Source organism: Zingiber officinale, chromosome 1A (genome assembly GCF_018446385.1).
Source record: "Zingiber officinale cultivar Zhangliang chromosome 1A, Zo_v1.1, whole genome shotgun sequence".
In the NCBI taxonomy this organism is placed as follows: domain Eukaryota; kingdom Viridiplantae; phylum Streptophyta; class Magnoliopsida; order Zingiberales; family Zingiberaceae; genus Zingiber; species Zingiber officinale.
This window is the reverse complement of record NC_055987.1, coordinates 166,086,261-166,157,257: the sequence shown is the minus strand read 5'-3', so window position 1 is coordinate 166,157,257 and position 70,997 is coordinate 166,086,261. Positions and strand designations below refer to the sequence as shown.

At 39.1% G+C, this 70,997-nt stretch overlaps 4 protein-coding genes across 13 annotated transcripts; all 4 read left to right on the top strand.

Annotated features, from left to right (window-relative positions):
• Positions 1-23,683: 23,683 nt before the first annotated feature.
• On the top strand, positions 23,684-31,384 carry LOC122038301 (trafficking protein particle complex subunit 11-like). 2 transcript variants are annotated; one of them, XM_042597981.1, is made up of 10 exons: positions 23,692-23,985; positions 24,056-24,142; positions 26,085-26,146; positions 26,374-26,488; positions 26,653-26,776; positions 27,295-27,375; positions 27,982-28,323; positions 28,404-28,576; positions 28,654-29,498; positions 29,686-31,384. In XM_042597981.1, the coding sequence occupies exons 1-10, from the start codon at positions 23,861-23,863 to the stop codon at positions 31,155-31,157; spliced, it is 3,426 nt and encodes a 1,141-aa protein (XP_042453915.1). In that variant the 5' UTR covers positions 23,692-23,860; the 3' UTR covers positions 31,158-31,384. The 2 variants fall into 2 exon arrangements, with proteins under 2 accessions (XP_042453914.1, XP_042453915.1); XM_042597980.1 differs by having other exon boundaries at positions 23,684-24,142.
• A 780-nt stretch (positions 31,385-32,164) lies between these two features.
• LOC122038300 (AT-hook motif nuclear-localized protein 10-like) lies at positions 32,165-35,123 on the top strand. 2 transcript variants are annotated; one of them, XM_042597978.1, is made up of 6 exons: positions 32,165-32,346; positions 32,526-33,196; positions 33,854-33,906; positions 34,087-34,221; positions 34,415-34,582; positions 34,757-35,123. In XM_042597978.1, the coding sequence occupies exons 2-6, from the start codon at positions 32,782-32,784 to the stop codon at positions 34,796-34,798; spliced, it is 813 nt and encodes a 270-aa protein (XP_042453912.1). In that variant the 5' UTR covers positions 32,165-32,346; positions 32,526-32,781; the 3' UTR covers positions 34,799-35,123. The 2 variants fall into 2 exon arrangements, with proteins under 2 accessions (XP_042453912.1, XP_042453913.1); XM_042597979.1 differs by having other exon boundaries at positions 32,165-32,352.
• Positions 35,124-37,038: 1,915 nt separating this feature from the next.
• LOC122038298 (beta-glucosidase 13-like) lies at positions 37,039-53,943 on the top strand. 8 transcript variants are annotated; one of them, XM_042597973.1, is made up of 15 exons: positions 37,039-37,243; positions 47,542-47,640; positions 49,291-50,325; positions 50,432-50,501; positions 50,606-50,664; positions 50,751-50,826; positions 50,964-51,041; positions 51,128-51,215; positions 51,307-51,559; positions 51,855-51,970; positions 52,101-52,318; positions 52,657-52,688; positions 52,921-53,023; positions 53,405-53,513; positions 53,598-53,943. In XM_042597973.1, exons 3-15 carry the CDS (start codon positions 50,032-50,034, stop codon positions 53,764-53,766), a joined length of 1,665 nt encoding a protein of 554 aa, XP_042453907.1. In that variant the 5' UTR covers positions 37,039-37,243; positions 47,542-47,640; positions 49,291-50,031; the 3' UTR covers positions 53,767-53,943. The 8 variants fall into 8 exon arrangements, with proteins under 8 accessions (XP_042453907.1, XP_042453902.1, XP_042453910.1 ...); XM_042597968.1 differs by having other exon boundaries at positions 50,955-51,041; XM_042597970.1 differs by lacking the exon at positions 37,039-37,243 and adding an exon at positions 44,674-45,183 and having other exon boundaries at positions 50,955-51,041.
• A 7,420-nt stretch (positions 53,944-61,363) lies between these two features.
• On the top strand, positions 61,364-63,825 carry LOC122038297 (O-fucosyltransferase 20-like). The gene is made up of 4 exons (XM_042597967.1): positions 61,364-62,037; positions 62,330-62,498; positions 62,563-62,652; positions 62,745-63,825. Exons 1-4 carry the CDS (start codon positions 61,475-61,477, stop codon positions 63,522-63,524), a joined length of 1,602 nt encoding a protein of 533 aa, XP_042453901.1. The 5' UTR covers positions 61,364-61,474; the 3' UTR covers positions 63,525-63,825.
• Positions 63,826-70,997: the final 7,172 nt, after the last annotated feature.

Here is a 70,997-nt window from a genome sequence, read left to right as displayed (position 1 = left end):
TGTGAGATGGAAAATCAAGCAATAGATGACTATTTTAAATATGTTTTTAGTCTTATTTTCTAAGCTTGGACTCTAGGACCCCTCAAACTTAAACAATTTATTTAAATTTTTTTAAGCATTAATTAAGGGGGAGAGAAAAAAAAAGGTTAAAATATTTTCAGTATTTGTAAAAGCTAAGCATTTTTCAAACTTTCAAGTCAAATTTTTAAATGCTAAGTTCTGCAAAAACTTAAGTTTTTTTTTTAATTAAGTATCTTCAAAAAGTTTTTTTGGGGATAAGCCAAGTATTTTTTTTTTCTTATAGCTAAGTATATTTTCAAAGAGTTTCTTTTTTAAAGTTAAGTATTTAGCTAAATATTTTTTTAAAGAGATTCTTTTTAGCTATGCATTTTTCAAGGAAATTCTTTTAAAACTAAGTAAAAAATTCTTTTCAAAGCCAAATATTTAGTTAAGTTTTTTTGGGTAAAAGGAAAAGCTAAGATTTTTTAAAAGAAGAAAAGCTAAGTTTCTTTAAAAGAAAATTAAGTAATATTTTTTAGGGGAGCTTAAAGTTAATTTTTTTTAAAAAAATAAAGTTATTTTTTAAATTAAGTACTATCTTTATAAGCTAACAACTTTTATCTCTACTTAATATTCTTTTTAATTTAATTTATGTTAAAGGGTGAGAGAAAGATTAAAAGTTAAGTCAAACATAACTTAATAAATAAGTCTTTTCTCAAAAGATTGAGGGGGAGATTATTAAATTAAGGGGGAGTATTTTTACTTTATTAAAAATTTCAAATTATTTTACTTACTTTATTAAAAATTTTAAATTATTTTACTTATGCTCAAATTCCTTACTTATGTTACATTACTTTTTGTTATGCTTTACTTAACTTTGAATTAGAGTGTCATAATAAAAAAGTGGAAGATTATTGGTACAAGAATTACCAGATGATTGAACCTAATTTTTTATTATGGCAAAGGGTTCAAAGTTAAGGTTTTTTTGTTGTCTAACAAGTTTAACTAAATGTGTAGAAAAGTTCTAAGTGATCTTAGGCAAAGGAAAGTTCTAGTTGAGGCTACGTAGATGGAAAGTCCTAGCTGCAGTTAAGCAACATAGTCCTACTCCAAGGGACTGGGCAAAGTCTTGACAGGTCGAGGAAGTTGGATGAAATCCTAGAGTCAAGGATGCTAGGTGAAAATCCTGGAGGTCATGGACACCAGGTGGAAGACTGGATGGGTCGAGGATCGGGCGTCCAACATGAAGTCCAAATGGTCAATAGGACCCATCTGACAAAAGATAATCTCTCCTGAGAGAAGTATGTGAGGACACATTCCCTAAAGAGAGAACAATAGGCATTGGTCTGACCTAGAGTCTCAGTGAAACTCAAAGTTAGGACATGACAGTCTGAAGACTGTCAAAACTTATTATGCTTCATATATTATTATCTGGACTAACTTTATTTTTTAGGGGAGCTTAAAAGAAGAAAAGCAAAGGTTGCAAAAAAGTTGGTCTAGGCATCTAGAGTTGCTCCGGGCACCCGGACAAGTTTACGAAGAGGAAGCCCCTGGGGTGCATGGCCAGGCACCCTAGTGATCTAGGTGCTCGGAGTTACTCCAGGCGCCCGAACGGCCAAAATCTCATCGGCACGCTGAGTTAGAGTGTGATGACTAGACGACCCACGTCAACAGTCTAGGCGTCCGAAGAGGGTTCGGACGCCCAGACGTGGATAAACTTTGTGTAACACCCGTGAAATTTCCTTTAGTTCAAAAGAGCAAAAAAAAGAAAAATAAATAGATTTATAAATGACCTTGGGTTAGGATTGAACTCAAGACCTCTTATATATGATTGGTTAAAGTTACCATTAGGGTGGTGGTAAAGCATCACATAAGCAATATGAAACAATTCATTATATGTGGTGGTTGTGTGAAGAGATGCTTCAACTTCCACATAGTATAAAAGGGAGTTGAAGAGATGAAAACCTAGTTTTTATCTTCTTCTTCTTCTTCTCTAGCCGAATTCTCTCCTTCCTCTTGCTCAAGTTTGGCTAGAATTTAGGGTTTTATGTTTTAAAGCCTTTCAAGAGAACAATATAGGAGGAGGATCTCTCCCAAGGAAGGAGTACGCTTAGAAGGGCTAATCAGGGAGAGTAAAACGTACAAGAGAGGTCGTTCTCCCTAAACCCTAGTGGTGTAAGAGTAAGAAATAGCAAAAGAATGTAAGTACCTCTCACCTGCAGTATAAGTTGCTTCGAAGAAGTATTTAGTAATATCTTTTATGCATGATTTAGAAGATTTATGTTGAGTTATGCTTTAGACATGTTAAGGAAGAAGCTTATCATATTATGTAAGAAGCCCTCTAAAGTTTTGGGGACTAAGAGCATGTGTAGGGAGTATCGAATTGCTTCCCATTTAGTTTGGGGCTAAGAAGCAGATTCAAAGGCCCTAAAAGTGCTTCCGTATAAGGGTGAGGGGATAAAGTGCACATCAAGTGTTTGTTGAAATGACAGGCAAGTGCAAAGTAAAAGAAAATGATATTAGAAGAAAGTATTTTACTTTGAAGTGGCATGTACTGGACCAAGGTCCTTGGGATGGGCTCCTAGATTGCCCCTAGGCATAAGTTCGCCTAGTAGTACCTTAATAGATTTGAGATTAGTTACCTTGGATCTTATTAAGGATGCGCACAAAGTGATACATTGTTGGACCCAAGAAAGTTGATTATTATGTTCACTAGTATGTATTATAAAGTTTTCAAAGTTCATTGGTTTGTTAAAGTGAAACCATCATTAAGTGGACAACTTGAGTTATAAAGTGTAGTGTTGATGAACTTTACGATATGCTGAGATTTCTGTTCTCGTTACATCACTAGCATGGTTTAAGTTGATGATTTGCATGATAAACTGGTTTAAAAATACATATCATGTGCATATTTACAAAGCATGTGTTTTAGCATGAAATATACTCAGGTGCATGTTTGTTGTTTCTTTCCAAGCAATTTTCTTTTTAAAAAGCATGATCTCTTTAATGAGTAGTTTGTGAGTAGATGGTACTTACTAAGCCTTTGCTTATAGATTGCATTTCCTTATACTACAGATAAAGGTAAAGGAAAGCTCGAGTAGAAGAGGCAGCAGGAGCAATGCTTGTTGGTGTGTGTGACGGAACAGTGGGAAACGATCTTGGAGGTTGCTAGTGCTTGACTATGTTAGAGTTTGGTACTAATGGATATGATTTCTTATCTCCTCTTAGTATGAAAAATACTATTAAAAGTAGTGTATAATGAATTGTAGTTTGGTAGTGATTGGTGTGTCAAAGATTCTCCCTAAGGTTGTGGGATAAAGTGGTAAACCAAGGAGGAGAACAAAGGGGAAGAATACCCCATTTTGTGTAGCAGGGTGTGACCCCGCACGGCCGTGCCACGGTCGTGTGGAGTTACACGACCACACCCCTCCTCATCTCGGCCTAAAGTGTTACGACCGTGTGAAGTCACACGGCCAGACACTTCCTCCTCTCGGCCCAAAGTGTCACGGCCGTGTGGAGTCACACTGCCGGACACTTCCCCGTCTCGGCCGAGGTGACACGGCCACCTCGGCCGGTGGAGTCACATGGTCGTGCACCTCTTCTCTACTGTTTAGGGTGACATGGCTATGTGGTTCCACACAGCCGTGCCCCTCTTCCTTTCGGCCGGGGTGTCACGGTCGTGTGGTTTCACACGGCCGTACACCCCTGGGTGATATGGCCGTGTGACTTTCACACGGCTGGGTCATGTGCTAGCCGGGAGCGCTTCACATCTCGATCAACGATCGAAACAAGTTTAGAGTAGATCTCTGAACTAGACAGTAAGTTATGTGTGAAGTAAGATGTGAAAGGAAAATTAGATATGTACGGAATATAATGTCTGTCCTTGTAAGGTAAGTTACGGTAGTAGAAGGGCGGTCTTTACAGTTTGCCGGGAGCGCTTCACATCTCGATCAACGATCGAAACAAGTTTAGAGTAGATCTCTGAACTAGACAATAAGTTATGTGTGAAGTAAGATGTGAAAGGAAAATTAGATATGTACGGATTGTAACATCGGTCCTTGTAAGGTATGTTACGGTAGTAGAAGGGCGGTCGTTACAGTTTGGTATCAGAGCAAGTTCCACTCTTCCGACACACACACATCAAGCATTGATCTTGCAACTTCCAAGTAAGAAAGTACCTTCTCACAACTTTTATGTACCTTCTTTCATGCATGTTCTTTTATTTTGTTATGATTAGTAAGGTAAGCCTGCTTATACTTGAAGTATTAGTGATTGCAAGTAAGCAAATAAGAATGATGATGGGATGACGTATGCTTCACTGGTATGGTATGTAGAATGGCTAGAGGATGACCTGCCAGACAGCCGAGGGATAATGAACCTCACCTAGTGAAAGATGAGTATGTGCCTCAGCCCAACCTTTTAGAGGTAGTAGCTCAGCTGCAGAGACAAGTGGCAGAGCAGCAACAGGTCATTGCCACCCTGACTGCTAACCGGCGAGTTCCTCCTACAGTCCCACCGGAAGCCAATCTGGGGACACCTAGTATGGCCGAAGTTCCAGCAGTTACACCTGTAGCCCCAACAAAGGTAGTGAGGCAAGAAGCATATCTCATCCAGTGGTAGAAATTGAAACCAGAGAATTTCTCTGGCACCAGTGAACCATGGGATGCTCAGGCATGGTTCAAAACCCTAGAGAGCATAATGGAGTTACTAGACTGACCGGAGGTAGGAAAGATAAAGTGTGCCTCCTTCTGCCTCACGGGTGATGTCAGAATGTGGTGGGAACGGGTACAAGTAAAACGAAAAGTGGATCAAATGACCTGGTCTGACTTCGAGACTGAATTCTTCGAAGAGTTCTTCCATATGCGAGTCACGAACAAACATTATGATGAATTCATATAATTTCGACAAGGAATTCTATCAGTAGATGAAGCCGTGAAGACATTTAATAGGCTGGTCCGTCTCTGCCCCGAGCTGGTCAACTCAGAACGAGAAAGGGTTAGACTAATGCTCAAGATGCTGAGACCAGAAATAGCTTTGAATGTAGCTGGCAGAATTAATAGACCGCAGACTGCAGAAGAGCTGATTAGTAGTGCCCTGATCACAGAGCATTACTTAAACAATATCAAACAGCAAAAGCTAGACCTGATTGAGAATAAAAGTCAAAGGAGTTCTGACACTTAGAAACCCCCGAGCCATGGTTCAACTTGGAAGGGGAGCTTCAAGAGGAAGCAGTGGAGTAATAAGAAGGAAGGATCCGTAAGCAAGCAGCCGAAGTATGCTACATATGCCACGTGTGGAAGGATGCATTCTAGAATCTGTCACAAGGGCATGAGTGGCTGTTATACTTGTGGTCAAGAGGGGGCATCTGGCTAAGAATTGCCCGACCAAGATCAACCTACCTCCCGTACTTATTCTAAAACCTGTTCAGTATGGAGGAAAGTAGGTGCAGTTACACCAGATGCAGGCTGGGTTGGAGGGTCCTCATATTATCCAGGCAGACTGGAAGCTCCACGAATGGCTACAAATGCTCGAGTGTTCTCCCTTACCAGAGAGGAGGTAGAAAATGTCTCCACAGTTGTTACAAGTCAGATATGCATTTTTAATCAATATGCAACTGTGTTATTTGATACGGAGGGCAACTCATTCGTTCGTTTCCATAGCATGCACTGAAAGAATAGGTATATCCCCGGAAGTCCTAGGCAGACAATTCTTGATGACACTACCCTCGGGGGAGATAATGACATCTACGCATTGGCTACGAGTTGTGCCCATAAAAATTTCAGACAGGAAACTGTACAGTGATCTAATAGTACTGAACATGTCTGATTATGATGTTATCTTTGGGATGGACTTTCTGAGCAAGTATGATGCTTCCATTGAGTGCCGTAAGCGAAAAGTCCTATTCCAACCGAAGGCAGAGTGTACGTTTGAATTCATTAGAGAATCAAGGAGGAGAACCCATAAATTCTTATTGGCTATGAAAGCTCAGAAGATGTTAGCTGTGGGATGTGTCGGGTTTCTCGCTCATATGGTTAATACCCAGCAAGTAAGAGACCAAAAGCTGAAAAAAGTTAGAGTTGTATGTGACTACCCAGAAGTCTTTCCGAAAGAATTACCAGGCTGAGCTTCGGATAGAGAAATCGAATTCGAGATTGAACTCATTCCTGATACTCATCCAATCTCAAAGGCACCCTACCGCATGACTCCGACAGAATTGAAGGAACTTTAGGGACAACTACAGGAGCTACTCGACAAGGGTTTCATACGCCCTAGTCACTCACCATGGGGAGCTCCGGTGTTGTTCGTAAAGAAGAAGGATGGGTCCATGTGAATGTGTGTGGACTACCGAGCACTGAACAAAGTAACAATCAAGAATAGATATCCTCTGCCGAGAAAAGACGATATATTTGATCAGTTAAAGGGAGCCACAGTCTTTTCCAAGATAGACTTGCGGTCAGGATATCATCAAGTGAAGGTGAAAGCAGAAGACGTACCAAAGATGGCATTTCACACGAGGTATGAGCACTATGAGTTTGTGGTCATGCCTTTCGGAGTGACGAATGCTCCTGCTACATTTATGAATCTGATGAACAGAGTGTTCAAAGAGTACTTAGATAAGTTTGTGATCATCTTCATAGATGATATTCTTATATACTCCGGAACACCAGAAGAACATGCCAAACATCTAAAGACAGTATTAAAGATTCTTTAGCAGAAATAGTTATATGCGAAGTTCTCCAAGTGCGAGTTTTGGCTTGATCAAGTGTCATTTCTAGGGCACATTATTTCCAAAGATGGGGTTATGGTAGACCCGACAAAAGTATAAGCTGTGAGCAACTGGAATAAACCTAAGAATGCCAGTGAAATTAGGAGTTTCCTTGGATTAGCAGACTATTATAGGAAATTTGTAGAGAACTTCTCAAGGATCACATCTCCGTTGACAACACTCACGAGAAAGAATAGAAAGTTTGAGTGGACCGAGGATTGTGAAAAGAGTTTCATTGAATTAAAAAGGAGACTGGCCAGTGCTCCAATCCTGACTCTTCCAGAGAATAGAGAAGACTTTGATATATACAGTGACGCTTCTAAATTGGGGCTCGGAGCGGTATTGATGTAGAACGACAAGGTCATTGCTTATGCCTCGCGACAGCTCAAGGATTATGAGAAGAACTATCCTACTCATGACCTTGAGTTAGTAGCAGTAGTGTTCGTACTAAAAATTTGGAGGCATTACTTATATGGAGCTCAATGTAAGATATACACAGATCACTAGAGTTTGAAGTATTTCTTCACTCAGAAAGACCTGAACATGAGACAACAAAGATGACTTGAGCTAGTCAAAGACTATGACTGTGAAATACTCTACCATCCAGGGAAGACAAATAAAGTGGCAGATGCATTAAGTAGAAAATCTTGTGCCGCTTTACTGTCTACATCTGCTATGTCTCATCCCCTACAGAAAGAAATAGTAAATTTTGGGTTTGAAATTATTGTTGGGCAGCTCTCCACTTTGACACTAGTATCAACCCTGCTTGAAGATATACAGAAAGGGCAGGATGGAGATTCCGAGATTCAGAAGATCAAGAAGGGGATACAGGAAGGAGAAAATAGAGAGTTTCGGGTATTCGACAGTGGGATACTATATCATGGTGACCATCTCTGTGTCCCTAATCAAGAAGAATTGAGAAGAAAAATTTTAGATGAAACCCATGGAACACCCTATGCAATGCATCCTGGTTCCACCAAGATGTACTAGGATATAAAGGAACATTTTTGGTGGTCTGGAATGAAAAGAGACATTGCAAAATACGTCAGTACCTATCTGACGTGTCAACGGGTTAAAGCAGAACATCAAAGACCAGGCGGAGTTTTGCAGCCTATCCAGATCCCAGAGTGGAAGTGGGAGGATATATCTATGGATTTTATAGTGGGATTACCCAGAACTACGAATGGTTATGATGCTATCTGGGTAATAGTGGACAGATTAACCAAGTCTGCTCATTTTCTAGCTATCAGAATAACCTACTCTATTGAACAACTAGCACAATTGTATGTGAAAGAGATTATCAGATTGCATGGAGTTTCCAAAATCGTAATTTCTGATAGAGATGGTCACTTTACATCACACTTCTAGGAGTGTATTCAGAGAGCTCTTGGCACTAAGCTACAGTTCAATACTGCATTTTATCCTCAAACTGACAGGCAAATAGAACGAGTGAACCAAGTTTTAAAGGATATGCTACGGGCTTGTGCTTTAGATTTCAAAGGGAGCTGGTGTCGATATCTATATTTAGCAGAATTCGTATACAATAATAGCTATCAGGATACTATCGGAATGACACCTTATGAGGCGTTATATTGGAGGAGATGTAGATCTCCTATCTGTTGGTATGAAGGTGGTGAAAGGAAAGAAATGAGACTCCAGACAGATCTCATCGAAGACACCACAAAAGCTATTCAGAACATCCGCCAGAGAATAGAAACTGCTCATAGCCGGCAGAAGAGCTATGCGGATGTGCGTTGTAGACCGCCAGAATTTGAGGTTGGAGTCTCAGTATTCCTTAAATAGCTCCTATGAAGGGAGTGATGCGATTTGGAAAGAAAGGAAAGTTGAGTCCACATTATGTGGGGCCATACCGGATCACTAGAAGAGTTGGCAAGTTAGCTTATGAGCTGAAACTATCTCAGGAAATATCAGCTATTAATAATGTATTTCATGTCTCAATGCTAAAGAAGCATGCTCCTGATACAAACAAGGTGATTGAGCCACAGACGGTACAGGTTCAAGAAGATCTCAGTTATGAAAGTCGACCTATTCAGATAATAGATCGAGAAGTTAAGAAGCTGAGGAACAAAGAGATACTGTTAGTGAAAGTGTTGTGGCAAAGTCAATAGTATGAAGAGGCAACATGAGAACGTGAGGAAGATATGAGACTGAAGTATCCACAATTGTTCTAAGTTCAAGGATGAACTTTATATAAGGTATGGGGATTGTAACACCCGTGAAATTTCCTTTAGTTCAAAAGAGAAAAAAAAAGAAAAATAAATAGATTTATAAATGACCTTGGGTTAGGATTGAACTCAAGACCTCTTATATATGATTGGTTAAAGTTACCATTAGGGTGGTGGTAAAGCATCACATAAGCAATATGAAACAATTCATTATATGTGGTGGTTGTGTGAAGAGATGCTTCAACTTCCACATAGTATAAAAGGGAGTTGAAGAGATGAAAACCTAGTTTTTATCTTCTTCTTCTTCTTCTCTAGCCGAATTCTCTCCTTCCTCTTGCTCAAGTTTGGCTAGAATTTAGGGTTTTATGTTTTAAAGCCTTTCAAGAGAACAATATAGGAGGAGGATCTCTCCCAAGGAAGGAGTACGCTTAGAAGGGCTAATCAGGGAGAGTAAAACGTACAAGAGAGGTCGTTCTCCCTAAACCCTAGTGGTGTAAGAGTAAGAAATAGCAAAAGAATGTAAGTACCTCTCACCTGCAGTATAAGTTGCTTCGAAGAAGTATTTAGTAATATCTTTTATGCATGATTTAGAAGATTTATGTTGAGTTATGCTTTAGACATGTTAAGGAAGAAGCTTATCATATTATGTAAGAAGCCCTCTAAAGTTTTGGGGACTAAGAGCATGTGTAGGGAGTATCGAATTGCTTCCCATTTAGTTTGGGGCTAAGAAGCAGATTCAAAGGCCCTAAAAGTGCTTCCCTATAAGGGTGAGGGGATAAAGTGCACATCAAGTGTTTGTTGAAATGACAAGCAAGTGCAAAGTAAAAGAAAATGATATTAGAAGAAAGTATTTTACTTTGAAGTGGCACGTACTGGACCAAGGTCCTTGGGATGGGCTCCTAGATTGCCCCCTAGGCATAAGTTCGCTAGTAGTACCTTATTAGATTCGGGATTAGCTACCTCGGATCTTATTAAGGATGCGCGCAAAGTGGTACATTGCCGGGCCTAAGAAAGTTGATTATTATGTTCACTAGTATGTATTATAAAGTTTTCAAAGTTCATTGGTTTGTTAAAGTGAAACCATCATTAAGTGGACAACTTGAGTTATAAAGTGTAGTGTTGATGAACTTTACGATATGCTGAGATTTCTATTCTCGTTACATCACTAACATGGTTTAAGTTGATGATTTGCATGATAAATTGGTTTAAAAAATACATATCATGTGCATATTTACAAAGCATGTGTTTTAGCGTGAACTATACTCAGGTGCATGTTTGTTGTTTCTTTCCAAGCAATTTTCTTTTTAAAAAGCATGATCTCTTTAATGAGTAGTTTGTGAGTAGATGGTACTTACTAAGTCTTTGCTTATAGATTGTATTTCCTTATACTACAGATAAAGGTAAAGGAAAGCTCGAGTAGGAGAGGCAGCAGGAGTAATGTTTGTTGGTGTGTGTGACGGAACAATGGGAAACGATCTTGGAGGTTGCTATTGACTATGTTAGAGTTTGGTACTAATGGATATGTTTTCTTCTCTCCTCTTAGTATGAAAAATACTATTAAAAGTAGTGTATAATGAATTGTAGTTTGGTAGTGATTGGTGTGTCAAAGATTCTCCCTAAGGTTGTGGGATAAAGTGGTAAACCAAGGAGGAGAACAAAGGGGAAGAATACCCCATATTGTGTAGCAGGGTGTGACCCCGCAAGACCGTGTCACGACCATGTGGAGTCACACGACCACACCCCTCCTCCTCTCGGCCCAAAGTGTCGCGACTGTGTGAAGTCACACGGCCGGACATTTCCTCCTCTCGGCCCAAAGTGTCACTGTCATGTGGAGTCACACGACCGATACTTCCCCGTCTCGACCGAGGTGACACAGCCATGTGGAGTCACACGACTGTGCACCTCTTCTCTGCTGTTCGGGGTGACACGGTAGTGTGGTTGGCTGAGCGGCGCTCACTTGGCTACCAGGATTCATAAACTCTTGTATTTAACCTGGATATCTAGAGTTCGAATCCTGAGGAAGGCAAAACTCCACTGGCCAAGTGTGGGAAGTCCTTGTGAGTAATGACACGGTCGAGGGTCGTCGGATGACGACATAAGGGGTCGTCAGTTGGGCCGCCATTGTGGCCGCCCAAGGGACCATCAGGGGCCGCTAGTTAGGCCGCTAGTGTGGCCACCCAAGGGGCCGAGGGGCCGTGACGTTAGAATAAAAAGGCGCCTTTTATTGTAACGACCCGACCCATTGGCCCCTTGGGCGGCCACACTAGCGGCCCAATTGGCGGCACAACCTTGGTCCCTTGGGTGACCATAATGACGGCCCAACTGGCGACCCCTTATGTCGTCAACCGACGACCCTTCGGCTGTGCCGTTACTCACAAGGACTTTTCACCCCTGGCTAGTGGATTTTTTCCTTCCTCAGGATTCGAACTCTAGATCTCCAGGTTAAATACTAGAGTTTATGAATCCTGGTACCTAAAGAGAGAGTTTGCCCTCTAGGAAAGGGGGAGAATGAAGGAAACCCTCATTCATGCCTTAGCATGAAAGGAAGTTGAGGCTATGGGATTAGCCTAACTTAAATGTATTGTCAAACATCAAAACCCAAACATCAAGACTCAAGCTTGAGCCAACTCAAGATTAGTCAACCAGGTCAACTTTGACCTAGGGATATTGCACCAACAATGTCAATCAGGCTTAAGTCCTTATCTATCCTAATCTAAGTATGTATAAGGAAAACATTAAATTAAACATCAAACAAATTTATTTAATAATAAAGATAGTCTTTCTATTGGCTCCTCCTGGATCATATTCTTGATAAGGTCTATCAAGGTACTGGATTTGATCTTTGGAGATCCAATATTGATCAAGTTCAACTTGGTTAACCAAGTTAGACTTGGGGAACCATACTTAGACTACCTTTTTATTCGTTTGATTGACAAGAGATAGGTAGATTTTAAATTTACGTTTAACCTTATATCCAAGTCCAGATCGGTTGTATACGACCCTTTGTTTCCCAAGAATTAAGTCAAGGTTCTTGGAACTCAAAGTAAACCATTTCAAGGAGTCCCTAAGTTCCTTGACTTGACTTTTCAAGTTAGAATTTTCTTCCTCAAGTTGTTGGACTCGAGTTGAAGTTCCAGCTTGAACCGATTCAGTCAAGGAGCTTGGGTTAGTTACTTCCTTGAGGGCTTTGACCTCCTCTTGGAGTGATTTGATCCGGAGGTTGGATTTAGCCAATTTTCTGGACAAGTATAGAATCAGGTTATGAGATCTAATTAAGGAAATTCTTATAGTGGATTGAGAATCTTTTGAATCGGATACGGATCTATGGCTTCGTGCGGACTCAGCTTCTGATTCTATCTCGAATTCAGATTCAGCGACTTGTTCTCAGGCCGGAAGTGCGAGGAGGCTTGTCTATCTGAGATCTTCATCGGAGTCTTTTGATAAAGACTTATCCCACGTTGCTTGTAGCACCTTTTTTTTCTATTGATTCTTTGTTTCCTTTTGGTTTGGACAATTTACCTTGATATGTCTCTTTTTTTTTTTTTTCAGTCATAGCAAATGACTTCATACTTGACTTTTGGACTTGGTTGCATCATCTTTGATTTGATCACCTTCTTGATCTCTCTTTTAGTAAATCCTTCTTCTTCTTGTATAGCTTCTGGACTAGGTTCACGAGTTTAGCCATAATTTCTCGGGTTCGATCGGGTACTTTTTCTTAGTCTCCTTCGTCTTGCTTGTACCTGTAACCAACGCAATAGCTTTCTCGGTCGGAAGTGCGTTAGTATGTTCATGCAATTCAAATTCTAAAAATAATTCATCTAACCTAATTTGAGAGAGATTCTTGAAAACTTTGTAAGCATCCACTATTGATGCCCACAAAGTGTTCCGTAGAAAAACATTTAAGGCATACCTTATAATATTGTGATTTTCTACCTTCTGACCGATTGCATGGAGACCGTTGAGTAGGTCTTGGATCGGAGCATGAAGTTGACTCGCTGACTCACCATCTTGCATTTTAATATTATATATAATCCGGTGGTAAGAATCCGGAACCCCATAACGAGGGGTCAACACCACGGGGAGGTCAAAGGGCCCAGTGGCCCTCCGGAGAAGGACGAGCCGACCGGATTTAGAAGAAAAGGACATTTGGTAGTAAAAGGCACCCTGGTAGGGACCAGGGTTCCGACGCTCAATGAAACAGTACATAATGACCGAGCGGAGGGACGGGCCGCCCGGCCGACGCAGAGAATTAAGGCCGTCCGGACGATGTTCTTCGCCCGGTCGTCCGGACTGACGTCCCGGTCGGGCGGTGGGTAAAGGAAGGGAACACCCTCTGACAGCCGTCAAGTCGTATGACTACGCCATACCCCTAGTCTGGCAACGGGGTGTCCTGTTGTCCCATCGAAGACATGCTCGGACTGTAGCAGTATGGTGTCAGGTAAGCTCTCTGACAAGTACATACCGAGGTATGGGTTGCTGACACGTCTGCACCTCGGTGAACGTGCATTAGTTCTCTCCTCTCTCTATATATAGAGCCTCTTACTTCGCCGCAGGTATGCGAAAAATCATCTTTGGAGCCACCTTTTGCATTATTTGCTTGCCTGACTTGAGCGTCGGAGGGCCGTCGCCGGGACACCCCCCCCGGCTCGGTTTTGTTGCAGGTTCGCCGGAGCACCAGAGGATCCAGCAGGGAGCGCCACGTCCCCAGCGTTCATTGACCCCTGGTTCGGATAGGATCAATTTGGCGCCGTCTGTGGGAACACACCTGCATCCGAACGGGAATAATGGACGAGGCTGGACGACAACACACGGTGACGCTTTCCACGGAAGAACTCGACGCTCTGGTCAAGATAAGGGCCGCCAAACTTGTGGAGCAAAAACAGAAAGCATCAGCCGAGCGGCCGGAGCAACAGGCAACGTCTGCGTCGGGTGGCCGAGCGGAAGCGCCTCCAGCCACCGTCGCATTCCATCGAGCCTTATTTCGCACCCATGAAGCCGTACCAGCTCGAAGAGGTAGAGGATCTTCTTCAGACGAGATGCCTAGACGAGATGACAGAAAGGGGAAAGCTCCCCGAGCGGACTCATCTCCCGAGCGGATCAATCGGCAATTTTCGGAGGCTATTCTACGAGACCCTCTGCCCAAGCACTACGTACCTCCGACGATCGGCAAGTACAATGGAATAACGGACCCGGATGATCATCTGGGTAAGTTCGATAACACAGCCACGCTCCATCAATACACCGATGGAGTAAAGTGCCGAGTCTTTCTTACCACTCTCTCGGGATCGGCCCAACGGTGGTTTCGGAGGTTGCCGGACGGATCCATCACAAGCTTCAGGGACTTCCGAACGGCCTTCCTCCACCACTTCGCCAGCAGTCGGCGTTATTAAAAGACAAGCGTCAGCTTGTTCGCCATCAAGCAAGAGCCGAGAGAATCGCTCCGAGCTTACATCCAGCGGTTCAACAAGGTGGCAATGGATATTCCAATGGCTACCTCGGAGACGATGATGAATGCCTTCACGCAAGGCCTTGTGGATGGCGATTTTTTCCGATCACTCATTCGGAAACCGCCCCGAGATTATGATCACATGCTACACCGAGCCAATGAATACATCAACGTGGAAGAAGCGCAAGCGGCCAGGAAAAAAGAAACATCAACCGAACGGGCACCTCCCGCCGAGCGGAAACCCTTCTCCGCTCATCAACCGCCGAGGGGACCAAGGGCCGAAGCAATCCGCTCCCCTCGTGTAAGGTCCCAAGTACAAGAAGTAGCTGCCGCTCGAAGCAAGCCAAAGAAGAAATGGACCCCTATGTTCTGCTCCTTCCACCGGACGGATACGCACAACACAAGGGATTGTCGAAGTCTTCCCTTCGTGGCTAATCCCGTTCCCAGGAAGGCCGAAAGACGATCTCCTTCCATCGACAGGAGGCAAAGGACCCATGAAGCCGACCGGACCCGCACCGAGAGGCGACATCAACAGACGCCCGATCGACATCGATCTCCAAGGCAGGAGAATCGCCGAACGTCAAGAGAGCGATCCCGGCCGTCCGCTCGGGAAGAGGAAAATAGAAGCAATACTTCCCGAGGCGAGATCAACGTTATTGCTGGTGGGCCGACCGGAGGAGACTCCAACCGAGCCAGAAAGGCGGGTGTCCGGCAGCTACAGATCCACACAGTCAGTTGTAGCCAAGAGCGGGCAAGTGGACCGGAAATCACTTTCGGGCCCGGAGACTTAGAAGGAGTAGAAGTGCCCCACGACGACGCTCTGCTCATTAAAGCGGTAATAGCAAATTACACTATTCACCGCATATTTGTTGACACAGGGAGCTCGGTCAACATTATATTCAAGAAGGCGTTCGATCAGCTGCAAATTGATCGAGCCGAGCTGCTGCCCATGACAACGCCGCTCTACGGGTTCACGGGTAACGAAGTGCAGCCGGTCGGACAGATCCGGTTGGCTACCTCACTGGGAGAAGAGCCGCTCAGGAGGACCAGGACAATAAACTTCGTGGTGGTCGACTCTCCTTCGTCCTACAACGTCATTTTGGGACGACCGGCGCTCAGCGAATTCCGAGCAGTCGTCTCAACCTTCCATCATATGATCAAGTTCCCCGTGGAGGGCAAAGTAGGAGAAGTACGTGGAGATCAGCTAGCAGCTCGGCGGTGCTATATAGAGATGATCCAAGCAGAAGCCTGTTCCGCTCGGAAGGCGCCCCGGATCGAGGTACACGCCATAACCGAAAAACCTCCTGCTTTAATTTATGATGAAAAGGAGGAGGTTCAGATCCATCCGACCCGATCGGAGGCCACGACTTTTATCGCCTCTGATCTGGAGGAGGAGCAGAAGGAGGAGCTGATCCAATGCCTCCAACGAAATCATGATGTCTTCGTCTGGTCGACACATGAGTTGCCCGGAATTTCGCCGAGCATAGCGCAGCATGAGTTGCATGTCCGACCGGACGCTCGGCCAGTGAAGCAGAGAAAAAGGGATTTCAGTGCCGAGCAGAATGCCATCATCCGGGCGGAAGTAGAGAAACTTCTGGAGGCCGGCCACATACGAGAAGTGCAGTTCCCGAGCTGGCTGGCTAACGTAGTATTAGTCTCCAAGCCGGGCGGCAAGTGCAGACATGCCCCAAGGACTTCTATCCTCTGCCCCGGATAGATCAACTGGTGGACTCTACAGCCGGTTGTGAATTGATTTGCATGCTCGACGCCTACCAAGGCTATCATCAAGTGCCGCTCGCCCGTGAAGATCAAGAAAAAGTTAGCTTCGTGACTGCCGACGGCACATATTGCTACAATGTGATGCCGTTCGGATTGAAGAATGTCGGGGCCACCTATCTACGCTTGATGAACAAAGTGTTCAGGGAGCAGATCGGGCGGAATCTGGAAGTCTATGTGGACGACATTCTCATTAAATCAGTCCGAGCGGCTGATCTCTTCAAGGACATGGAAGAAACCTTCCGAACGCTACGCAAATATGGAGTCAAGCTAAATCCCCAGAAGTGCCTGTTCGGAGCAAAAGGAGGGCGTTTCTTGGGGTATATAATGACCGAGCGGAAGGCCGTCTAGCCCAGACGTTAAACCGAAGAGCCGCGCCGACCGGCTATAAATATCCGCGCCGACGAGCTCCGTCGTTAAAGATCGAGAGACGAGCCGACGTCTATAAACCCTCCGAGCGGAAGGTCGTCTAGCCCAGACGTTAAACCGAAGAGCCGCGCCGACCGGCTATAAATATCCGCGCCGACGAGCTCCGTCGTTAAAGATCGAGAGACGAGCCGGCGTCTATAAACCCTCCGAGCGGAAGGCCGTCTAGCCCAGACGTTAAACCGTAGAGCCGCGCCGACCGGCTATAAATATCCGCGCCGACGAGCTCCGTCGTTAAAGATCGAGAGACGAGCCGGCGTCTATAAACCCTCCGAGCGGAAGGCCGTCTAGCCCAGACGTTAAACCGTAGAGCCGCGCCGACCGGCTATAAATAACCGCGCCGTCGAGCACCGACGTTAAATATCGAGAGACGAGCCGGCGTCTATAAACGTCCAAGCGGAAAGCCGACGAGCCCCGTCGTTAAAAATCGAGAGCCGCACCGACCGGCTATAAATAACCGCGCCGTTGAGCACCGACGTTAAATATCGAGAGACGAGCCGGCGGCCGAGCGGCTCTCATCCAGCGAAAACCCCTTGGAGGTAAGGCGCGAAGCAAAGGATGGTTAATCGGAATTAAAGAGGCAAACAGGTTTGCGCGCTGAGCGGCTGATCAGGCGCGTAATGAGACATTAAAAATAATTCGCTTGTCTGGCATAGCGAGGTGCCGAGCGGCTCTCATCCAGCGAAAACCCCTTGGAGGTAAGGCGCGAAGCAAAGGATGGTTAATCGGAATTAAAGAGGCAAACAGGTTTGCGCGCTGAGCGGCTGATCAGGCGCGTAATGAGACATTAAAAATAATTCGCTTGTCTGGCATAGCGAGGTGCCGAGCGGCACAGTTATAAAGAATACTTAGTAAGTTCTTGCCACAATAAAAGGTGAAAGGAACAGAAGATCATCTATTACGCAAGCCAAAAAAGTCATTACAGATATAGTCTGGGCCGAACGGCGGGAATACAGAAAAGTTTATAAAAACGCTCCTCACACCTCAAAATCAAAAAGAGCGTCGGGAATGGTGTCCATCACGCTCGCTAGATCCTCGGGGGGGGATGGTCAGCTCGGCTGGCAGGTGACCTTTGGTCTTTAGATATCCCACCGCCGCCTTGATCGCCTCCTCGAACGTGAGGGATATCTTGTCGGTAAACTTCTCTCCGAAGCCCTCTGAGCAAAGGAACGCTTTCCTCACTTCGTCAAAGCGGGCCGACTCCCCCTCTTGGTATTCCTTGAGCGCGGCGTGGGCGGCATCGCTGGCGGCTTGGAGCTCTGCCAAATCTCCGTCGAATCTTTGGAGATCCGCCGAGCGACCCTCCTTCTCGGTGGCCAGCAGGGCGTCCAAGTCTTGGATGCGTTGTTCCAACCCCCTGATCTCCACCTTCATACGGTCCATATCATTGATGGCCTGTTGTTTCCGAGTGGTCGCCGTTTTGATCTCCTTCTCTCGTTGCTTGATCATCGCTTCAAGCCGAACGACTTTGCTCGCCAAATCGTTAGCCCTTTTCCGTTCGGCATCCAGCGATTTTTTGGCCTTCTCCAGAGCGGCAGTCGACTGCCCGTTACCCCCCGCGGTTTTTTGTTTTTTCAACTCGTCCTCCAGCTCGGCCAATCGATCGCTAATAGCGATCTGCTCCACCCAGTTCTACCAACAAATGTCCACAGGTTAAAAACATAATTCGAAGATGCAAACAAAGAAAAGGAGAGCATACCCCGGTGGCCTGTTGAAGGTTGCTATCGCCGAGCTGCCAGGGAGTCATCTTGGCTATGCGACGCCGAGCATCTATCCAAGCTTGAGCAAGAGGGCCCGTCAGAGTAATCTGCTGCTCGGGGATCATTGGCCGATCAGCAGCAGCCATGTACGCCTCTGAGGGGAGGCGCAGAACGGTCTTTATCAAATTCTGGCCGCTCGGCTCGCTCTGAGAAGCAGCGGCCTTATCGGACGGCCCACCGGCAGAAGAGGAGGGAAGCTCACCCATACGCCTGATACGGCGCAAAGTTCTGGAAGGGCTGGACGGCGGCATCTCAGAGCTGGCCCTCGGAGAACCCTGAGGGGTTGGGGTACTCTCGAGGGAAACCGTCCCGGACAGCCTCGGTGCGCCCGCGCTCCGCTCGGGCTGTGGCTCATCAAGTTTAGGGGCATGGGCAGATTCTGGTCGTCGGCGCTTCCGAGTGCGTAGCGGCACATCATCGGCCGAATGACCCTCTACCTCAGCCTCGGTAGAAGGTTCCAGGTCGCCCGCGGCCTCATTGTGAAAGGCAAGGACATCTGAGGCTTCGGGGACAATTGGTGCCCCCTCACCTTCTCCGCCAGCCGGATCAGACGGAGCAAGGCCCCGCTCGGCGGCCTCCTTGTTCGTCACCTCCTCAATCTGAGCGGCCTTCAGTTTGAGCTTCTCAGTAGCTCTGGCACGCCACATGACTTCAGCTGTAGAAGCAAAAAATAAATCAGTTAGGACAAAACAAAGGGAAAGATAAGGAAACTTACTCATGCTGCAGGGCAGATCAGCTGGGATAGAAGACAAGCCGAATATATGCATTACTCCCGGAAGGAGCATCTCGTCAATATGATAGCGCTGACCGACTAGCCGTTCGGCTGCATGAAGATAGTCCGCGTCGCCTCTAAACTTGCCGAGCTCCGGTTGCGCGGGCATAGCCGTCTGCCACTTGGTGCGGAAAGTCGGCCGCTCGGGAAAACGTATATAGAAAAAATGCTCCTTCCAATGTTTGTTGGAGCTCGACATATGATCAAAAAGCACGAAGCCTATCCTAGACTGGAAAACAAAGGTACCCCACTCGGCTTGCTTGGGATAGAAGAAGTAGTAGAATATTTTTGGGTCCAAGGGGATGTTGTTCAGCTTGAATAAAACTATCACTCCGCCCAGCAGCCTAATAGAGTTGGGAACTACCTGGCCGAGCGGAATGCGGAAATAGTTGCAGACTTCTAAGAAAAATTTGTGGGGTGGAAAACGCAGTCCGGCCAGAAATTGGTCTCGGAAGAAAAACACCGTGTCGGACGGCGGTTCATGAGGCCGATCGGCCGGTGTGGCTAACACTATTTGGTGGTCGGTCGGCAGGTCATAAGTCCGGACGAGACGCAATGCGTCTTCCTCATCAAAACGGCTCTCCATGGTCGTGTACCATAGACCTGGAGTGCCGTCGGTCGACTGTGAAGTGCTGGTCATCGTCAAGGGACGAGAATATAGGATTCCGAGGGAAGGGGCGAGCAAAGAATGGAGAAAAGCCGATTGAAGGAAACGGGTAACAAAAAGAAGAAAACGCTGGGAACAAGAAAAAAGGCCTTACAAACAAAGAAGATGATCGACGAAGGGCTGAGGTTTGCCGAAGAGTTGAGGGGCGAGGTCGCCGGAAGAGAAAACGAGCAGAGAAGTGCCGGAGGAGAATGAAGCAGCGAGGCGGCGGCGGAAGCGGAGCCGCAAGCTTTATATTGCCGCCCGGAAGCAACCTCCGCCGTCCGATCCAGGTCGTTGATAACGAGGTCATCATCCAGCCATTCATTTCAAACGGCGGTTGTCCCATCGGAAGTGACGCCACCACCATGCGCTGACAAGCGCACGATCGCCACGCGTCAGCAAGACACTGGCCGCATTTAATAAGCTCCCTTTACCGTGCGCAGTGCACGTGATAAACAGTGGGAGGGGAGCATTGTACATGGATTCCAAGAGAAGCACAAGGCACGGACGAGGTACTGCCGAACGGATGAGCATCCTTATGCCTGGCCGAGCGGACTAATGCAAGGATCATTGCTCCGTCAGATCGGCAGTCCAGTTAGTCGGACTTCGCCTCCTTCGACTAGACTCGAGGGGGAGGCAAGTGATCCGGTGGTAAGAATCCGGAACCCCATAACGAGGGGTCAACACCACGGGGAGGTCAAAGGGCCCAGTGGCCCTCCGGAGAAGGACGAGCCGATCGGATTTAGAAGAAAAGGACATTTGGTAGTAAAAGGCACCCTGGTAGGGACCAGGGTTCCGACGCTCAATGAAACAGTACATAATGACCGAGCGGAGGGACGGGCCGCCCGGCCGACGCAGGGAATTAAGGCCGTCCGAACGACGTTCTTCGCCCGGTCGTCCGGACTGACGTCCCGGTCGGGCGGTGGGTAAAGGAAGGGAACACCCTCTGACAGCCGTCAAGTCGTATGGCTACGCCATACCCCTAGTCTGGCAACGGGGGTGTCCTGTTGTCCCATCGAAGACATGCTCGGACTGTAGCAGTATGGTGTCAAGTAAGCTCTCTGACAAGTACATACCGAGGTATGGGTTGCTGACACGTCTGCACCTCGATGAACGTGCATTAGTTCTCTCCTCGCTCTATATATAGAGCCTCTTACTTCGCCACAGGTATGCGAAAAATCATCTTTGGAGCCATCTTTTGCATTATTTGCTTGCCTGACTTGAGCGTCGGAGGGCAGTCGCCGGGACACCCCCGGCTCGGTTTTGTTGCAGGTTCGCCGGAGGACCAGAGGATCCAGCAGGGAGCGCCACGTCCCCAGCGTTCGTTGACCCCTGGTTCGGACAGGATCAATATAGTTTATTTAAAATTAAGCTTCGTTTGCTTACCTTAGTATCGGAGGTGTCCTCGTGCAACTCGATTAGTTTTTCCCATAGTTATTTGGCGCTGTTAAAGGGGCCAACCCGGTTCAATTCTTCTTTGGTTAAGCCATACTAGAGGGTCTGGGTTGCCTTTGCATCAACTTCGATCTTCTTATAGGTTCATGCATCCCATTTGTCGCAGGGGACGAGTACTCCATCTTCGGTGGGAAATATGAATCTGATTTGGATTATGATCCACATTTCCAGTTGGGTCTTGAGGTGATACTCCATTTGGCTCTTCCAGTAGCCGAAATCTTCACTGGAGAAGGGAGGTGGATGAGCGGTGTTGTAGTCTTCTTGATGGGTCATTTAGAAAAATCTTGTACACACAAAAAAATTGATAAATGTCCCAAGACTTGGTATTAAATTAGTAGTGTGGTAGAAAATAAGGCAATAAATCGACTCGAATGATATTGCATCAATTTTGAGAAAAATTAGATGAATCGACAAAATTTGTCAGGAGAGGTTATTAGACCAATCTAGATTTATAAATTTGAAAACAAAGAAAAACGTACAAATTTATATAAAGAAAATGGATGAAAAAGCGATAAAAATGCTCTAATGGTAGTTGTACCGATTCATAGCAGCTCTCTTCATAGCGGCTCTACTCTGATGCCAATTGTAGGATCGATGAGTGCTAGAGGGGGTGAATAGCACTCGTAACTTTCAGATTCATTTTAAAACAATTGAAGAACAATTGAGAGAAAGCAACGGAATAAGAAAAAACAAGAGCAATGTTAATACGTCAAGATTTACTTGGTTCAGAGCCTGTGACAACTCCTAACGCATGTGAGAGTGCTTTCGATGGACAATTACTAATCAATCGTCAAAAGTACAAGTACAATTTCAAATGGTTACAAGCAATTAGAAAAGTAAAGAATATCGATGACTTTGGATAATGTAATCTTCAGCGTAGTCATTGTTGAAGCAGTTTTCGAGCGTTATGGAGGTATTTTCTGAGTAACACGCGGAAGCGGAAGATGTTTGGAATGTTGTTTTGAAGTCACTAGTCAAAGGCTACTTTTATAGCCTGTTCCGGGACCCTGGATCTCCTCCCGAGCGCCTGGACTATGTTGACGTGGTATGCTCTTGTCAAAAGTTGATTGACAAAAATTATTCGCTTCCGGGTGCCCAAACCCTTTCTGGGCACCCGGACCCCTTTTGGGTGCTCGGACCCCTTCCGGGCGCCCGAACTGTAATGTATGCCCGTCCAATCCTCGTGCTCTAGCTCGGCGAAGAGATGAATTTTGGTTGTCTGGATGCCCGTACTAGCTCCGGGCGCCTAGACTCCGAGCGCCTAGACTCCCTTTGGGCGTCCGAACCACCATGTTTGCCAACTTCAATTTCTTGCAAAATAAGATTAGTCCAAGTAAATAATATACAAAGAATGACAAGATTTGACAGCCTTAGGACTCTTCGGTCCTGACTTTGAGTTTCATTGAAATTCTAGGTCGGACCAACGCCTACTGTTCCTTGTTTGGGGAACGCGTCCTCACCTACTCCTCTCAGGAGAAATTATCTTTTGCCAGATCGGTCCTCCAGACCATCTGGACTTCTGCTCAACATCCAAGGCTTCAGGACTTTTTTGCTGGACGTCCGATCCCCGACCTATCCAGTCTTTCGTCTGGTGTCCGCAACCCCATGACTTCCACCTAGAATTTGTGATCCTAGGATTTCACCTGGCGTTCTCGACATGCTAAGATTTCAGTGGATCGATCCAGCAGGCACGAGAAAAGACGAAGCGGGGCTGAATCAATCAGTGGATCGATTCAGCCCCACTGGATCGATCAATGGATCGATCCACCAGGCGTGAGAAGACGAAGCGGGCTAGAATAGGCCGCGACGCTAGCAAATGCAGCGTCGCCGATTCTGACCGCGATCCGGTCGGAATCCGATTGCTGTCGGATTCCGATCGGATCACGACCGGATTCCGGCCAAATGGCGGTCGGAATTCGACCGTTTCGTGGCCAAAATCGGTCGCGACGTTAGCAGACGCAGCGCTACCAATTCTGGCCACGATTCGACCAGAATCCGGTCGCGTTGTGATCCAGCCGAGGGGTGATCCGCCAGCATCCTGTGAAGATCAGCGACGACCAACGAGAGAAGACAAGCAGGGTTGAATCGACCCACTGATCGATTCATCCCCGCTGGATCGATCAATGGATCGATCCAGCACTAATTTTGATGTAAGATAAATAATTTTAGGAGTATATATATATATATATATATATATATATATATATATATATATATATATATATATATATATATATATATATATATATATATATATATTTAAAAAAATAATTTAAAATTTATTTGTCAACTTAATATAGTGGTCCCTTCGATCAGTTGATCGAAGGGACCTAAAAAAATGATTTAAAATTTATTTGTCAACTTAATATAGTGGTCCCTTCGATCAAAATTGAACGGTCCGATGTTAATTCAACTGACGCAATGAGAATTCTAATGGGTCATGGAATAGCGCTCTCTCTCTCTCTCTTGACTCTCGAGAGTCGATCTCGATCTCGATCTCTATCGTAATATCGAAACCCTAATTAGAATCCGTCGCTCCGGCGAGCGATCGACCTTCGCTGCAGCATGGAAGACTACCCGGAGGAGCTTCGAACTCCCCCGATCTCCCTCGTCTCTGTGGTCGGATGCCCGGAACTACACCAGACGATCTCCTCCTTCCTCCACGCCGAGCAGCCTCCTATCAACACTCTCGCGCTGCCGGACTTCTCCAAAATCTCAGTGCTCTCGAGGAAGCAGAAGGATCCTCTCTCGTCGTCCCACTCGGCGGCGGGGATCCTCAAACGTGATTGGCTGTCGAAGCACCGGACCAGGGTACCCGCCGCCGTTGCCGCCTTATTTCGTGTTGATTGCGTTACTGGAGATCCTGCTCAATGGCTGCAGGTCTGCACCGATCTTGAGAACCTAAAGTACGAATTCCTTCCTCTTTGATTTTGTTTGAATTTCCTTTTTCGCTTTAACTAGAAGCATTGCCATTATCTTTGTGTTTTAAGCAACCAACTACTTTAACTTCTGCACCCTCTTTCTTTTTTCTATCGGCATTTGGTGTTTCTATATTTCTCCCTTGTTCTACCAGTGGCGATGTGCTATTGCCTTGCCAGGTTTGTCTGGTTGACCGAGTTTACCTGAAAACTTTCTGACCACGTAGGTCAGGAAATCATTTGCGAGGCAGTGCTAAATTGGCACTCAATGCATAAATCTGCAGTATAAATGTGTATGGGTTAAAGTATATCTATTAATATTAAGCTTTAAGTTGTACCAATTTTAGGATTTCATGGATTTTCAAGCTCTATATTATCAACAACTAACCAACTTTAAGTTTGCACGCTTTAAGTTATCACCCATTTAACCAACTTTCTTTCCAATCAATATTTCTTACGTTTGAATACTTTAGTCATATTCACCAATCACCAAAAGCATAAATGGGAACATGGGACTATCAAGTTATGGCCTTGGCCATAGTCCATAAGCTCGCTAAGTTAAAACCTTTTTTCTCTCCCCATGGACAAGGTATTACTTTTCAGAGCTTCTTTGTTAATCAAGATGACCGTGGGGGAAGAACAAAGTCGGGGGATCACTTAGAGTCATGTTGACCATTCATATGTGATATGGCATATTTGTGGGGCCGTGGAAAAGCCAAGTCAGACTTCCTAAAGTTTTTCATTTAACTTGAGTTGGTGTGCAATTGAGTAGATTTCAGTGGCTTGATTCCTCCATCTACTTTTTCTTTCTTTTTTATTTATTTTTAATTTATTATTGTTTGAATCTAGCATTAAGGTACCTTGGATTTCTTAAGGTTTATCAACTGTACTGTAGTTCACATGTGAGGAAGAAGTAGATTTTGTTATAGTGCTTGGGGCCATGTTCTGTTCTTCTCCATGCTTTAAATGAGGTATTCTTGGCTAGAAATTAGCATTAAGGTGGAATGGCCATAGGGAGCCGGGTCAATCTTATGATTTTCTGATCCTTTATTTGCTCACACATAGTGAGTTGATACTGATGCAGGTGCATAGAGAGCCAGTAGCCTTGTAGCACCGTACAAATCCTTAGCTGCAATAAGCATTCAAATGTATGATGCGCAAATGTGAAATTTATGCATAGTGGTTTTCAGATAAGGTAGTGCACTAGCTTTATATCCTGTAATCATCATCCTATTGCTGGAAAAGTAGATTTCATCAGGGGGCTGAGGCCTCCATCTACTTTTTCTTTTCTTTATTCTGAATGGTATTGTAGCTCATATGCGAAAAAGTAGATTTTGTCATAGTGCTTGTGGCCACGTGTCAATTCTGCTTTTCTCGCTTTTTTTGAGATATTCTTGGCTAGAATTTAGCGTTAAGGTGGATCAGTCCTAAGGATCCAGGTCAATCTTATGATTTTCTGATTCTTATTTGCTCACATGTGGTGAGTTGATACTGATGCAGGTGCGTAGAGAGCCAGTAGCCTTGTAGCACTCAATAAGCATTCAAATGTAACATGTGCAAATGTGACATTTATGCAAAGTGACTTTCAGATAAGGTGGTGCACTAGCTTTATATCCTGTAGCCATCATCCAATCGCTGGGAAAGCATGTTGTTGCTCTCCAAAATGAGTTAACCCTACTTGTCATTTATTGTCATGTCCCTACTAATGGGTGTGTTTGCGTGATGAACATTATGTTAGTAGCAAACTAGATGGGTGCGGGGTTGGGCACTCAAGCGAGGTCTTCAAATGTTTCTCTTCTAACAAAATGTTCTTTTCCATATGAATCTGCTATTGGTTTTTAGAAAAAAGCTAAATATTGTATTACCTTTAAGATTTGTTTTAAGTAACTCATTAAATAATGTATTGCCCATATTTTCTGATGATTTGCAGAGCTGTGCTTCATGGAAGAGGCATCAAATTGATTGTTATTCTTGTGCAGACATATGCAAATGGTATGTGCGATTTTGATTTATATGTGAATCATTCCAAGAGACTAGGAGAAACTTTCTTGAGGCGACAAGATATATAATCTCAATATTCTGTCTTGATTGATAAGCATTGCAAATTGCTTTAAAATGTTATTTATTCCCACATCAAATTGCAACCAATCTATTATTGACTAAAATTCATGGTAGTTTATATGAGAAATCAGTTCATTGTGTAAACATATTTAATGCAGAAGATGTGAACGAAGACCTTAAAATTACTTTAAGAAAGCGTGCAGAAATTGATGCAAAATACTTGATGATGCTTGTACAAGATGACACACCAGAATTAAAGCAGTCGCTTACCAGGTGGGACATGAAATTGACACATTTGCCAGCTTTCTTCAATTTTGTTTCATTGTTTATGCTTGATCTAAAAACCTCACTTTCTTATTGTGTAGTATTATCTGTCTTGTGGTTATGATGTGGTGAAATTAGCTCCTTGATGATAATTTTCTATCAATTCTATTCAGACTTTCAAGTACCTTGGCTGAGCTATGTAATACATATTATCGAGAGGAAGGACGGAAGATAAGAATACGCATAGAGAAAAGGTCCTTTAGCTCTGTTGAGTTGAATATCCGCTACTGCTTTAAGGCAAGGGCTTAACTTTCTATGTTTGGTCATGTGGATGATTAATCTTCTGATTATCTTTGACAAATAAATAGTATTTAGTACTGCTGTTTGTCAAATGTGAAAATTCAGAAAAATAAAAAACAATGATAACCCAGAAGCACTTAATTCTCATCCAACAACTAGGCTTTACAACTGAAAGATCCATCTACATCATTTAATCAATATTTATGGAACTTCAATTATTGTGCTGATGATTTTACATACAATGATACAAATACTCGCTTTACTCTGGCACCAACATAGTGAGATCATTAGCATAATGAAAGACCTTATGAAGGCAATGATTTGTCTAGTTTTGCTTTTGGAAATTATAGACAGATACAGGACTAGCTAGCGAAGTACAAAGAAGAACGGGCTTCTTATAAAAAACAATCATGTCACTTGTGTTTATTGATATACCAATATTTGTTTCAAGCTCATAGCTAATTGAGACGTTAGAGGAAAATGAACTAATACAAGTTTTTTTTTGTCAAGATTAGGTTGCAGTTTTTGCTGAGTTCAGAAGAGATTGGGCAGAAGCACTAAGGTTTTATGAAGAAGCCTACCGTGCATTACGAGAGGTAATGTCTCTTTATGTATAATTCATGGTGTTGTGTTGATGGTAGACATTAACTTCAAAAAACTTATTGCCATTCCTAGGAAACAGTTGTGAACAAAGGTCTGGTAATGTTTCAATAATGATAGTCTGATTTTCGCCAGGTAACATAGGAATGTACCATATTAAAAGTTCCAGTCTCTGAACAAGATTGCGATGTCCGTGCCTCATCTCCTACACTTTGGCTTAGTAGTAAAGTGTGTTATACAATTATGCATGATGCAAATTATTGCATCTCTACAACATGTCACTATGCTGTTTTAGATAACATTTATGAGAAGCAACACAGTTGTCATATAGGCAACAAAGAAATATTGTATATTGTTTTTTAATCGTTAAGCATTTATTCTATATGTTTTCTTCTCAAAATTGTCTAATTCAAATATACCTTCTACCATAAAGCATCAAATGTAGTTAACTTGTTGACCAGCAGTTTGGATAATGTTTATCCATACTTGTGTTTTATGGTAGAAATGAAATAACTGTGAACTAATGTGAGTACTAACATGTCTAAGAAAAGGTGTCCCCTTTTGTTGGTCTTATTGTTTATTTTTCACTCTCGAATATTCAGATGATTGCAACCTCTACCAGGTTGCCACCAGTACAACGCCTGGTTGAGATAAGAGCTGTGGCTGAACAATTGTTTTTCAAGATATCAACTTTGTTACTTCATGGTGGAAAAGTTGAAGAAGCAATTGCTTGGTTCAATAGACATTTCAACAGTTATAAACATCTTGTGGGTTTAGACGAAGTCTCTTTTCTCCATTGGGATTGGTTGAGCCGGCAGTTCCTTGTATTTGCTGAGTTGTTGGAGACAAGCTCTGCTGCTATACCAAATACCCTCTCTTCTCACTTTGGCACACCAGAAAGTTCTTTGACTGAATGGGAAATTCAACCAGCTTATTACTATCAGGTACTTATACCTTTTTGAATAAAATGCCTTGCAATAATTGCTTATTTATTTTGTCTAATATTATTACTTCAATCCACAAGTTGGCAGCAAATTATCTGAGGGAGAAAAGATATTGTCTAGATAACTTGTTGTCCACAGGGGACTCTGAATTTTCCCGTACTTCTGGAAAGGTGCCAGAATCTGTAATGCCTTCAGTATTTATAGGTCAATCTGCCCGTTTAGTTGAGCAAGGAGATATGATTGAAGTTCTTCCGTAAGTACATTGTGCTGCTCTAAAGTCGATACTAGTTTCTAATGGTACTGACTGTCTGTGGCTATAACTGTGTGCAGTCTTTCAGATGCTGAATATGTACAATATGCCCTATCAGAGGCTCAAAGATTTCAAGATTCATATGAGATCATTGCCCTGTTCAGAAAAGCTTGTGAATCATTCACCAACTTAAAAGCTCCAAGATTAGCTTCTCTATGCAGTAATAGAATGGCTAAAGAATATTTTTTTACTGAGGACTTCACTGATGCAAAAAAGCTTTTTGACACTGTTTCTAGCCTTTATCGTCAAGAGGGTTGGGTTACTCTGCTTTGGGAAAGCTTGGGATATTTGCAAGAATGCTCTATCAGACTAGATTCAGCAAAAGATTTCATTGAATATTCTCTAGAAATGGCTTCTTTGCCAATATTTGCTAATGGTGATCAGGAAATCCCTGATAGCAAAAGGGAGTATGGCCCTGCAGGTCTACCTAGCCAATCAAGAAGAGAAGCATTGCAAAGTGAAGTTCTCAGCTTGGTGAGGGGGGAAGAGATAGTGTCACGAACAGATAGAGGCTGCAGTATTGCTGTTACAAAAGAGCAGCCTGTCCGTATTGATGTTGATATCATAAGTCCTTTGAGAATGGTATTGCTTGTATCTGTTGCTTTCCATGATCAATCTGTTAAGCCAGGTTCACCTGTAATGTTCACTTTGTCACTTGTATCACAACTTCCTTGTTCCATTGAGGTTGATGAGTTGGAAATTGAGTTCAACCAACCAAAATGCAACTTCATAATCATCAATGCCGTTGAAGAGATTTCTGCAGCAAGATCAAATGGTGACAATCAAGATGTTCGAATAGAAACTGCTCCATCAATTGTATTGCCCACCAACAAGTGGCTGCGGTTGACATATGACGTAAAATCAGGTAGGCATGTAAGTTTTGTATCCTGTCAACAAGTTCCAGCTATTACTTATTGTACCTTTATTATTTTCAAGATCTAGTTTGATTGTCCCATCCATTAACAACCACCTTACTGCACCTATCACTTGTACATACGTTCCTCTGAGTGACAGCTTATTATTTTTCCCTTGACTTTCACCTGTGAATGCAGATCAGAGTGGTAAGCTTGAGTGCTTGTCGGTCACAGCTAGAATAGGTAAATCATTCAAGATTTGCTGCCAAGCTGAAAGCCCTGCATCAATGGAAGATTTGCCCTTCTGGAAGTTTGAGGGCATGGTTCAGACTTTCCCGACAAAAGATCCTGTACTTTCCTTTTCTGGTCAAAAGGTTATCCAGGTGGAGGAGCCAGATCCTGAAGTGGATCTTATTTTAAATGCCTCTAGTCCTGCTTTAGTTGGTGAAAGTTTCGTGGTTCCTCTCACGGTTATACCCAGGGGACATGAAGTCTATTCTGGTGAGCTGAAGATCAACCTTGTGGATGCAAGAGGAGGTGGGCTTTTGATGAGTCCAAGAGAGACAGATCCATTTTCATCTGGTAATCATCACGTGGAACTTATCAGCATCTCAAGGATGGGTGATGATGATGAATCTCGAATCCATTCTGATAAAATTAAGAAAATTCAGCAATCTTTTGGAGTGGTATCTGTACCAGATTTAAGAGTAGGAGACAAATGGTCCTGTAAGCTAGAAATCAAATGGCACAAACCGAAGTCAGTGATGCTTTATGCTTCACTTGGTTACTCTCCAAACTCTGCAGAAGCTGCGAGAGTTAATGTCCATCGAAGCCTACAGATTGAAGGGAAGATCCCGATCAGCATAACTCACACTTTCATGATGCCATTTCGCCGAGAACCGCTTTTGCTCTCTAAAGTCAAATCATTGCCTGGTGCCGATCAAAATGTCTATCTTGCACTCAATGAGACAAGCATCCTCATAGTGACTGCTCGAAACTCCAGCGAGGTTCCCTTGCGTGTAAAATCCATGATGATTCAGTCCAACAGCAACAAGAATGAAACTCCCTACTCCATTCAGCATGTTGGTGGAGTTTCTGCTGATGACTCCCTTCTTGTTCCTGGCGGAGAATTCAAAGGAGTCTTTTCTGTCAGACCAAAGATCGACTCTCCAAACCTTGAGCTCGGTTCAGTTTGCCTGAACTGGAATAGAGACTTGACACTTAGTGATTCTGAAGATTCTGGTGTAGTGACAGAGCAGAAGTTACCCGCCGTTATTGTCGAACAATCGCCACTGGTAGTAAGTCTAGAGTTCCCTCCTCATGCCATCCTAGGAATTCCGTTCTTATTCTACATAAAGGTGAGCAACCAGACTAACCTACTCCAGGAGATCAAATATTCCCTGGGCGATACTCAAAGTTTTGTATTCTGTGGACCTCATGATAATGCTGGCTTCATCCTCCCGAAAATGGAGTATGTGATGAGTTATAAACTTGTGCCCTTGTGTTCAGGCTCACAGCAGCTGCCACAGGCGACAATCACTTCCCTGAGGTACTCAGCTGCATTGAACCCATCGGTTACAGCAACAACAATCTTTGTTTACCCCAGCGAACCAAATTTTTTTGTCGCTGATAATGAAAAGGAAACCATTCTAGCCAAATTAAATTTGTAGTTTCGCCATGGCTTTGGCTTGGACCAGTGTTTTTTTTTTGTTTTTCGTTCCTTTTGATATTCAAGAGCCAAAGCAATCCCTCTAAGATGTCATTTGTTAGTGTGCGTGTTCTGCTTTCCAATAAGTTATCAGTCCCTTTTCTTTTGTTTTTCTATATATCCTCTTGTAACCTAAGAAACAATTTTAACGTTGTGATTTTAGCCTATTGAGATCAAAGTTGCTGATCATATTCGCAAGTTTTTTATAAATGTGAATCTGAAGTAGAATTTCTTTTTTTATCGATGAATGCAAGAACTGAATCTCATTCGTTCTGTCGGTTACATGCGCTGTCGCTACATTTAGAGCTAGTAAAATCAGATTAAAAATAGGTGTCCAATCAGATTAGAAAATATAAAATTAATAAAAATAGTTTTTGTAAAAAATATATAAAGTATATATTTTTTTATATCTTTGTGTTTTATTTATATTTCATTTTCTAAAAGTCCCTGATGAATGAGTTGCCAGAGCTCTGATAAAATAACCTCTTTGTTATTATTTTTATTAAAGCAAGTATCCAGACTCTGATATGCCCGAACAACTAATCTCCACAGTAAAAAAATACACTATAAAAACTTGCTCTTGTTCCAACTGAGTTTCAAATTGTGTTATTCTCACCAATTGCCTTAGTATTGCACCGTACCAAAAGCGTCCAAAATAATCTTTTACCATACAAGGTAATTAAGATTACATAATGCCATAATAGGTCCATTATGATTTAATCTTTTCCACAGATTTCACATTGATGAGAATTTCGTGGACAGGACTATTGGACCAATTAAATGACTAAACTCACATATTTTAACTAGAAGTAAGTTATAACTTTAATTAATATTTGAAAAATAAAAAATATAACAACTTTTTATATTTTAATCAAATAATCCTGAAATGGATCACAATTAGGTTTAATTGATAAATAAATGTGCTTAATTTTGTCGCATTATTATTATTATTATTATTAGACTGGAAACCATTCGAACAGGGCTTTAGCTCCGCGCGATCTAATCCTCCTCATATCCCCCGTGAAAGTCTCTCTGGCTTTTCGTCGTTCATACCGTAATCGTCGGTAAAAATGATGATTTCCAGCAATATTTGTGATGGAAAAGGGGCTTCTTCATGTTGATCTGGCAATTGGAGCGCAGAAATCTCTCTGGTTCTCGTACCTGTCTCGATTCCTTCTCTTTTACTTTTTCTTTCCCCTTTCGATGTGGAATTTGCATTAGGTTTTTTTTTTAAAAAAAAAATATATATGTACGTGTGTCTATTTTTCCCATTATCGTGGTATTCATTGTTGCAGTTTGGTAGAATTTTATTTTATTTTATTTTATACAGTTTGATTCTTTGCTCTGCTGCCGTTTTTGAGTTCTTGGTGGAGGAGGGCTTTCACAGTGAAACATACATCCTCAGATCGAGAAACGTTTCTCTGCTGCAGTTCTTGGAGGTTATATTATCAAAATTTCCCCTGTTTTGATTCAGAAGAGGCTCTCCAGTTCGATCTTCATCCTCAGTCAAACGCTACTTGAATCATCGAACGTTGCGATTATAGCAGAAGAGTTCTTATTTTGTTAGCTAATGTGTTTTGAACTCAATGGAGAGGGATCCGATGTTAGGGCACCCAGCGATGCATAGCATGCCATTAGCAGCCCACACAGACGATGGCCAACCAGTCTCTACGACGCTCGCCGGTTCATCTGCTGCTCATCCTCAGCCATCGCCTTATCATCAAGGAGATGGTGGTGGAAGACTCCCCGGGGTACTTGATGGTGGCTTCACAGCTCAAGCATCCAACAGCCAGAACATTATCCCGGGAGAACCAAGTAAGCGAAAGCGAGGCCGACCCAAGAAGAATGGACCCGATGGCAATCTCTTGTCCCTTTCACAACCAAGTTCTTCAATGTCTTTTTCTGGAGTTAGCAATGCAGCACCTTCTGGCTCAGCCGATGCTCCAAAGAAACGGAGCCGTCCACTTGGCTCTGGCAAGAAGCAGCAAACGAATGCTCAAGGTAGATCTTTTGTTTTCGTCAGTTATTAGCAGTTTTCATGAGGCAGTGGATCCACATGTATGCTTTGGTGGAGTTAAGCTCTTGTTAATCGTGTTGATTTCTTTTTGCTCTTTTCTTGAAGCACAGTTGTTAAATTTGTAGGGGAAGTTTTGTTGGTTGCATTTGCTCTTTTCTTGCTTGACTTGGATGCTTGATGTTTACTCTATAGGGGAAGTTTTGTTGGTTGCATTTGCTCTTTTCTTGCTTGACTTGGATGCTTGATGTTTACTCTATAGGGGAAGTTTACTCTATTAACGACAGGAAAAAAAAATCAAGCCATGAGTGTCAATTTAAAAAGTTAGGAACGTTTGTAGTTCTAGTTTAGTTTTTCTGAGGGATATAAACATGCTTTCTGGTTTTACTAAGACACCTTTGGCATACCATATGTTTTTCTGAGAGAATGTTTGTGCTAGAATTTTGTATTAGTTTTAATGTCTGGAAATAAACTGTATTCTAATCTGTAGTTTTCTCTTCATATTCGGGATTATTGCATATGCTGTAAATACTATCTCTTGCTGTATATTTCAGTAATTTGATCTTTTTATAGGAAAAGAATATTGTTGAGAGTGCTTTTCTTTTGTCTCCTCACCTTTCTGAAATTTGACCTACGATTGACAGAATCATCAAGAATGAAACTTCATGCTCATTTTATTATAGTACCAGCGGGAAAGGTAAGTAACCACATTTTGTTCTTTTCATATTGAGGTCATTTTCTATACTGAGGAAGCTCAGTTATAATTGTTGTAGCAATTAATGCTAAAACTAAGAAGATGATTTGTAAGCAGCTCTTTGATTTAAGTTTCACAAACAATGCATTTATCTGCTATCAATAACTAAATATCTGGTTGCAGGATGTAGTTTCAGAAATCGTGTCATTTTTTCAGCAAGGATCACACTCACTCTGTATTCTTTCAGCAAGTGGTCTTGTATCTGAAGTGAAGCTTTTCCAACCTTCGACAACTGGTGGTGGTATTGTAGTTTACAAGGTTTACGGACAAACTGTTGAGAATTTTGTTTTAAGTGGTTTCATCATTTTCTCTATTGATTAATCTTATTGAATTGCCTGCACCAATCATTAATCCTTCTAAATGGTATCTGAGTCTTATGCCAATAACAAATATATAACAAGAAAAATGTCATCTTTGTTGCTTACATGTTCTTGTGTGTTTGTGTGTTCAGAATCTGTTCGAGATCTTGTCACTGTCAGGCACATTTCAGCTTCCTCTCCCGGATAACACTGAGCAGCAGAGACAAGTGAATGGATTGACGATCTCATTGGCTGATAAAAATGGGCGTGTTTTTGGTGGTGGATTAGCAGGGCATTTACTAGCGGCATCACGAGTTCAGGTCTGTTAAAGCATTGTAAACCAATTTATCATATCAATTTCTTGGTTATTAAACTTTCAACACTCAGTTCATACTAATGTGCAAGTATAAGAAACAAACAAATACAGTTCATCTTTTATAAGAAACGTTTCCAATGAAAGTTATGGTCATCACTGGCTCAACTCTTTTATGCAGGTAGTTGTGGGGAGATTCATACCTATTGAGACAGATGAATAAAAACAAGCTAATAATGCTACCAAGGTTGTTCCCGGCCTAAACCTTGTCTCAAGTGCCATAGCCAGCCCCAGCAACCTGCCTTCAAGGGATGCCTTGAGTGAATCATCAGGTGACCTGAGGAGCCCGTCTATGCAGAATGCTGGCACATTCAATTACATCAATTCTCTAGGTCTTTAGCCATGCCTTTGAAATAGCGTGTCAATACGCTTAGTTATTAGTATTTGATACTTTGCTTGGAGTAAGAAGACGACCGGAGTAGACATTGATAAAGATCCCTGATGCTAATGTGTTAGATTAGTCTACTCATTTTGATTTCATCTCTTTATTCTTGTGGGTGTATCATAGTGGCAAAAGGTAAATACGCTTATCCTCAGCGGTCCTGTCAACCCGTTCCAGGACCAATACAGAGGAGGACGACTACTAGTCTTTGGAATAGTGATTAGTACATAAGGAAAATATTTACCTCGACTTTACCAAGATTCGAATCTCAGAAAACAAATAGACCCATTTAACTTCCATAACAATGAAAAAAAAAACATGAAAAACAATGATGGCTTTCTATATATACCGGTCATTGGTAAAGAAATTATTTAACACTTGGTATGTTAAAAAAAAAAGATTAATTAAAAAGAATATAAAAATATATTAAGTAAACTTTTATATTTACTTTTAGAGTCAATAAAGAATAAAGTATATAATTATTTAGTTATAAAATTAATATATATTTTAATTTATTAGGTTAGATGGACTAAATGGTATAACAGGGTTTATCGGTTCAGATAGGTTTGTTTAAATGGGTTGAATAAATTCGTTAATGTAGTTAAGTCGGGTGGTTCATTAGAGTAGGTTGGTCTGGGTATATGGTTAAATTGATTGAATCAAGTTATGTTCAGGTAAAGTTGAATCGAATTAAATAAGTAGAATTGGTTAGTTATGTTATATCGCTCATAGAAAATTTAAAGGACCTCCTTATCATCTATATTGTTGAAAGATTATTCCTGCTTTTGTCCTGGCGTAATTGGTAGTTACGTAGATGTTTACTCCTAAGTTTTAAAGTTAATTTTTAGCTGTTATAAAATCTCTTATTAGGTACATCATCTTTTCTTACAAAAGGCCATTGTACTTAGATAAAATATTTTTCATAATTTACCTACTTAGATCTTATTATAGAACTAGCAATATTCGATTGTCTAAAGTGAGCGATACCACCTTATGTTCCAAAAGATTATTTCTCTTTTAAATTAATTTTTTTAATAGATAATTAATTTTAAAACATTGGATTCATACATATTCACTACGAGTATTTCCCGATTTACACCAATAATCGATAGATAATTTCCGTGAAATCGGACTAATTATACCTAGAATTAGCATAAGCTGGATACGTAATACCAACTCAAAAATAATAATAATAATAATAATAATAATAATAATAATAATAATAATAATAAAACATTATTCCTCTTTTAACCTATGGGGCAATGATGCAATGATATGACGCATTCTTTTCCATATATTTAAAACTCAATTCTCAATTTTAATAATAATAATAATACGTGAAATCGGACTGATTGATCGTCCGCTGCAAGCACTTTACAATTTATCTTATGGTGGTGAGAAACTTTTATCGAGTCGGGTCGATCACCACCGGTATTAATTAGCTAGATACCTAGTGCCAATTAAAAAAAGATTATTCATCTTTTAGCCCCTCGTGGTACAGTGGGATGGTAAACGATAAGGATAATTCTCATAAAATGATTATTCAAATATCACACTGAGTATTTTCGAACACCCATGAAAGTTCGAACCACTAATAACACTAGATGTCATGCTACTAACTGGTCTATAGGGCCGGATTGATCATCTCCGCGATTAATTGGACCCAAGCTCGAGATATTGGATTAAAAAAAGATATATTCCTCTTTTAAAATTAATCAAAATAGCTCTGATCAAAAGGTTTATTGAGGGAACAGCTTGAGGAATTTTACCCGGGGTAATGGTTAGACCGATAATTGAGCATTTAAGGTTCGAGTCTATGACAAGCGGACCTCGTCATTTGGATGGGCATATTGGAAACTTCTGTAAAAAAAAAAAACTTAAATTTAAGTAAGTTTTTTAAAAAGGAGTATTTGTTTTAAATTTTTTAGGGGCATTTATTTAAATTTTTTACTACTATATTTTATTTAGGAGTGAGCTTGGATAGTATTTGAATAAAATTTTGGAGTTTTGTCAAAATTGTCCATTTTTTCGCTCCCATTCTTCGAATCCTCCGTTCCATGCCAGGCATCCAAAACCGCTGCTAGGGCGGTGGGATCGGAGGGAGGCGGTAGCCGGTCGATGAGGCTCCAGAGCAGGAATGATCGTCGATCGATCGAGCCAGTCTTTGTTCATCGTACTCTTCCATAAAACGATCAAGGATCAAAGGATATCGTGACCAAGAATTAGGTGAATGTTTTTTTCTTTTCTAATTTTATGGTTAGCGCATCAGGAAGTTGCGATATTTTCGTGTATTTGTTTACGTTTGTGAAATTGCAAAATGGTGCACCGAAGATCAAATCATTTCGATCTTCTCTTTTTCCAAACCTAAAATATCCCTGGAAGAATTATCTTGATGGCTCTAAATTTGTAGCAAGAAGAGAGACACATCGTTGCTCCTGTAACTCTTCCACTTTATTATATCTGTTTTCAGTTTTGTCATATGAGCAGTGTGGAATCGTGAAGGTAGTTACTTTTGGCAAAAATACTTCGATGTTCTTAAAAATTTTAAACATAAGACTATATTTATGTTAATTAGCAACTTTCATTTCTATCATACGATTAGTTTAGGGTCATCAAGATATCTTTGCAGAAGCACCTTGATGACTTTGCACTTGTCAACCCATCTTCTACCAAATGACAGCTGAGAGTCCAAGGAGTAGGAGTATCATCATATTTCATGATTTTGATAAGCGCATACTCTTGAAGGTATTTTTTGCAAAGATACCCTGATGACCCAACACAAATCATTCGGGCTAAAAAAAATCATAAGAGTGAAAAAATGTCCATTAAATTGTTTTGGAAAATGACCTTAACGATCCATTTAAATCTGTTTTAGCACTGAAATAATTTTATTTTCTAAATCTCTTTCTCATTAATCGACTCATACTTTTTATTTGTCCAAAATGATTAAGTTCTACTTCCTGTATATATATATATATAAAGTGACTTAATTCTACAAAGACAAAAAGATTAAGGGAGGAGGTGCAGCATCTGAGACAACAAAGTAGGAGGGTATTTTTAAAAAAAAAAAAACAAAAATTCAGGTGCACCCTTTGAGAAATTTTTCTATTCTCTCTCTTCCTTATTTATTATAGACTTGAGGTAATATCTGGTATGTTCCGTTTTTTACCATACCACCTTGAGTTTCTAATCTAGATGTTCATAGTTGACATTGAACACACTGAAGCAGTTTACAAGACTGAAATTTAAGAAAATGGCAATTTCAAACTTCTAGAGTTCTAGGGCTCTCTTTGATAGAGCTGAGGTTTGTCTTTCACATGCTTATTGGATTTGTTATGGTTAATTCACTAATTATAATTGTTCCATGCATAATTAGGAATTTGTAAGTTGTACTAGTAGTTTTACAATCGTAGAGAAATAATTCTGAACAATAGTTTACTTGAGAAAGTAATAACCAAAAAATTTGCCTTTCCTGTAGATATCAACTTCTGATTTCTTATCTTTCACTCTCGTTCATGTTGGAAATGCTGAAAATACTTCTTCAAGCTGGTTACCATAATATTGTCAACAATAATCTTCACATACCTTGTCTTATTACTCACTTTTTTCTTTCCAACATGTTTAACACTTCTAAGATCTTTTTTAAAGTATTTATTGAATGATCCATCAATAAAAAATTCCTTATTTAATTTCAGAAGAAAACAATTACATATTTTATTTCCAGAAATAGTTCCTGAAAGAAGAGGGCCTGTGTGTTGGCATGGTAGTCTTGCTATGCATGGGTTGTTACTAACTTATATGGTAACAAATATGGTAGGACTCAAATCTGAAATAGAACAGGAAAATTTTATTTTCAGTTCTTTGTTCTATCATCAAAAAAAGGAAGAACCATAATTGATGGTTTGCCACTATCTTTGTTATTCTTTTGCCTTTTTTTCTTTTTTGAAAATTCTAAAGATATAAACTGTTATGGTCTGTAGTTAACTTATTATTTTCTTATATATGAAAACAAGTTGGATTGTTGGTTATTTTCTGACATTCTATAAATCATACCACATGTTTTGGAGGGAATCTCATTCACTATGCCAACCTCATGCTAACAAGATTTTTATAGAAGAATCATGAAGATAACTCCATATAGCTTCTAACATCTAACATTGATTTTCAAATTATGTTTTCCTATTTTTTTTTATAAGGAGGATTAATATATGAGAGATGATGAATCTATGAGAACTAGTAGATAAACTGAACACAGTTTTTATTTATAGTAAGACTTGTCAATACTATATTTTATCTTACACCGCACAAAGACCTAAAACATACAAGCCAACACATACCTTGTAACATTTTTCCTGACTTTAGACTTACTGGACCATTTATGAATGCAGTACTAAATTTAGCTAATAGCTCACACAAGTACACTCATTGAAGAACTGGAACAATAGATAAACAACAAAGATTGGGACTCCAAATTTATTGAAATTTTATGACGACCTCTATTTCATTGAAATATTGGAGAAGGATGCAAGATCACATGACGAAGAGTCTTGGTTTGTTCATTTGGAAGCGTCAGAACTGCAGTAGCTTCGGTTGAATCCTTCTTCATCAAGGGATCTTCAAAACATCCATAGGCTTGCTCTTTCTGAATATCTTCTTTCTTGATTTTGTACTTCTTACGTACCTCAAATTCAGTTTTTTCCTTGGCCACAGTAATAGTTTTCAATTCCGCTGGAGCATCCGTCTTAAGATAAAGCCCTCTTTCTGATGAACCACTCTGCAACACCATTAGGGGCTTCTTGGAGTTTGTTTGTCCTAACCGTTTAAGTCTCTCCTCCCTATCTTTTGCTTTGCTTACCTTACTATGGTGGCTCATATGCCCCCCAAAGGCTTGTGGATTTTGGAATTGCAGACTACAAAGTTCACATCTATAATGATATTTTGACCTCAATGGATTTAGCGTTTTGAGTATTGACTTGCTGCAATTGGGATTACTTAAATTATTACCATGACTTACATAACCTATATTTGAATCAAGGCGAGTATTCTGGGGATAGTTGTTGATGTTACATGCTTGGGTCATCAAAGTTGAGTTTTGGATGCTAAAGTTTGGCAAAACCTCTCCTAAACATTGTTTCCCGAGAGAGGCATTGTGGGAAAGACTCGGAAATGGGCAAAGAGGAAATTCCACACTAGATGAATGCTTGGGAACTACCAATTCAGATGCAGAACTAGTATGAACTTTAGCAGGTATGTTTGAAGTGGAAGAGAACATAAAAGATCCAACTAGCTTTGTTTGTGGATTAACAAAGTTTTTGGAATATTGGCTTACCGTATCCATGGGAATAGTTAATCGTTGGTTCTCCATGGGAAGTTGAGTAACATTTTCGCCAGAACTGGAGTAGAAGTTTCTGATGGTTGCCATCTTACTCTCTATTGCAGAACTGAATGTGGCTCCTGGTGTAGATAGCGGAATGAGTCACCGGTGATGGAGAAAGGTAGTTGGACTTTGAGGATCTCTAGGCAATACTTTTGGGGTTTATAAGTCATTTGGACCCTCTTTCTCAGAGGAAAGAGTGATAAGGCGATAATGAATTAAGGAAACTATTAAGGATTAATGGAAAGTAATTCAATGAATAGCTTTCTTTTCAAGCTGGTATAGTGGACAAAAATAGAAGGAAACAAAGTAGCGTCGACTGTTACTGAATTAAAAAAGGAGGGCAATATATGTTTTGCAACGTGTTTCTATGCTATTTGCGAGCTCTTTGGGTTTTGTTCTTATCGAGGAACTCCCTTCCATTCTATTTATGGTATTTAAACTTTTACAATTTGACCTATTCTCATGAAAAATTCAAATTGATAAATATGGAGTGCATTTGTTGTGTATATGTTGCAAGTATTCAAGAGCTTGGACGGTTTCCTACCGTATTTACTCCTTGACATACATCACAAAGTAACGGGAAAACTATGCAAGTGAAACCATTATTCAATTGAGTATTAGAAAAGGTTCCAAATATTTCTTTGGAAATAACATTTCCTTTACTTGAGAGAATTACCGAAGACTAAGTGATCAAAACAGTTTTATAAATTTTCAATTTTGTTAACATTACATCTTTCTTTTGATGGTGTATAAATATTGAAAAACTGGATGGGATAAAAGAGGTAAAAGAGGATAAAAGAGGTAAAAGGCTAAAAGAATTATAAAAAATAGGTTTTGTATGTGATTTTCTTTAATGTATTATAGAAAATATTTATTTTCAATTGTGTTTTTCTTTGTTGTTATTATTAGTACTTTTGTTAAATAATTGTGATTGGCTTTATTTCCCATGATGATTTTTGTACTCCCAAGTACTTATGAATTTCATAATTTGCTTTGCAAACTTTTGAAAAAACATTTGTTTGTGGCATGTAGTGGGTCAATGCATTCCGTTAACATAAAATAGGGATTGTGGTGTTGTTGAATGTCAGGTTAATTGGAAAATTTCATAAGACCACAATACAATCAATATTTATTGAAGTGTTTTGGATTGTTTGGTAGCAACATGTATAGAATGTCAATATAATAGAGGTGAAATTGTTAAGATGAAAGTATGGAACTATTATATGTTTAGATGGTAAAACGAGAGAAAATAGATTGAGATAGTATGGATATCTTTAGAGGTGATTTTTATATATTCTATAATTTAGAATAATGGAATTTATTAGAGTGGACAGTACAAGTTGTAGTTGGAGACCAAATAAAATATTTGTTAAAAGACAAGTTAATTGATTTGAATATTACTAGTATATGCTTGTATAGAGCTTAATTGAGGATAAGATTCATGTAGTTGACCCCAGATAGTTGAGAAAAAACATGATTTTTGATGATAATATTCACACACACACACACACAAACTACCCCAGATAGTTGAGAAAAGACATGATTTTTGATGATAATATTCACACACACACACACAAATGCTGCTCACCTTGCAGTGGGCAACATTTTGTTTTTTTAAGCTTAGGGTTTAGCCATTTAGAGTTTTGGCTTTAGGGTTTATAGTAAATTTTCAAACAAAAAAATTACATTAGGTGCTCTCAAGTGTGCGGCGTAACATTGCGCGCTCTCTCTCTATATATATATTAATTCATTTAAATAATTGTCTAGAATTATTTTAGCTTAAAAACCTTTTCCGTGGCGTTATCAATTGACTAGAAATATACTACATAAGTTTTTATTTGTTGATTTTGGGATTTATTCAGTTTAACACAGACGAAATTGTTCGCTTTCATGTATACTCTAATTCTTTTTCATGTAATCCATTCTTATGTATATTAATTTGGTCCAAACCCAACCAATAGGTATTGTTTTTATTAGCTAATTTACAATTTTAAGCAATATGCTTCTCTAATATTTTTAGCCACATGGCTAGAATTAAAGCATTCATTCTATAGTTGCTTTGACATTAATCATTAGTAAGCTGATGTTTGTTATTAAAGTTAGAATTAAGAGAAAAATTGGAACACATGAACTATTTTAGAAAGCATGACTTAACTGTCTAAATTCAGTGAGTTATGATGATAAGAAGTGTACTAATTTGGTTACCCAAATATCTGTTAGTTATACTTTATCTACTATTGTTAACACAACTACACTTGTTGACACTTCAGATTCATAAGTGTCTTTTTTGTATGAAATACCTAGTTGTGTTCAAAGCGTAAACTAGATATATATGTCAAACTCTATAAAATTTAGTCCATATCTACTAATATATGGTGATAGTAAAGTCATTTGGATGATGCTTGATGGTAAAGTCATTTGGATGATGCTTGAACATAAATGTATTAGGAATATAAGATGCCTTTTTGTTTCTCTCATGGACCTTTCCAAATGCTTTATCGTACTTATGTGTACTTAGATATGGTATTGGAAGTAGTTATCCATCTATAAGTTTGACATGAATGTTTCTTAAAAATTTGTGCAAGTGATCAATAGTTATTATAATCTAAGCTAGAAACAATTTGAAAGTTGAATTAAAATTTGAAATTTTGAATAAGTTTGATATACGCAAATGTTTAATTATGTCAGCTTGACTTATTAGGAAAGTAATTAATTAGTTTTTCTATTTTATTTTTGTTTCTTGTTGTGAAAGAACTCCCTATATATTTGAACCCATAGCTTAATTAATGTTCTGAAAATTGAGCCGGAAATCGAACTTGTAAAGCTACTGGGTTGATGGTCTAACCCCAAAAAAATAGTTCTAAATAATTATTTATATTTTTATACGTGACAAATATAGTATATGAGTTAATAGTCATATTAAAAATAATATTTTGATCAATCAAATAATCAACTCAAAAAATAAATCCATAAATATAAATTATATTTTGTATATCAAAATACTTTATATAAATATAATAAGTTTATTAAAAAATTAATTTTAAATTACTTGAGACATACAAAACTTGTATATAATTAAAACCTATTCTAGCTTGTATCAGCTAATATATAGTAAAATGCATATAAATTCAACCTAAACATTTTATAGCACACAAACTATACTTATATATTACCAAAGCTTATGTACTATATATATAGAGGTGACAAATGTGTCTGTCTGTATATATTTTGGTTTGGTATAGTTCGGGTTGTGTTATGTGGACCTAACTTGGGAATTGGTTTGGGTTGGGCGACAATGGTTTAGGCCAGACATGACTTGCAATATGGTTCAATATTGAAGGTGTATGAAGTGGCCCAAGTACCCTTGATTTTAAAAGACAGATAGTTTTAGGATATTTTGATTAAATTGTCTAAAATTACCAAGTTGATCCAAACAAATTTCAAAAATTTCCTAATGAATTTTCTATTAATACCAAATTTTAAATTAAGATTTTTTTTCTTCCTTTCTCTGTTTTTCCCTATTATTATAATGTTTCTATTTCCTGAATTTTTGAATATTTTTCTGTTTTTATTTTTTTTAGATTTTATTTTTTTTTTCTTCTATTTTTATTATTTTAAATTGTGTTATTGTTTAAAATTATTTTTTTGGCCCATGTGCTTATGCCATGTTAGGCTATGTAATGCAAACAATAAAATGCCATATAAAAATTGAAATACTTGGCCGCTAGATTACTATATTAAGACTTTTATATTAACAATTTTCATTTTCACTGTTTTTATACCAATTGATTTATTTATAAATCAAATTAGACCGGATTGATTATGAATTTCTGGTCTCAAAAACACTACCTATAACTCCAAACAAAAAAAGGAAGTGGTGTGGTGGAGCAATTGCCTAGGATAAAATGGCTTTTGCTATGTCTCTGATAGGCTCCTTTATCAATTTTTTTTGCAGTGAACATTTTTTTTATTAGCATTGTTGCTACGAGTTTTTTCTTTCTATTGTTTCTCGTTAATCTGGAAAATGAGATACTTGTTATGCCATAATATTTCAATGTGTGATTATTTTTGCTTCCTAACCATGACTAAATTTTGAACTTATGGTTTATTGTAGTTCCAGATTCAAGAAACATTATAATTTTTTTTTATCTCTACACAACTTTATTGATTTTATGCTAATTCTTTATTATGATCCTAATAGAAACTAAACATCCCTAGAGAATGTACCTATTTCCAAAATTACCTAACAATACCTGGTTTTATTGAATGTACCCATTTCCCAAATTACTAAACTGTAATGAACCGTGACCATTAGAGAAAAGCGAGTGGAATACCCTGTCACACTGAGATCCTATTCGTGATAAAACACCTCAATGGGTGACATTAGGTTTGATTCGCAAAATGAAATTGACTAATAATGGATTGGGTGCTCTTGGATAATAGAGTAAAGTAAAAAAGAAACAGAAACATATGTTCATAATTTGTTCAAAAAGAAATGGGACAAAAATATATCTTCATACTTTGTTCAAAGCATGGAATGGATGATTCAGTGTCATTCCTATGTTTGGTTTACCAAAATTGTAAGTCAGACAAACTAAGGTGAATTAAGAAGAAATAATTAATCTATGAATTTGGATTCCAGGTCTATTATTTAAACTTAAATATAAGAATAGTTATTCTATCAAAACATATGCTATTCTTGCAAAGCAAACATACAGGTACAACTGAGGGCCACACTAATCATGAGGTGTATTGACATTATCAGGAGGATTGGAACAAGGTATTCTAGGTGAGTTTCAAAACATCCACAATCATGCTAGATTGAAAGGTAGTGTTTTTTAGTCGTGGCTGTAAATTTGTTGTTTCTCAACCCTTTAACAGTTAAACTTTAAGACAAGAAGCAGTGTTGAATCTCAACCCTTAAACAGTAAAACTTCCGGACAAGAAGCACTGTTGAATCTCAATTGATTGGTCTCATCCCACCTTATATCTATTCCATATCATCGGTCTTGTGTAAGGTCGTTTCTTCAGTGATACCAAGAACATATAGATCTTTTCTCATTGTAATAGGTGAATTTGTCTTTAATTGTTGTACACCTCCTTATAACATAGTACATTTATCCAACTATGAAATCTAAGGACCAACTTTTGGTATGGCCATATCTTAATCGTAGCTGCAGCTTCTCCTAATTGATTGGGCATGCTACGTCTATTACTCTTCTCAACATTCTCATTCCTCTTACACTACATTTTTGTATAAGTTTTTTTAACTACCAAAAACTCTTAATCATGTATTATGTTTGGTGGTGCAGTGGTCACATATAAGTTCTTCAATTACAGAGCAAGAGAAAACTTAAGGAATACTACTTCATTTTAAGAATCCAACTTTATGCTATCAACAATTTCTTCATTGTTCCTTTTATCTTGATGAATAATTGATCCAAATACTTTGGTATAAAGCACTATTCATTTTATTAGCGGTGAAAATTACATTGTATTATAGTATTTCTTTGCTGAATTTTCATCATAGAGTAACTAAGTTTTTGTGTTTGAGTCTTGTGTTCTCATTTTGGTACCATGACAACTTAACAATCAGTGTGCACAACACTCTACTAAAGGATTTGTTCTTCTTATGGCGGTGTTTAATTCTCTGTGCTTGGGGCTCAAACAAACTATTTGATGTTGATCCTGTCCGAGCGCTGAGTCGACGGACGCTGGGGACGTGGCACGCTCTGCTGTCTCTGGCCGGCGATGAATATCTCCGATGGACCTGCAAAGAAGCCGAGTCGGGAGGGGTTTCCCGACGACGACCCTCCGACGCTCAAGTCAGGCAACGAGAAATGAGAGAGGCAGCGTAACTGTGGCTACAGTGAGGATTGCGCATACCTTCGTCGACGTCTGGGGGTCCTTATATAGGACCCCGGGGAGGCGCAGGCACGCTTCTCGATGCGTGCACGCTTCCCCAAACATACCTTAACGAACCCATGTCAGAAAAGTACTCCTGACGCCATTCCGCAATCGTCCGAGCATATCCCGAATGTGACGGTGGAAGCTTCCACCGTATGATCCTGTGTACGGTTCGGCCGCCAACCCTGCTGCCTGTCGACGGCAGATGTCTTGAGGATGACGTTATCCCCTGTCTCCTTTGTCCTCTTGCGCCTCCTGTCTGTTCCAGGGCCGAGCAGTTCGGCCGCTCGGCAGGCATATCACTTCTGCCCCGGTTGTAGGTATCGGTCCGACTGGGAGGACTCCCGGTCGTATGCTCGGATGAGATTGCTCCTGCCTGTCTTTGTTGCCTTGTGCCCCGGCTGAACGGACAATCCGCTCGGCCATGAAACCTTTTTACCTTGAGCATCGGAAACCCGACCCCTTGTCGGGTTGTCTTTCATTCGGCTCGGGGGATTCCCAGCCGGTCGGCCATCTCAGTCCGGTCGGTCGGGTCTCAGGGTAGAATCTCTTGACCTTTGACCTCCACGTGTCGTTGACCTTCCGCCAACGAGGGTCCCCCGTCCTTACCACCGGATCAGATGTGAAGCTATTTCCTAACCACACATCTATATATTCCCAAACACATTCATCTAATTTTCAATTCTATAACAATTTGTTTCATGCTCCCTTCATATGGTATGTGCTACAGAGAACATTAGTGTTTTGATCTCATCATATAGATAATCTATATCAGAGTTCGTAGTTGATTATTAAGTTTTAACTTGCATATGAGTAATCAGATTTGATGTGGGACAACCAATTCATAATTCCACTATCGTCCTAGTCTTGAAGGGAAAGAACTGGATGGTGTTCAATCTCGTATTTCTGCACATATCTTGCTCTGGTGCTTTGATTGTTTCTCTTAGCAGTTTCCTACGATTTAAATGAATATTGTGTTTACTATGATTAGTTTCCTAGAAGTGGTGTCTTATCAATTGAATAAACTTGCATGTTTCATTGTTACAAACAGCCAAGGTGAGAGAAGCATTTGACTAGTGTTTTATACGATTGATTATTATATCATTCTAAAATCAAGCAGTTTGAGATTCTTTCATGCCGGTTTTGCAAATCTTACATCCTTCAGACCAAAACTCTTTAAATTTATTCCCAAGTTTGAAATTGCTCATCTTTTTTTTTTAAAAAAAAAATCCTGTTTCAGTTTCAGGATGGTAGAGGAAGAAGAGTCTGATTACAGCAATAGGGGGTTGGGATGACTGAAGATGGAAAATTTATAGAAAGAGAGAAATATGACTTGGAGGTATTTGCAATATGCTTTTGTTTTGAATATTTTCAAAAAAAAAAACAAGGTTTTAATAATTATTATAATGCTGACAATTTTATATTATTCTATTCAGTGTGAGTTGATTTTTTTATATAAATTGAAATTTGACTTTTTAATTATATTATACAATGTTTCAGAATCTTATGCCTATGGATTGACACAAGGATTCTTGTAAATCTCTACTTTATGAATATTTATTAGGGGAAATTTCATTATACTTTCCCAGGTTTAACCTTTTTGAGCGACCCTAAGAATTTTAAGATTGTCAAAATTTGCCTAGTATCTAAAACTCTTTATTATTTTTTATCCTTAAATTTTTGTATTGCTACTTTAAACAGAGGACATTGTGACTGAATATTTAAATTATAAGTTACCATTTAATGATCATTAAATTTATATAATATTATAGAACTGTTTTAAAAATTTTAGTTTTCAGAAATAGTTCCATTTCTTTGCTACTATGTACAATTTGATTAAATTGATATTCATTATATTATAATTAATTAAATGAAATAAGTGAAATTTTATTTTTTTTGTATCAATTTTGTTTTATATTAATGCTATATATATAAGGACTATATATCTAAAATCTAGATAATATAGAAATAATATGAAAATAAAAATATGCATATATATGTAAATACATTATGTTATACATTATAGTTAGGAGTTTTGTATATTAATATTCTTTTTATTTAGATGTATACATGGTTTAAAATCTCGATCCATGCCGAAGTTTCGGTCCAGGAACGATACGGTTTCAGTATCGTACCATGCCGATACGGTTTCGGTATTTTTTAAATTTATATATAGTAATTATTAGATAAATATATTTATTGTGTATAATTTAAAAATAAATTGTATATTAATTTTATATAAATTCTCAATTATTGGACAACATACTAAGGTTAGAAAAAAATAATTTTATATAGTCTTTTTATTGAAAAATAATTATTTATTCATTTAATTAATTATTAATTTAAATAATATATATTAAACAATAAAAAAATATTAATTAAACAGTAAAATAGTAAAAAATAAAAAATAATAAAAAAATTATCATAATATAAATCTAATTTATTAAAAAAATTAGAATTTTTTAAATTTTTTAAATGAAATTTAAAATAATAAAAAAATATTAGAATATAAATCTGAATTATTATAATTTTATAGTATTTTTAAATGAAATTTAAAACATTTAAAAATAAATTTTCAGAATATTAATTAATAAAATTAATTTAAAAAAATTTAAATATATATTTTTTATATATTTGATTGGAATAATTTAATTAGGATTTATAAAAGCATGTTTGAAATATCACACTGGAATTGTATAAATTAATTAAATCTGTGTTAAAAACATCGTCGCGAATCGATGTGGGGGATCGCAAGGGTGTTCGGCGACATCGACACGGAACGACATTTCACTCCATGGATGTATAGCTTGTTAGATAATATTTAATAAAATATGTATACTTCAAATTTGTATTAAATTTGAATATGGTTAGTATAAACTTGAAATAAATAGCTAGCTGAGATTAGCCAATAGATGAAATCTGGTGGTTTCTTTGATTTCCGTATCTATTCTCTTATGTGATATGTGAGCGTAGTCGAATTGGTACTCAGGTCAGGTGGCAGAGTTGCTTCATTGAGCAAGGATCGATTTTGCAGGGTTCATTCCTATGAGGATGAAATGTCCTCCCACCTAGGAGGCTGCTAATTTACCTTCATCTCACTATGGGGCCGACAATAAGGGACGCTTGGGGACTGGGGTGAGCGAAATCACCTTTTTGCTTCATTGTTTAGATGTCAGAGCATCACATTTGTTTTTTTTCCTTTTGATTTTTTATATGATTGAGAGTCTCTCTCCTCATTTTCTCAAAATGTTGAATTACCCATCCATCTATTATGTTGTTGTAATTTGCAATTATAAATAAAAAAAACATATGAAAGGATTAAACCTCTTTGGATAGAATAGATGATAAAAAAAAACAAATCATAAAATGGAGCTACAGCTTCTCATATATACAAAATATATATATATATATATATAATAATTAATAATTATATATACATATATGCCAAAAATACGGGCAGTAATGCAATTTATTTTATTCTATTTTGTAGCATTTCAAAAGATTTTTCTTTGCTTTGGTTGGCCTTTAGTTCAGTCTTAATAGATTGCTCTGGTGGGCATTAATTGTAATCAGTGACCAGCAGATAAAACGTGAAGCCTCCACTAAATAAATCCAAATCTCCTTTGAAAAAGATTCCTATAACTCTCCATTCAGATCCTTCGCTGAAGTCAATACTTGTATTATTATTTTTTTTCGAACACACGTTGCCATAATTAAGCAACCAAACAACATGAATGCCACTTCCTCTCCTACTAATTCCTTCTCAGTCAATACTGGAGCATTGAAAATGCAAGGACAAACCCCTTTTGCAACCAAAATGGCTCATGGGGTTGCAACAAGGCTTCTTCTTCCTCTTTTTCTCCTCATTTCTCTTGGTGGATTTCTTCTTCCTCATCTCTTCATCATGGAATCAATGACATCATCGCCGTCCCCCCAAAATGATGAGAAATCAAGTGCTTTGCAGCTAGATCGGAATTCCTTTCCTAAAGGTTTCATATTCGGGACTGCTAGTTCAGCATATCAGGCATCTTTTCCAGCATATCTCGAGCTTTTCTTAAATAAGTCAATAAGAAAGTTGTTTGTAAAATTCTTACTGCCAATGTTTGTCTTGGTTGATTTAATGATAACAGTATGAAGGTGCAGCAACTGAAGGTGGCAGAGGGCCAAGCATTTGGGATACCCTCAGTCATAGGCACCCAGGTTTGTTTTTTTCTTCTTTTAGTTTATTTTACTTGTGTGTGTGTGCCCATTTTCTTTACATTTTATCTTTTAAATTGACATGAAGAAACTTTGTTCTTACGCAGAGTTAATAGCTGATGGAAGCAATGGGGATGTAGCAGTTGACTCTTACCATCTCTACAAGGTAGATTAGTTCTTTCCATCTAAAAAAAAGATTTGCCCCAAATTTTTTTATTCAAATTTCTGATTAATAATTAGATCAAATCACAGGAAGATGTGAACATCATTAAGAGAATGGGCATGGATGCATACAGATTTTCCATCTCTTGGTCCAGGATTTTACCAAGTAATTATTAAACAAACTTATTATTATTATTTTTAAAATTTTCTCATATTTATATATATATATATATATATATATATATATATATATATATATATATATATATATATATACGAGTAATGCTTTGTAAGTTCACTTAGCTGGAAGCTTAAGTGGAGGAATAAACACGGAAGGAGTGGATTATTACAATAACCTCATCAATGAGCTAATAGCCAATGGTCGGATAAAATTCCATCTTTCCATGATCTATTTTTCCCGTCTTTTGTTTTCTCAATTAAAAAAAAACAAATCCTAATATTTGCAGGTTTGCAGCCATTTGTGACACTCTTCCATTGGGACTCTCCTCAAGCATTGGAAGACAAATATGGGGGTTTCTTAAGCCAATTAATTGTGTGAGTACATAGTTTCTGCACTTGAAGTTTCAAGAATCCGAACATGAAAAATTAACTTGTTTTTCTATTTCCATTTTACATAATGTTTCAGTGAGGACTTCAGGAATTTTGCAGAGGTTTGCTTTAGGGAGTTCGGCGACAGGGTGAAGTACTGGATGACCTTCAATGAGCCATGGACTTTCGCTTTGATGGTGTACCCTGATGGAGACAAATTAGGCCAGTGTTTTCCTTGGGCATCAGGGGAGTGCCATGTTGCAGATTTGGGTAGGGATCCCTACACAATTGCTCATTATCAGCTTCTGGCTCATACAGCTGCCGTGGTTTTATTCAGAGAAAAATTCCAGGTGCTGCTCCCATTGTGCCTACTTGGGTTTTTTGTGATTCTGGTCGGATTAGGATTTCATTTGTAATCCTAACAAAAAGTGATATACAAGCAACTCTAGGGATTCACTCCCATATAGTAGGCATTATTCAAACAAAAAGTGATATACAAGTTTCACATCCCTAGCTAACATTTAGGATCTGAACAATAGCACTATCCTAACGGGGTCCATATGTATGATTATAACTTGCGTCAGCTTCCTTTTCTCAAAGTCTTATTTGTTAGTTAACCTAACTTTTCAAATATCTTTAGTTCAGGCTATGCAGAAAGGCGAGATAGGGATAGCCATAAACTCCCACTGGTTTCTACCCTACAATGGAACAGAATCTGACCATGAAGCTGCTTCCAAGTCTCTTGACTTCATGCTTGGATGGTAGGCACGACATCGACACCATCATATATAAAGCTGATGATTATCAAGCAAAAGGAAAAGAAAATCAAATTAAATCCATAATTAATTAGCCATTACTCTGCCTATGGTTTGTCTATCTTTATATATACAGGCTTTTGGATCCCTTAACTCAAGGGGATTACCCTGCAAGCATGAGGACTAATGTAAAAGACAGGTTGCCAAAGTTCACTGAGAGAGAGTCCCAGATGCTTAAAGGATCATTCGATTTTGTTGGAATCAATTACTACACCAGCCTCTATGCCTACAGCAATCACCCTTCCACTGATGCGAACCCTAATTTTTACAGTGATCAACATGCTATTCAAACAGGTATATATAATTAGGGAAATATTCATTTATCCCCTATGATTTACTTGCTTTTGAAATGCCTTCCCCATATTTTTAAAATTGTTGAAATGATCCCCCGAGATAATGGAGCGATGATAGACTTAATTTTCTATTTCCAAATCCAATGAAAGGAGATGCATGTTGTCATTTCGCTCACAATGTTGGCGGTTGGTGGCTAAAGGACAAGATTTTTAATACTTCAAAAAAAAAAAAAAAATTTGTGGGAGCAACATGATTTTCGCATATAAGAATGTACATTTTGATAATTTGAGTGATTTTTTGTTGTTTTTGTTTTTTTACCTGGTAAAGTTTTGAAACAGGGAAAAGAGATGGAGTTCTCATTGGACCGAAGGTGAGAACATTTTTATTTTAAATAATGTGGAGTTTCCTTTTCTTTTGTCCTACTAAATCTGGACCGGTAGTCAAACATATTCAGCCAAGAATCGGTGATTTAAGCCTGTCTGGCTCAATAAGGGAGAGCACTAGGTTGAATCAGATTTTCAACTGGCTCAATAGGAATTCTTGACCAGCTCAACAGGGTTTTTTCTTCATTTAATTGAACTGTTTTTTTTTTTCATTTTTAGGCTGCTTCAGATTGGTTGTTCATCTATCCACCAGGATTGAAACAGCTCTTACTCCATATAAAGACCAAATACAACAATCCAGTGGTGTATATTACTGAGAATGGTGAGTTGATTTCCTCAACCTTAGTGCATTATTATTCTAGGAAAAAAAACAATAATACTTCAGGTAAATCAGGGATTTGTTTAAACCGGAGTTTATCCTCCTTTTTCAAAATGCCTTTGGAGTTCTACAATCATGAAACTAACCATCAGGATTTTCAAACTTTTGTTTCACTTTTTGATCATTAACACTATCAACAAAAAAAGGATGTGGCACATATATGGATATTGTTTTCTTAAGACAAATTAAGAGGCGAAATGAATGAGTTTGAATTAGAGGAACTTCGCAGATCATAAAACTGTGAGAGTGCAGATTTCCCAACTAGAACCTGATAGTACCTCTGTTTCAAATACTTCTTTTATTGATTGTTAGTAAATTGATCAGGAGTTGATGAATTTAACAATGAAACCCTATCATTGGAAGACGCATTGAAGGATGATACAAGAACAAGCTACTTTGAACAACATCTCTTTTATCTTAATCAAGCAATCAGGTTTTTCATTTTTTTTCCCCCCTGAAAAATTTGTATAAAATGTCATGAGCAATTCATATATTATGATATTTTGCACAACTACAGGGAGGGTGTGGATGTGAGAGGATACTTTGCATGGTCTCTTTTGGATAACTTCGAATGGAGGTCAGGGTATACACTCAGGTTTGGCATAAATTTTGTGGACTACAAAAATGGATTGAAGAGGTACCCAAAGAAATCTGTCATTTGGTTCACCAAATTTTTGAAGAGATAAATTCAAAATCTTTGATTCTATTCTTTTTTCTTTATGAGAACAAATTAGGGAAATTACTATTGCTCATTAAGGAATTGAACATGGTGCAATGTTGCTATTTTGAGGTTGATTTTGGAAGACCAAATAATTATGTTGTGTGAGTTCAAGTCTATTTGGATTAATATTTGAGTAAATTAAGGTGTGAGATCTTTGATAAATTATCACTGTAAGTTTTAAAAGTATTTTAACAATATATATTTTTTTAAAAAACTGAACTTTAATAAAGAAAGCATGTATATTTTGGGGTGAAAAGGCATTCGTTTGAAATTCAATCATATAAAAGGAAGTGGTTGATTGGAGTGTTGGACACAAACTTAAATTCAATAATTTATCCCCTTTTTTTCTCCTTTATCAACTAAAATATCCTTGTTGAAACCAACGTCTCACCAACTTTCTAATAGTCCAAATCATTTGATGCATGGAATTCCAAGCAAAAAAACACACACACTGAAATCATTTCATTGTTCTATTCCTCTAAAAAGATAATATATAATTCAGCACTAAATTTGGAAAAATTGAGTTGGATTCCATGTTGTGAAGTTTTCCTGAATAGTATAACTAATTGAATTTTTATGAGATTAAATGATTTGATATTGACATTTGAAGGAAATTAAAAAGAGAATTAGATAAAAAAAATTGTTTTAAAAAAAAAGGTTTTGTTGGCACATCTACTTCCTCATTAATGCGTACGTGGCTTTAATGACTCTTACTGTAAAGTCCGAAAATTCTCAAAACTATTTTAGAAATATAGTATGATTTTTCTGAAATTTTTAGATATTTTTCCGGAATTTTCCGAGTAGCGGAAGTAACAAAAAATAATTAGAACCGCAAAATAGCTTAGGCGGGAATCGAACCCGAGACCTATGGTTTCGGGATAATGTCAGTAACCGGTTGAACCCAGCAGGGTCGTGCTGAAAGGAAAGGGAATCAGGTACATTTATAGTTGGGTTGGCTGAATTAATCACTTGATTTAAATGGGAAGATTAATAAGGTGAAGAGTTATTGGATTTTATTTTCACCGTGACCTATTCCTCTTCCAAAACTTCACCGCCGCCCACACCTCCTCTTCCTCCTCTCTCGGCGCCCAAGCCCAAGGACCATCGGGTCATCTTCCGGCGACGACTCCAACACGAAAGATGTTCTTCTCCGCGAGAGGAACGCGAAGACATGATCGGATCGTCGAGAAGGTCATCTCCACCGGAATTCTAGCGAAAGGAATTGTAAGAAAATTAGCGTACGAGGTAAGAAACTCCTCACCTGCAGTATAATAGCTCCGGTTGGTTTCCTATGCATTAGTTTTAGCTATATGCAGGTTTTTCCGGCACATAGGGTATGTTAAACCCTCCTCGAGGATTTAGGGATTTAGTTGAACACCTCTGGACGGGCCGGACACGTCGTTCTCCTTTAGTTGGAGATTCTAGACGTTGTCGGGTGCCTAGAGGCGATCTCCCTATTAGAGGAGAGAGTTGAAGCACACCAAGTGTTCGGTAAAATGTTAGTGTAGCTAAATACCACCTCAGTTATGTTTAATAGCTCAATTAAAGGCATTAGAGGCATTTAAACCAGCACATTAGTTTAGTTCAGTTTTATGGGACTACGGTCCAATGGGTGGGCTCCCACAGTCGCCTCTAGGTTCAGATAACCTAGCTCTAGGTTCAGATAACCTAGAAACAGCATGTTATATCAGTTAGCTATGGATATCAGTATTTTATTTTCAGTGGCACTGTACTGGATTAGATATCCATTGGGTTGGACTCCCACAGTCGTCCCTAGGTTCAGATAGCCTAGACAACCCTGCTAAATTCGGGACTTGCAACCCCGGGTCTAGTAGGGATGCGCGCACAGCAAGTACAGTTGTCGGGCCCAACAGCATGTTTAGTATTTTCACTTATTACGTATTAAATTTCAAAACTCAAAATCAGTTATGCTAGTTGAGTTTGTTTCCAGTTACAGATTCAGTTTCAGTTAGTTTAGCCTATATTCAGTTCAGTGTTCTTTGGGTTGCTTTGCCATGATTCAGTGCTTATGCCATGCTTATATGTTATGCCTTATGATTTCAGTATACCATGTCTTAGTAAGTTCAATGCATATTTTCAAATAGCATGATTTAAAGCATCTCGCATCGAATGCATGATTTTGTGAGGTAGATGGTTTCTTACTAAGCTTTAAGCTTACTGATTCTATTTTTCCTTATCTGCAGATAAAGGTAAAGGAAAGATGGACTAGCGGAGGTGGAGGTCAATGCTTTGAAGATGTGTGTGGATGGAACACGGAAGAGATCTTAGGGAACCTTAGCAAGCTTTATTTCAAACATTAGAACTTTTCAGTGTTTCTTTTTATCATCTTGCACTTTAGTATGTTAATCGTTACGAATTAGTTAACCATGCACCTTATTATGCTTAGAACACCTCTTTTATGTTGTTAGAATGTTAGTTGTTGTCATTAGAGTGTTTCTTAGTCATTTTAGTACTTGTAATGTGGTTGAGGCACGAAACAGTGCTGAAATCAGACATTTGGCACGAAATCAGTAACTCGAATCGATCAGCTGATCGATTCGAGGGTTTCCAATCGATCAGCTGATCGATTGGGCAATCTGCTCCGCGAACAGTAGGCCTTTGGATCGATCAGCCGATCGATCCAGCCATTTCAGTCGCGAACAGAGAGCCCTGGGATCGATCACTGGATCGATTGATCAACCTGGATCGATCAGCCGATCGATCCAAATTATCGTCCCGGCCACAGTAGCATGCTGGATCGATCACTGGATCGATCCAACTTATGTCCCGCATACAGTTGCCGGCTGGATCGATCACTGGATCGATCCGACTATTCCAATCGATCCGTGGATCGATTGGGAGGTCTGGTATCAGCATGGAAGTGTCTAAGTCCAGTTCCTTGGCCATGGGGAAGGTAAGACATGTTATGAGTAGTTAGTTACCTTCCTTAGCATGTATAGAACCAAGAAATGTCAGTGTTTTAGTGAAATTTTAATTAGTACAGCTTCCGCATCTAGACTTACTAAATGGTCAGGGAATAGTTTAGCACAGCATAATGTGACGATCAGCCTTACAGCCTAGTGGTAGAAGGCGGGTCGTTATACTTACAACTTACCAAACTTATTCCTTGTTAAGTGATATTTTATTTTATTTAAAATAACCTTTTCCATTTCACTTCCCGCATAATATATGTGAGACAAAAGATAAACGGAGAAAAAAATCATTACTTATTGAAAATTAATCAAAAAAACGGATCTAACCAAGCTACGAAACGTCCTGCATTAAAAAAGTTTACGTGACAAAATGTTGACTATTCCACTTAGACAAATTTTACCCTGATTGGTCCGGCATTCGTGTGTGCAAGTCGCCCTCGAGTCAACTTGGTTCAGCGCAAATCCAAACCCTGGATTTGCACCCCCCTGCGCACCCACACGTGAGAGAGAGTCTCTCCCCATGTATTTGTTCACAACCTCAATGTATGTGAATCAATATAAACCAACAAAAGTACCTTGAAACTTTCAATATGAGACTAAAGTCCTATTCACAATGGAACCTCTTTTCTATTTCATTTCTTTTCCATTCACTTATTCAACAGGGAGATCGGGTTACGATCCTATCAAATAAATAAAAAATATTAAAAATATTAGAATTTTTAAGTTTGAATTGTGGATCAGACGAACAAGCATACGAGTCCATTAAATTTTCCATTTTGATTTACCCGTGGTCCAACCCAAACTCGTAATAGACCGACCTACATGGATCCAAAACTTACATTGACTGAATCATTTAGATCCGTTTTTAAATGAATTGATAAATTAAATTTAAATTTAAATTTAATCTATTTAAATTATTTGATAAAACAATATCTAATCCAAATTAAGAATAAGCTTAGTTGATGCGACGACACGCTCAACAAATAGGTTTCTAAATGAATTACGTGTTGACAATTATTTTAACTAAAAAAAATTATATATGTGGTTGTGTTTGTTTAATAGTCTAAATCATTCAAAATAAATGATGAGAAAATTAAAAGTGCACTTTTAATTATTTATATCACCAAAAATAACTTTTATAATTATTAAAATATTAATTTTTATTCTTGAAATAATTATCTGTATTCTATTTTAAATAATTCAAACTGTATTAGTTTAGAGTAATTTTGGTCTAAATTATTCTACTTTAGATAAATAATGTTCAAAGAGACATAAGCAATTTTAGTTAAAATCATTTTAAGATGGAGTATAAAAGAATATTTGTAAATTAAATTATAAATAAAATAATATTTTAATATTTTTTATATGGAATCTCATTTAAATAATATTGACAATATGCTTTTTGATATTCTACCAAATAAATTATCAAACAAGTTAAATTGAAAAAAAAAAACTTATTAGGTGTAACAAGAACCATAGAATATTTAAAGAGTTATTGTTTATTTTTAGATCAATTTATAAACTAATTTTTGCTTTAAATGGTATATAAAATACTCGATAATTTGTTTTTAAATCAACTTTGTTGATTTATCATTATTTAATATCATATGTATGAGCTACAGGATTGACTATTAAAAACAAAATAGAAAGGTATAATTTAGATTTTTTTAAAAAAAAATTAAATTAATCTTCCCTAAATAATATTGTTATATAAATTCAAACGAAAGTCTACTTAAATAGACCAAGAAACCACCTAATTGACAGCTACTGCATAACTAATTCATCAAATCAAGGATTTAATATTAGATATGTTTTATAGATTAATGTGCACATAAAAAGAGGTACATTAATTGTTGTTCTTGGTTTTGGTGCATCGCATCAATGGGTCGGCATGTATTTTTTATTTAAGGTGGATTTAATTAATTAAAGTTCATGGGATGAATATGACAAGGCTAATAAAAAATAAAGTAAAAAATTAAAGTTAATTAATTAAAGTTCAGGGAGGTCTAACAACTATCCAGGTTGCTGTACAATAGTTAGATCTAAGTGCAGATCTTAACAATTTCATTATTGAAACTTAGCTGATGAATTAGGACTCCTCCAATGGAAAGAATTTGGATAGGATTTAAGAAAGTAAACTATTTAGATAGATTATTACGAGTATTTTTTGATTTATTTGGATGACGGATGAACTTTTGAAGATATTAAAGTGAGATAAATAAGGATCGGTAAAGAAAGTTACAGGGTTCATTCTTTTTATAATTGTAAAAGGAATACTCTATGCTATTTTCATCACAAACATTTATTTCAATTTTATTATATCAATTTTGATTAAAATTATTATAATATAAAATAATTTGATAAAAGTTATAGTCAGTGACTTTGAATAAGCTAGAAAATTTTAAAAATATTTTAAAATAATAATATTGATTAAATTGAAGTAATTTTATTCTATATTATATTAGTTTTAAATAAAAAATAGAATGACATACTATTTTAATTTAATGAGATGTTATTATAATAAATAATACAACAACCAACCTTATTTCACTTGCTTTATATGAATTCTTCTAGTTATATTCTATCATCTACTATATAATTATTTATATTTAAATAAATTTTTATTTTATTATTACTAATAAAGTTTTTTATTTTCCTCTTGCTCATTTGATATGAGCATATATCATAATTTTACATCATCTAATTTGAGTATTTATTAATTGTCTAAGTATATATTTATATCATCTTAAACGTGTCTTCTAGAATTTTTCTTCAATAGGTGCAATCATAACTTTCTTTCTAATATTTCATTTCTTATCTTTTCCATTCTTATATATCCGCACATCAACCCCCCTCTCCTTTGTCGGCGGTGAAACTCCTAGTATTATAGAGTTTCACCGATGGAGATGGAGGATAACGCCCCTTGTTTATCGTGATCTGTCCTTCCATACTTGAATTTCTGGATCTGCCACTGGTCTAATATTCAACAATCTTACTTGTATTCTATATAAATACATCTTTCTCAACCCCCGTCATCTTTTTATAAAAATAATCCTAAATACTTAAAACTCTAACTTACAGACAATTCATCATCTCTTATCTTTACTAGTGTATCTCCCTACGTTTAATATTTCTAAACTTAAATTTCATATATTCTATTTTTAATCTGTTGAATTTAAAATCTTTTACTTCTAATGTTTCCTATTAAGATTCAAGTTTAACATTCATTCTTTCATGTATCTAATATATTAAAATAATATTATTTATAAATAACATGCATTATAATACTGTATTTTGGATGTGTTCGATGAATTCATCCATAATTAATGTAAAAAGATAAAAATTTAAAATTGATTCTCAATATAATTTTAGTTTGTATAGAAAATATTATATTTTGGATGTGTTCAGTGAATTCATCCATAATTAATATAAAAAAGATGAAAATTTAAAATTGATTCTCAATATAACTTTAGTTTGTATAGAAAATATTCCGATTAATCCGCTTGATGTACTCAATATATGTTATACTAACATATTTTTTTTTAAAAAAATCCATTTAATTTATTTTGAGATTCTGTCCTATGTATTTTTTTATAGATCGACCACGACTAATACGATGTTATTATAATAAATACATAAATAAAAAATTTAGAGTATTTATTTTTTTACAGATGAGACCCACAATTCTATATGGGAGCATATCAAAAGTCAGATAGTCATCACACGTTGAATGACGATCTTGATCAGTGCGTCAAAGCGCAACCGAACGAAGAAGGTGATGCTAATTTTCATAGTACATCAATTATAGAATATCCCAAACTATTTGTATTATATTATAATGTTTAGATGATGTTTAAATAGTAGATATAAGTAAGAGATGACATCAAAGAAATTTAATTAGTGAAGATTAAGACATTTATTTGTATTTATCGAAAAGATTAATAAGGGAAAAGGGCAATGCCCCAATTAAATATCATAGTTTATAAAAGAAATTAAAAATATTTATATATTATCATCTTATTATTATTGATTATGCTAACTTTCAAGAATGTGTATAATTGAGAAATAGTTTTTTTTTTAAAAAAAAAACAGAACTTTATCAAAAGGGGTGAGTAATTAAAATATAATATATATTAAATGACAAATTAAATTGGTGAGATCCATTCATTCATGTGATTCATTCACATGAACTCCAAAATTAAACTTTATCTTATTATTTATATTAGTTCATGTATTAAAATAACGAGGTGAATAATAATATTAATGATGAAATCAGTTAGTTAAAATAATAAGAATTCTTAAAGAATTTGACAATTTAATGAGTATTTTGACAATCGCATAAACTTCGTAGGGCGAAATGCAAATTTCCCTTACTTTACTGTATCACGTGGTGGATTGGCTGGAAGGGGCAGCGTAAAACACGCTACGGCGCGACAGCTGGCGACACGGCAGCTCGACACTTCCATGAGTTTCCCGAGGTCAAACAACTTTTACACTAAATGACTCTTGTACTCCTCCATCCATCGACTTTTTACACTAAAGTACAAGGGTAGTTTAGTCAATTAAGTATAGGAGAGTGGGAGCCACGTTCGCGATCGGTTTAAATAATTAATAAATCGCACCGTCGCCGGTTTGTTCCCTCCCCCATCGCCGCCTGATTCGCGCCGTGTTATTAATTTTTTTGTTAAGTTGTCAGCTCAAGAACAGAACGAAGAAAGCTCCGGCGAAGAAGAAGCAGAAATGGCGACGAGGGGGAAAGGGAGACGGTTGGCGTACATCACAGTGCCGTCGGCGATCCTCCACTCGCTCTCCTCCGCTTCTCTCGTCCTCTCGCCACCCAGCAAGCAGGCCTCCCGCCCCGGCGGCGGCGGCCGCCTCCTCGTCGGCCTCCCCCGCCGCCCGTTCCTCTTCCTTCTCCTCCTCTTCCTCGTCGCCGCCCTGGGGACAATTCGCGCCGGCCTCCACCTCCACCCTATTCTCCCCTGCCCCCACCTACCCCGCCGCCGCCCTCTCTCCTCGTCCTCCTCCCTCTCGCTCTCCGAGGGGGATTCCAAACTGGATTTCTGGAGGCAGCCGGACGGGATGGGGTTCGCCCCCTGCCTCGAGTTCAGCAGGGAGTACCGGGCGCAGGGCGAGGCGGCGGCGCGCACTGGCCGCCGGAAGAAGTACCTTCTCGTGGTCGTCTCCGGCGGCCTCAATCAGCAGCGCAATCAGATTGTCGACGCCGTGGTAATCGCCCGCATCCTCGGCGCTGCGCTCGTCGTGCCGGTGCTCCAGGTCAACGTCATCTGGAGCGACGAAAGGTGTCGTCTTCCGTCCGATTCCAACTTCCATAGAAAAAAACCTCACCGCCTTTGCTGATCTTGACTTCTTCAAACAGATTTTTTTTTCTAGCAAAACTTACTAATTTCTCCGCGTAGAAACAGATCGACAATGGCATTGGAATCTAATTCTTCCTCTTTGAAAAATTCGTTCCTTTCCTGTTCACTCGATTCTAATTATTCCTCCTAATCCTTGAGATTCTTCTTCCGCTTAAGCTTCATCAGCAAAAGAGGACAAATTCTAATGCCTTCGACTGATTTCTTATTTGAGCAGTGAGTTCGGCGATGTGTTTGATCTGGAGCATTTCAAGAGAGTTCTCGCCGACGATGTCAAGGTGGTATCCTCGCTGCCGTCCACCCACATCATGACCAGGCCGGTGCAGGAGAAGGAAATGCCTCTTCAAGCTTCCCCTGACTGGATTCGATCGCGCTACATGAAAAAAGTGAGTTTTTCTTTTCTCCTTTTCCTCCATTGGAGCCCAGCTCAAGCAAGCTCAATTGATGCAGCTTAACAGAGAAGGCGTTCTGCTTCTGAGAGGCTTGGATTCCAGGCTCTCCAAGGACCTTCCATCCGATCTCCAAAAGCTTCGTTGCAAAGTAAAGATTAACTTGAGGATTGAATCTATCAAACCAGAGATTTCTCTCTCATTTTTTTTTTTAATTTATTGTTCTTGCCTCAAATTGAGCAGGTCGCATTCCACGCGCTGAGATTTGCAGCTCCAATCGAAGAGTTGGGGAACAAGTTAGCGACGAGGATGAGGAGCCATGGCCCGTACCTGGCGCTGCACCTGCGCATGGAGAAGGACGTGTGGGTGCGGACGGGGTGCCTCCCCGGCCTCCTCCCCGAGCACGACGCCACCATTCGACAAGAGAGAAAGCTCCATCCCAAGCTCCTCACCGGCCGGTCCAACATGACCTACCACGAGCGAAAGCTCGCCGGTCTCTGCCCCCTGAACGCCGTCGAAGTCACCAGACTGCTCAAAGCGCTGGAAGCCCCGCGGGACGCGCGAATCTACTGGGCCGGAGGCGAGCCGTTCGGAGGACGGGAAGCTCTGCTCCCTCTCACCAGGAACTTCCCCAACTTGTTCAACAAGCTCGACCTGGCCCTGCCCGGCGAACTGGAGCCCTTCGCCAGCAAGTCCTCCGTGCTCGCCGCCATCGACTACATGGTGTGCGAGCAGAGCGACGTGTTCATGCCGTCCCACGGCGGGAACATGGGCCACCTCATGCGCGGCCATCGCGCGTACGCCGGACACAGGAAATACATCACGCCCAACAAGCGCCAGATGCTGCCCTACTTCCTGGACGCGGCGCTGCCGGAGGAAGTGTTCAACCGGGTCGTGAAGGAGCTGCACCGGGGATCGGTGGGCCAGCCGGAGATGAGGACGGACAAGACCGGCAAGGATGTGACCGCGTTCCCGGTGCCGGAGTGCATGTGCAACGGCACGAGCATGAGATCGAGACATTGAAGATTTTGGCACGAAGAGAGGTGGAGATCATGAACAATCATACACACAATTTTGAGGCAAGGATCTAAATTTGTTCTTGTTTCACTGTTCATAAATCGGATTCTTTTTCTTTTACCTAGAATTTAATACAAGAGTTGCAGGATTGAGATCTCAGCATTGTTGTTTCTACATACTGAATTCAATGGACTTGCATTCAGAAGCCCAATATGCTAAAGATTTCAGTCCAGAATGTGAACCATGTTACACATTTTTTGTATTCTGATACAATTTAATCAAAATTTATCATTTCTCTTTTGCTAAATGCATTGAAAGCAAGCCTATCTTAGCCTAGTAAAGTGTTGATTACTATTTAGTCTTCAACAAGATCGGAATGATGAACTTACATAACACAATTAGATTCTAACATGTTTTTTGTATTAACTGAAGATTTTGAGTCTTATGATGACATTTCAATCTCGAGACAGTTTTTCCCTTCTCTTTTTTGCATTTCACACATTCTAACGTTGCTATTCTTCACAATGCCACCCTCAGAACTTCTTCAACCATGAATCTTGTGTGGTTTTGATCCAACAAGCTTGGCATTCTATACCAGAAGCATGGGAGGTAGCCATGCCCAGTAAGCAGAGTACATAAGTGGATTGAGAAAGATGACATGGGAAAAGATTCAGAAGTCTCGATGCATCTGAGAGATGAAAAGTTGTTAACTGAATTCAAGTTAGGTGAACTCAGTAGTTAGATGGGCCAGAATCAAATTATTAGTCGATTGGCACAGTTGATTTCAATCGACTAATTGTTAATCAATTGGAGTACTCAGTAATTTGTGATCAATGCAGGTGTCATCTGAGATCGTGAGCCGTGAGAAATGATCATATCAATCCACTGATGATGACTAATTGTCGCGGGAATCTATCGTAAGCCATAACAGTCATACCATCTGACATCCAAGATGGTTTCTTCTAAATCTTCACTTCATCTTACATAAGCTTTTTCACTTTAGTGACCGGAAGAAGATTTGGATTTTGCATTGCGTTTTATGGATCAAGTATCAAATGTGGGATGGTAGTTTATATGGTACTTGAGTCAAGTTGTCTGCGCAATCTGCACAGTCGAGTTCGTAATGAATGGGGAGCAATGGGGCGAATTGGTTTAGTTGGGCCATTGAAGACGATTGGCCAAATCTAGATGTCCGTGTCTGACAAGTCACTTGGGCTTGTTGGGCTAGATTTAGATCTCTTTGTTTTTTTTTAAAATATTCATCCGATTAAGACGGACTAGCTCCATAGACCGGTTAAATCTGGTTGACTCTTGTGTGTGTGTGTGTGTTTTTTTTTAAAAAGTAATTTAGGTATTTATGAGATCCAATTAATTCGGAAGATGATTAATTTAATCTTATAAAAAAAGGTTTTGTCAACCATTTGAATGAATTGGGAAGTCTAACGAATCGTCTAACATCAACATTTTTTTAAACTCTATATATTGGCTGATGAGATTTGAATTGAGCTCATCCCTCCTCTTGCCTAGGTTGACTCATCTTATCGATTTGATTTGGTATAGCAGCTAATTAATGGGTCTAGGTGAGTTAGATTATTTAATTGGTCCGTCGATAATTGTTGAATTAGCTGAGTATGTGGGTCAATTGATTTAGACCGGATCCATTCAAGTGGGTCATATTTAGGAAATTTAATTTGCATAGAGGCTCAACAGTCATGATGAAATTAACTTAACTTGGGTGGAAATCATCAGTTGAGAATAGGGGTGAACACAAACTAAATAGAACCTTCGAATTCGAAAAATATATGTGATATTTGAATTCAATTCAAAGATAAAAGTATATAAATAATTTGCACTATTCAAAATGAAATATGAGTTACAATTAGAACATAATCAATTGTAGCTCGCAGTGATGTGCTAAAAATGCACCTTAAAGTTGTTTTGTTCAACCCAACTTCAATGAGAATTTATTATATAATATATAAAAAACATTAAATAAAAGTCAACGTCATGAATAATTAAATAAAATATTATGAATTGAAATTATATTTGAATGAGCTCGAAAAGCTTATGAGCCATTTTGGGATAGAGTTTAAAAGTAAAATTACAGGTCTTATATCATTTTATTAAAAAAATATCTTAATTTTTTTAATCATAATAATTGGTATTAGAATTTGAATTATCAGAAAGATTAATCGTCGACGGTGTACAAGAGTCATAATCTAATCGAGTCATATAGGTAGAATATTAACCTCTAATAAAGAAAGTGAGGGCTTCCATATATGGATCAAGATTACCATACATCAGGTAAAAAAATCTTAGTTGCGGCTAGACAAGAAAGACTTAATAAGTCAGTTGGACCGAGGGGCAAGGAAGTCCTAGCAGGTCGGTTAAATAGAGGGATAGGAAATCTCTAGTGGTTCAAGGATCGAATAACATCAAGCGAATAGGCTTGAGGGGACGATCATTCGTTTGAGGGGGAGATTGTTAAGTTGCAATAGTTGCAAACAAATTTCCACATTAAAAACATATGGAAAGAATCATAGACTTATAAATATCTCCATTAGTATGTGACTTTTTGAGTAGAACCTAAAAAATAAAACTATGAGAACTTACACCTAAAGTGGACAATATCATATTATTATGGATGATCTGGGCAGTAAAGGCGAAGCTCGATCAGCAGAGAAGTCAACGACACGTGGAGAGACAAAGTTAGGCAAAGTCAAGGTGGTCAACAACCGGGGTCGGCCGATGGGCCGACCCATCTTCCCGAGCGGCACAACAGTCACCCAAGATGGTATTACGATAGCTCGGCGCGACATTGAGCTTCCTACGCTCAAACAGGGATATGGGACAGGCAGTCTCCTCGCTCGGCGCGGTACTACAAATGACCACCTCAAGAAGGGAACACACTCGGCGTGGTATAGACGGAGCAACCGACCAGGGGCAAAGCGTATATCCCGCTCGGCTCGATCACCCCTTCACTTGAGCGGTCCTCCCGCTCGGCATAGTAGCCGACAAGAGGAGTAGCTGGGAATATCTTCCTAGGAATCGATGTCGCCGACAGGCGACATGGCTGGCAGGCGGATCAGACAGTAAATCGTATGGAGGAAGTTTCCATTATCACGTCAGAGATATGCTTGGGTTGTCAAGGTATGGTGTCAGACACATTTTTCTGACACAACCACTTCCGAAACTTATAATTACAAATATCAAATGTAAACAAAAATTCTAACTTATCGAGAAAATACAAATTTATAGGATAGAACAAGATCATTTCAAGGTTGAATGCTAAACATGGTGACATTGTTAGGTTTAACGGCTAATGATCTTGTCTGAAGATGATGAAACGGTACGCTGGCTTTGTTAGGTGATGGTTTGATGAACAAGAAGCTCCTCAACGATCCTGCGCATAGTGAGATGAGCCAACAAAGCGTTAGTGACCTAAGTCCGGGATAGGAATTCCTGACTAAACCCTTCGACGCTCAAGTCAGTCTTCTCTCGTGGAAAAGTGGATGAAGAACAGTAACAAATAATGCAGGAAAAATATTATTTCAGATGCAAGTGCTTGTGTTTGCGTACCTTGCCAGGGGAGAGGATTTTCCTTTTTATATTACTTCACATAACCTCCGAGATCGTGAGGTGATCCCCGGTTTGTTTGAGTTTGTTAGAAGATGAGAGAAGTACAATCTAGACTTCGTGTAATAATCCTCTGAGGAATCTTTTTTTACCCCAGATGTACCTTCTTTATTATTTGTGACTTGTCCCCTGATGACATATGCCAAGGAGTTTATCACTGTAACTAATTAATGAAGAAGTTTCGAAAGAATATTTCCCGACAAGTTTGACAGACTATCATAAAGTTGTTGACTACTTGTTTGCTACATATATTTCTACCAGTCATTAAATCGATTGTATATTGATAATACCCTCTGTTAAATATATCCCGGTCGGTCATTAAGCCGGTCATATATTAGAAATACCTTATGTTAAACATATATCCTAGCCAGTCGTACATTAAGAATACCTTCTGTTAAGTATATTCTGGCTGGTTGTTAAACCAGTCATACATTAATAATACCTTCTGTTAAGTATACCTAAGTCCGGGATAGGAATCCCTGGCTAGACCCTTCGACGCTCAAGCCAGTCTTCTCTTATGGAAAAGTGGAAAAAGAACATTAACGAAAAATGCAGGAAAAATATTATTTCAGATGCAAGTGCTTGTGTTTACGTACCTTGCCAGCGGAGAGGATTTTCCTTTTTATATCACTTCACATAACCTCCGAGATCGTGAGGTGATCCCCAGTTTGTTTGAGTTTGCTAGAAGATGAGAGAAGTACAATCTAGACTTCGTGCAATAATCATCTAAGGAATCTTTTTTCTACTCCAGATGTACCTTCTTTATTGTTTGTGACTTGTCCCCTGATGACACATGCCAAGGAGTGTATCACTGTAACTAATTAATTAATAAGTTTCGAAAGAATATTTTGTTGGTGCAGTCATGCCCTGGAAGTTTCAATGTGTTGACAATTATTTAAGTTTAGGTTAATACGTTGGAACTAACATGCATTGTGAGTTTGCAGGAGAAGTTTCTTGCAGGTCGGAAGACCATATGCAAGAGAAGTCCAAGAAGATCGAGGACTGGATTCTTGGTAAAAAGGTTTCTTGCAGGTTAGAAGACCAAATGCAAGAGAAGTCCGAGAAGGTCGGGGACCGGATTCTTGGCAAAAGAAGCTCCCGAAGGTCACAAGATTATATGTGTGTTAGGCTCACTATCAGAGATCAATTGGTGAATCGATTCAGACACAGGCTGTGAGGCAGAATGCCTTTGAATCGATCAGCTGATCGATTGAAGGTAAGTCAATCGATCGGCCGATCGATTGGAAAGGATCTGCGCGAAGCACAGAACGCTTCTGAATCGATCAGCCGATTGATTCAAGGTATTGAATCGATCGACCGATCGATCCGTGAACATTCTGTGCTAAGCACAGAATCATCCTGAATCGATCAACCGATCGATTCACAAAGCTGCGATTTCATGAGCAAGCGGCTGAATCGATTCAAACTCTGCCCCAATCAATCCAAGTCAAATAAAAGAATCTGCACCGTTGATCTTGACGCGATGGCTTCCAACGGATACTTGTGAATCGATTGAGACATAATCTCAATCGATCCACGGCGACGGCAGCGTGAGAAACGGCTAGTTTTCTTGATGTTTAAAACGTTGGAAGAAAGAGGAACAAGCATCTATCAACGAAAAATACTGTTCTATTGTTCTTGTGTGAAGAATCCTTGAAGTGCTCAAAATCTCTCAAGCGTTGGAAGTTAAAGCTCTCAATTTCTCCAAGCTTTCAAATCTCACGCCACAAGGAAGAAGCTATTTCAAGTTTGTAAATCTCTTCTCTTCCTCATTGTAGTGAGTGTGAGTTATTTCCTTTTGGAGAGGAAGTATTGTAAGTGTTGTAAGGTTTCTCCACCTTCGGTGTGATTCCGAGAAGGAGGGTTTTTGGATAGTGGAAGTGTGGTGAGTGGCATGGATCCTTGGACTAGTCACCTCCTTGAGGAGGTGGATACCAAGTAAATACCGGAGTTAGCATTGACTTCAAGTTTCCGCTATGTATAATCAAAGATCAAGAAAACGAAGTGAGCCATTCACCCCCTTCTAGCTCAACCGATCCTAACAAGTGGTATCAGAGCATTCGTTTGCTTTTGAGGATTCATTGTCAAGAAAGCACAAGTTAAAGAGCTACAAGATGTCAATGAAGGAGGGACATAGTACTTCACGACCACCATTTTATGAAGGCAGCAATTTTGCTTATTGGAAGAGCCATATAGAACACTATCTCATGACCGAAATTGATATGTGGTTCTCAATCACGGAGGGTTTTATGGCACCAACTGAAAATGGAAAAATGCTTGAGTCATCAAGGTGGACTGTTGAACAAAAAATGAAGGCTCAAGCAAATGCAAAGGCGATTGTGACTCTTCAATGTGGATTAAGCTCGGAACAACTCAACAAAGTTGGACCTTTTAAGAGTGCCAAGGATTTGTGGGATAAGCTTATTGAACTAAATGAAGGCACCAAGGATTCACGAATTGCAAAGAGAGATTTGTTAATAAATCAACTTCAAAACTTCACCATGAAGGATGGAGAAACGGTAAGCTCACTACATGGGAGATTCAAGGAACTCCTAAATGGTTTTCATTTAGTTGGAGAGAGTGTGGAGAACCGAGATCTCATAAGGTATGCTTTAAAATCTTTCCCAAGAAACTCTTTATGGTCATCCATGGTGGATGCTTATAAGGTTTCAAGGGATTTGTCAATAGTGAAATTGGATGAATTATTTTATGAACTTGAATTGCATGAGCAAGCTAACACAAGCCATAAGGAGAAAGGTATAGCCTTGGTTGCAGGTGAAAAGAGCAAAAAGAAGCACAAGGAAAAGAAAAAGGAGAAGAAGGAGTCATCTTCAGAATCCGAACAAGATAGTGATAGTGATAGTGATGAAGAGCTATCATCAAGTGAAACTTCGTTCGAAGAATGATGAGACATTCAAGGAAGTTTGACAAGAAGGATGTTAAGAAAATCTTCAATGATGAGAAGAGAAAAGATAAATCTCTTGTGGATTCTAAGAATAAGACTGATGTAATTTGCTATGAATGCAAGAAAAAGGGGCACTACAAAACGGAGTGTCCAAAGTTGAAGAAGCAAGAGAAAAAGGTCAAGAAAAAGAAGAAGGCGTTGAAAGCCACATGGGATGACTCATCATCAAGCTCATCGGAAGAAGATGAAAGGAAGAGCTCAAAGCACATGGCTCTCATGGCCTTAAGCCATGTAGAAGATAGTGAAGATGAAGATAGTCATGGAGAAGATGTGGAGTCTTCAAGTGAGTCATCATCTAGTGATGATGAGGTAATTTCTCCCAAGCTTGATAAGATGTATGCCACCATTGCATGCTTAACCAATGCACTAGCTAAATCAAAAGGGAAGATTAAAAGATTGCAAAATGAATTGAAATCACTCAAAAAAGAAATTGTCCCATGTGAAAGTTGCATGCTTCATGAAAATGACAAAAGTGATGTTGATGATCTTGAAAAAGAAAATTTATCATTGAAATCACAAGTTGATGATCTTAGATGTGCTCTAGAAAAATTTACTTCAAGCTCAAAATACTTAGACATGATTCTAAGAGCTCAAAGAGGCGTGTACAACAAAGCGGGACTAGGTTTTAAATCACAAGATAATGAAGTTAAATTCATGTCTCTAATTAGTAGAAACCATGCTTCAAGGGTTAAGGTTGTTCAAGCTTGGGTACCCAAGCAATTTGTTATTGATGCTACCGGACCCAAAGTGTGGGTACCAAAACGTTTGGTTCATCGTGTTTAAATAGGCATGCGCAAAGGGGGAGCATCCAACAACATGGTTCGTAGATAGTGGATGCTCTAAGCATATGATGGGGGACTCATCAAAATTTTCATCAT

Excerpts from the sequence above, each read along its gene's own strand:
- LOC122038298 (XM_042597968.1), top strand. The coding sequence starts at position 50,032 with ATGAATGCCACTTCCTCTCCTACTAATTCCTTCTCAGTCAATACTGGA. Across the intron at positions 51,971-52,100 it reads CTTGACTTCATGCTTGGATG|GCTTTTGGATCCCTTAACTC; the intron begins GTAGGCACGACA and ends TTATATATACAG. Across the intron at positions 53,514-53,597 it reads TATCTTAATCAAGCAATCAG|GGAGGGTGTGGATGTGAGAG; the intron begins GTTTTTCATTTT and ends GCACAACTACAG.
- LOC122038297 (XM_042597967.1), top strand. The coding sequence starts at position 61,475 with ATGGCGACGAGGGGGAAAGGGAGACGGTTGGCGTACATCACAGTGCCG. Across the intron at positions 62,038-62,329 it reads GTCATCTGGAGCGACGAAAG|TGAGTTCGGCGATGTGTTTG; the intron begins GTGTCGTCTTCC and ends TTATTTGAGCAG. Across the intron at positions 62,653-62,744 it reads TCCAAAAGCTTCGTTGCAAA|GTCGCATTCCACGCGCTGAG; the intron begins GTAAAGATTAAC and ends CAAATTGAGCAG.
- LOC122038301 (XM_042597980.1), top strand. The coding sequence starts at position 23,802 with ATGGAAGACTACCCGGAGGAGCTTCGAACTCCCCCGATCTCCCTCGTC. Across the intron at positions 24,143-26,084 it reads ACCGATCTTGAGAACCTAAA|AGCTGTGCTTCATGGAAGAG; the intron begins GTACGAATTCCT and ends GATGATTTGCAG. Across the intron at positions 27,376-27,981 it reads CCTACCGTGCATTACGAGAG|ATGATTGCAACCTCTACCAG; the intron begins GTAATGTCTCTT and ends TCGAATATTCAG.
- LOC122038300 (XM_042597978.1), top strand. The coding sequence starts at position 32,782 with ATGGAGAGGGATCCGATGTTAGGGCACCCAGCGATGCATAGCATGCCA. Across the intron at positions 33,197-33,853 it reads GCAGCAAACGAATGCTCAAG|AATCATCAAGAATGAAACTT; the intron begins GTAGATCTTTTG and ends TACGATTGACAG. Across the intron at positions 34,583-34,756 it reads TAGCGGCATCACGAGTTCAG|GTAGTTGTGGGGAGATTCAT; the intron begins GTCTGTTAAAGC and ends TCTTTTATGCAG.